General features: G+C 38.3%; 2 protein-coding genes across 2 annotated transcripts; both read right to left on the reverse strand.

Moving 5' to 3' along the window:
* Positions 1-304: 304 nt before the first annotated feature.
* On the reverse strand, positions 305-15,410 carry LOC150079997 (uncharacterized). Its single transcript, XM_090383325.1, has 5 exons — positions 15,136-15,410; positions 4,772-4,930; positions 1,633-1,695; positions 1,405-1,467; positions 305-427 (listed from the first exon to the last, which is right to left on the reverse strand). The coding sequence occupies exons 1-5, from the start codon at positions 15,262-15,264 to the stop codon at positions 305-307; spliced, it is 537 nt and encodes a 178-aa protein (XP_090239451.1). The 5' UTR covers positions 15,265-15,410.
* A 3,816-nt stretch (positions 15,411-19,226) lies between these two features.
* Positions 19,227-29,498, reverse strand: LOC150079998 (uncharacterized). The gene is made up of 8 exons (XM_090383326.1): positions 29,324-29,498; positions 28,959-29,117; positions 28,437-28,598; positions 28,068-28,256; positions 23,804-23,980; positions 22,542-22,604; positions 22,198-22,293; positions 19,227-19,661 (listed from the first exon to the last, which is right to left on the reverse strand). Exons 1-8 carry the CDS (start codon positions 29,453-29,455, stop codon positions 19,515-19,517), a joined length of 1,125 nt encoding a protein of 374 aa, XP_090239452.1. The 5' UTR covers positions 29,456-29,498; the 3' UTR covers positions 19,227-19,514.
* Between the last annotated feature and the right edge of the window lie 42,591 nt (positions 29,499-72,089).

The raw sequence follows: 72,089 nt of genomic DNA on the forward strand, positions 1-72,089 counted from the left end.
CCAAAGACAATTGCATCTTACGTTGCAATTATCTTTGATTTTGCGTTCTAAAAGTGCTGAAATGCTAAGAAAAAAGACAGTTTTGTTTTTTTGTTTGAATTTTTTTATTAGTTTTTTTTTTTTAATTAAAATTCCATTTCAAGATGAAGACCCCGTTTGCACCATAATTCTGCCGAACCTTTTAAAGGACGCGGCCATCTTGAAACATGCTCAAAAATTTCATGCACGTATATGGAACTTTTGAAAATATGCACACATATTTTCAAAACAACAGTTTTGAATTAAGAAAGTGTTACGAGGAATGTTACAGACGATTCACGCATTCACTCAACACAAGACAATTGGAGATGGTGGACAACAGATAACTAAGTTTACCATCAGTTTCTTCAATCTCCCTCTTTAAATTTTCGTTTTCCTTTCGCAGTTGCTAACAAGAAAGAGAAAAATCAAAAATGAAATAATCGTAATCACCGAAATACATTTACTTAAAAAGAATTCACATTATTAACGACACTGCAAAATCTGAGAAGCGTATCTTTAGTCACATTGAGTGTACTATGTATGGCCTTCGTGGGTAGGATGTTGGAATTATCACCGTCCCCCCCACACGGGTTGGGAAAAACCTGATTTCCAATCCCTTCCTTCGATGACTTGAAGAATTTTTATGGCTCTTTTTCACAACTTGGCCGAGTTAGTGGGTTTCGGGAGGGGTATGGCATTTTCTCCCGGAAACGCGGGTTTTTCATCCAGCACACAGCAAATCGTCCACAGAACACAAGCAAATTGTAGATATATTATACATGGCACAATACGGGCGAAGTTTCTGATCGCCAAACGCTATATACTGGTTTATATATAACAAATATATAAATCAGTATATTAAGAAATTGTGCTAAAATGCTTACAGTGAATAAGAAAACCCAAGGTAGATGAGGATCTGCTACAATCTATTTACGATACATATACTCGTAAACTACTTCAATATCGTCCACAATTCATTTGAATAAATACGTGTTCTTTTTGTATTTGCATGACCCAGATCCTCTGGTAAGATAGCATTTCTTGGCTACAGAGGCTTGCCCACATTAGCTGATATTTTGGGAAGACTACCACATGGAAGAAATTTTCTTTTTTTCGTGACAAAAGTCGTTCACCAGCAGCAAAAAACTGAGCTGCGTTACGTGGAACGAGATGAGGTATTGGAATACCCCAATCACAGATCGGACTTCGCCAGCGATTTGTATATTTTCCGGTGTCTAAATATCCAATCGACATGGGACTGCTGCCTGCTGTATGCAAGTGGATTCAACCAAAGCGACTCCATTGAACTTATATACACCGTATATTCTTTCTTTTCATAAAATCAATTATAGTTTGCGAACTAGCGATTTCATGAAAAAGTACCTCATTGATGTGCACAGCTGTCTTCAGTCTATTCTCCAGTTCTTCCTTTTTGGCGTTTTCTTCCTGAAATCAAAATTTATGAAAATATTAAGTAAAAGAAAGCAAACATTTGGAGCATATATCTCAAGCCAAAAGAACCGTGTTAAACGAATTTTATTTCTTTTTATAAAATTAAATTTTCGAATGCATATTCTATGAAATTGAAATAATGATTTTGTGAAGGAGTACCTCGTTGATGAGCACAGCTGTCTTCAGTCCATGTTCCAATTCTTCCTTTTTGGTGTTTTTTTCCTGAAATCAAAATTATTTAAAAAAAATGAAGTAAAAGAAAGTAAAATTTGGAGCATATATCTCAAGTTTTTCGTTGTCACTTTGTTTTTGGTGTAGACCTTCCCCACATGTTATCAAGACCAGTAACTTAGTCAACCGTGGTCTAGCCCGAAAAGTTCAGAATAAAATCATCTCGGGATCACAGACATTTCGAAATAGGTTGCAGCTATTGAAGAATTTGCAATTGTGGTTTTTTTGTCTTTAATCTTGCAGTGGCATCGCTAGGCTTGTGAGATTAAATTTTTATATTTTTTTTTCTTAGTGTGGTCTTTGATTTTTTTAATCTTTTTTTTTTTAATCGTTATACCGTGAAGAAAACCTGTCTTGTCGCATGCTACCCCAGTTGTTCTATTTTTCAATTTAAAAGTGTTTAATGTCTGCAGTTAATTACTAAATTGGATATTAATCTTTTAGCGAGACCATTCATTTGATAGTAATGCAACACTACGGCAACTGGTTGTGAAAGTAGTTTCTTCTGCTGTGCGCATAAAGAAAAGTAGAACAGGCAGTCTGTTAATTAAAAAATCTGTGTCAGGTATTCTGTAGATATGCAAAAAAACATGCCATGTAATATCAGTGATGTTACATGGCGCGCTTTCACGGTGCCAGATTTGAAATAAGTTTTAAAAAAATTAAAATAGAAGTAGAAAATGGTATCTAATACATTATATACACTGAGTGATCACTGAATTATGACCACTCCTGTGAAAACTGAATGCGATCCGTTGACCACGTGAAACGAGAGTGCGCAGTTAGTCGACCTACGTAGCATAGATAAGGTGTCAATGGTTTAGTAGGTAGTAAAATTCCGAGCGTGATGGGTAGAAGGAAGGATTTATGGGACTTTGATAAAGGACAGATTGCGGGTGCTCGACGAGCTGGTGCCTCGATTTCCCAAACGGCTGAACTGGTGGAGTGTTCGACAGCCGCTGTGGTTAACATGTACCAGGACTGGCTTCAAAATGGTCAAATAACGACCTGAAGGCAAAATTGCAAAAATCAGCGAAAGGTAGATGTTAGAAGTGAGTGCCGGGTCCGACGGGTCCGACGACTCGTACAGGCGAACAGGCGCAGCCAGGGACTCACATCTGGTGAGTATGGGCTTGGCACACCCAAGGACCTGAGCTTGATATCATCATCATTCTTCTTTTTCTTGGCGATTCCTCTCTCTCTCTCTCTCTCTCTCAGGGTAACTCGGGAATTTTTGTTTGACTGGTGCAGCATAAGCCCCAGGCTTCCTTGCACTATATGGTTAATAAAAAAAATATATATAACAATAATAATATTAATAATAGTAATAATAATAAAAGAGTTGACTACCCAATACAACATGGGCCAACCCGGAACAATATCTGACATGACCATGCGTCACACGCTCGCACGTATGAGCCATACCAGCAAGACGACCCCTACAACATCCTCTCCTAACCAAGGTTCATCGGCTTAAAAGACTCGCCTGGTCCAAAGAGCATGCAAGTTGGACGTTAGAAGAATGGAAGAAGGTGTGCTGGTGGGATGAGTCATGTTATTTACTACACACCGTGGATGGTCGTGTACGGATTTGGCGTCAACAGAATGAGGCTCTTGATCCATCATTCATGGTATCAAAAGTGCAGGCCGGTGGAGACGGTTGTATGGTGCGGGGAACGTTTCACTGGCAGGAACTTGTACCCCTGGTGCATGTGAAACAACGTATCAGTGGTCTCCGCTATCGTCAACTGCTTGCTGACTGTGTACACCCCGCTATGTTACACTTTTTCCCGAATGGCGGTGGTGTCTTCCAAGATGACTATGCACTGAGCCATCGGGCACTTGCTGTGTAGGAATGGTTTCAGGAACACAGTTCTGATTTCCAGCATATCGATTGGCCTCCGAACTCTTCCAATATCAATCCCACTTGTGGGACACTATGGAAAGGCATATCAGGCTTCTGGATACACCAATCACCTCCATACTTGCATTTCTGGCCGCATTACACACAGCTTGGTTGGCCATACCTCCCGAACGCTTCCAACATCTTGTTGAATCTATGCCACGTCGGATAGATGCTGTACTGAGAGCAAAAGGGGGGACCTGAGAAGTATTAGGTAGGTGGTCATAGTGATCACTCAGTGTATATATATAACCACAAAGGGGTATTTGTACATTCCGATATGAACTTCTCTGAGCAGTGCGTACGGGCTGGATAGCTCATGGGATTTTGCCAATAATATAGAAGAATTTTGCCAACAGGGGTAAGGAGTTAATTAATCCGTGTACAAGTTAGTTAATATAAAACGGATTAATCACCTCCTTGTATATACTATATGTATGAAAAAATATATATACTATACAGTATGTGTGTATGAAAAAAAAAACCAACTAATAATTGCCTGGTTCCTTTGGTTCCATTTTTAATGAAGTTTGGGAAGCCTCGATAAATCGTTTCAACAGAACGAAATATAAAATTTCGCTCTGTTTTTAATGAAATTTGGGAGGACTCGACACATTTGTCTATTTAGTCCCATACTAAGAGTCAAGATATTACATAAGAACAGAAAAAACGAAATAATAATTGCCGGATTTCTATTGTTCCTATTCAATGAAACTTGGGAGGGTTCGATAAATATTTATAAAAGTCTTTCTAAAACTGAATATAAAATTACACGAAAATCTGTCAATGGGGAGCGAAGTTGTTACACATACCCTTATAAATTGATATTTCATTCACCATTTTTCACAAACGCAGCACATCGATTAAACTCGTATTTAAAAATTGTGAAATATATAGTAATTTTTACGCAGTTTAAAATTAATTCATATATTTCTAAGTTTTCTGGACACCAAATAAACAACAAACAATTCAAATGAATTATTCTCTCTTAAACCATGCGAAATTAATAATGCTGAAACTCAGCATACCACCTAAGTTCCCGTTTATTTTTTTCTATTTGAAGGCATTTTTTGAATACAGAGCTCTTTGGACTATTATTAATCCTCTAGAAAAATTTGTATAAATAAGAAATGTCTTTGTTTTCTTGAAATTTGCAGCACTTACCTGTAAAGATTCATCTTGAACTATATTTGAAGTGTGCTGTAATGGCTTCCACAATTTAGTGCATCTTTTTCTTAGATGTCTTTGAAGATTTTTCCTTCTTAAACCAATATTACAATTGGGACATCTTACCTTGGACAATTGACAAACCTTTCGGTGATCCTAATGGGCAAAAAAAAGGTAAAATTTTATTTGTCATACATTAATGTTTTGTAGTTTTGAGTCTATATTGTAAAAAAAAAATAACCCATTGTGGTCGAGATCTGTTTCTCGTATAAGATTGAAAAATGGTAAGGAAAACTTAGCATTAGCATTAGCATTAGCATTAGTAGAGGCATATGATGCAAGAAAGCAAGCTTATTCAGCATCAGCCAAAAAAAAAAAAAAAAAACCCTCTCCCATTTCACCCCTCCGTTCGTTCGAAATACCTGTCCAGTTGAGCTTTAAATTTGTTTAGGCTATCAACTTCAACAACAAGTGATGGAAGTCGGTTCCACCAACCAACCACCCGCTGGCCAAAGGCAAATTTCCGCACATCTATCCGACATCCGTCCTTCCTCAATTTGAATTTATGCCCTCTGAGGTGATTATTCTGAGAAAGATGAAGAATCCCATTGGCATTGAGCATGCTCAAACCATTCAAAGCCTTATACACCTCTATCAGATCACCTCGCCGGTGCCTAGTCTCCAAACTCTGTAATTTGCAAAACTTAAGCCTTTCTTCGTAAGAGCAACCCTTTGTTCCATTTACTAATCTTGTTGCCCTTCTCTGTACCCGTTCCAGCAGCTCTACATCCTTCTTGAAATGAGGCCTCCAGACCTGTATACAGTACTCAAGATGTGGCCTAACCATTGCCTTATACAAGGGAATAATCACCTCCTTATCCCTGCTAGAAAAATTCCTGTATATCATTGACAAGACACCATGAGCTACTCTTGCAGCTCGTCTGCACTGCTCAGAGAACTTCATATCTGCCTGCACAATTACCCCCAGGTCCTTTTCATTCTCCACCACTGTCAGTGTAGTACCGCAGAGTTGATACATTGCTCTGGGGTTACTGTTACCCATATGTAGTACTTTACATTTGTCAATGTTAAACTTCATTTGCCACCTCTCAGCCCATCTGTTCAACCTTTCCAGATCCTGTTGCAGCAGCATAGCGTCAGTAGTGTCCTTAACGACCCTGCCAACCTTTGTATCATCTGCAAACTTAGACATTAAACTTGATATCCCATCATCAATATCATTCATAAACACCGAAAACAACAATGGACCCAACACTGAACCTTGAGGAACTCCACTAATAACATTAGTCCACGTTGAGCAGTGTCCATTGATTACCACTCTCTGTCTTCTGCCACTCAACCATCCCCTTTTCCATAGCAGCAATTTGCCTCCAATGCCACACTGCTCCAATTTGTGCAGCAGTCTTCCATGTGCAACAGTATCAAAAGCCTTTCTGAGATCCAAATATATAATATCAAAGTTATTCCCTGCATCCAGTTCTTTTGTGACTGCATCATAGTATCCAATCAAATTGGTCAGGCAAGACTTCCCCTTAACAAAACCATGCTGCGTCTGAGCTATAACTGAATTCTTGTCTAGATGATCCTGCAGTGCTTCTTTAACCAGTGCCTGCATTAATTTTCCTGGAACAGAAGTTAAGCTCACAGGTCTATAATTACTTGTGTCAGCCTTTGATCCTCCTTTGTGAATTGGGGTTACATTTGCACATCTCCAGTCTATGGGTACCTCCCCTGAGTCCAAAGAAGTTCTCATAATTATGGCTAGGGGTTTGCATACTTCCTTTGCTGCCTCCTTTAATATAACTGGATAGATCCCATCCACCCCAGGTGCCTTTTTTATGTTTATCCTCAACAATCTCTCCTCCACTTTCCTCTCGGTTATTACAAAATCATCCAGCTCACTGCCAATGTTTACTTTACCTACATCATTCTCCTTCTTGAATAACTCCTCATGCGTGAATGTAGATGCAAAATACTCGTTTAGATTGTTAGCCACCTGAGCAGGATCCTCAACTGTTGAACCATCAATATCCAGTGGACCAATCTGATTCATCCCTTTCCTTCTCGAGTTCAAGTATGTAAAGAACTCCTTTCTGTTTTTCTTTGCATCCTTTGCCAAGGATTTTTCGTAGTCTGCCTTTGCCTGCCTAATCTCCTTTGCGACTTGGTTACAGACCAACTTATATCTATCATAGGCTTCCATGTCACCCATTAATTTGTATGTATCCCATGCATTTTTCTTCTCTGCCACATGTCTCATTAGTCCATCTGACAACCATTTAGGCCTAAACCTTGAACAATATTTCTTAGTTGGTATGTAAAGCCTGGTAGCCACCAAGATTAGTTCCTTGAATGCTTCCCATTTTGAGTTTGTTGTTGGTAACATCATCAGTTGGTCCCACTGTATAGAATTTAAATACTGTCTCAGACCATCATAGTCGCCTTTACGAAAACAAAAGCCCTTCCCTTTACCTCTGATGGTAGTTACCTCCTTGAGTAAATCCCACTTCAACACACTGTGATCACTGCCACCTAGTGGTTCATTTATCTGCAGGTTCTTAATGCATGAAGAATCACTACTGATAATCAGATCAAGAGTATTGCTCCCTCTTGTTGCCTCACGAACATGCTGATGTAGAAAACAATCATCCAATAAATCCACAAAAGCCTTGCTAGTGTGCGAGTGACCAACCCACAAATTCCAGTCAATATCTGGGAAATTAAAATCCCCCATTATAAGACTCTCTGATTTACTGGCCCATTCTATTTCCCTGTACAGTGTCTTATTATACTCATCAGAGTCATTAGGCCTATAGCACACTCCTACTCTCAATTTTGATTTCCCTATGCTTATGTCACACCAAACTGACTCGACACTGCCCTGTCCATCGATGTCAACTGGCTTCACTTCCTTTGACTTTATGTGTTTCTTAATTAATATCATAACCCCTCCTCCCCTCCTGTCCTGTCTATCCTTTCTATATACATTGTATTCCCCAAATTCCAGTTCCGCATTACTTATATCTGTGTGACACCACGTCTCTGATATCCCAACAATATCTGCCTTTGATGTTTTGAGCAATACCTCAAATTCATCAAATTTATTTACCAAACTCCTAGCATTGGTGTACACGCAGGTATACATGCACCTGTTTCTATTCTTAGCTACCCTAACACAACCCATGTGTTTACTTGTAACGCAATGACTACCAGCAGTCTCTGAAATATCCTGCATCTTGTTTTTCAGACTTCTGCTCATTTGAATAGAAGCAGTGCAAGAATCACTTCCACCTCTGCCAGTGGCTACTGTTAATCTATTAGTCCTTGTATCCCCCCCAACTAGCAGTTTTCCGACCCACCTAACACTGCCTCGACAGCATCAGCAAAAATTCTTGCACCCTTTCTATTTAAGTGTATCCCATCCCTGTAGAAGCAATCTCTCCTGTTAACAAGTACAGTCCAGGCTGAAAAAAATTCTACCCCGTGAGCCTTGCACAATCCCTCCAGGGCCGAATTGATCGACAAGGCTGTCATCATATACTCCCTCCTATCGTGTCTGGGCAGAATTGCAGACACTTTCAAGTTCAACCCTAATTCACGGCTTTTTTTCAACAGTGACCTGTACTTGCTAAGTAATTCCGCCGGTCTCCTACTCTTAATATCATTAGTGCCAACGTGTACAACTATATCACCCTTTGTGCCCTTAAAAGATGATATCCGCTCTACAACGTCATCAACCTTTGCCCCTGGCAGACATACCCTGGTCCTATTCCACCTATCCTTTTTACAAAGTATGTTCCCCGTTTCCCTGACAATAGAGTCACCAATAACTACTAGTTCCTGTGGGACCAGCGCATTCTGCCTAGGGGGCTGCCCCTGTTTTGCCTGATGACCAAGTGCAAGCTCTGGCGTTGATGTGGGCAGCTGAGAGCTTGATGGGCCCCTCAATTTATTTCCTTCGAGGGCATCCACCCTGTCCTTCAAGGTCTCATAAAGGCCCATAACAACGCTGAGTTGTCGCCTGATTTCCTTGCACTCCTTACATCGTGCACACACAAAGACATCCCCCTTGGCAGTATCATGTCCCGTACCCGACTGCTCCGCAAACATCAAGCAAACAGTGCATTTTAATAGACTGTGATTCAGAGGGCAACTGCCCCCCTCAGTTCTCCCCTGAACCACAGCACTCCCATTAGCTTGAGCCTTTTGCTTTGCTGCTCTGGTCAGAGTCATGATTCCGATTTAATTTTATAAAATTCAAAACAAAAATTAAATCCTTAAGTTATATCCCAAAACAGTTATGTTATATATATATTTTTTTCGGTATCTAGTGTTTTCTACGAGTTCCCTTTATACAACTTCCGTATCACGTGAAACACTATAGTTATGTATTAATTATTTGTTAGGATTAAGTCGTTATATATATATATATATATATAGAGTTAAAAATACAATTTAATTGACAATAAAGTTTATCAAGATTATTTACTGATTAATTGACAATATTATATTATGCACTATACGACACTAAGCTTATGCTATCGTGTAAAAATGGCGGGAATTCACGAACGGTATTTCTACGGACTCGTAAGTATTGATTAGCTTCGAAATCTCGCTATCTCAATTTAGAATAAACTAAGGATCCTGACTAGGTCTATAATCTACTTATAGAAGATAATTTGATATAACAATTGGTTAATAAATCGACTAAATTTGGTTAAAAGACCTCTCGTTCAATTTGTGACACGTGGATTTGATACCGTTACCGATACTAAGTAATATCTACGAAATCTCTGTCTAAGTTAAACTTTAAACTAAGTATCGTAACTAGGAATATAAAACTACTCTAGAAATAAGTTAATATGACAATTTAAACTAATAAAGCAGAAAATAAATCAGGAAAAACTTCTCTGTTTGAAGAGCTTTAAGGAGCAATGTCTGCACAGGCTAACCTCGCACTCAGACTTTAATGGACTTTATCATTCTGTGTCCCAGGTAGCCAGTCTCAGGCTTGTGTAGCAGTTGTTTAATTAGTAAAGGTTATTTTATTCTCTTAGAAACACAGGTTTTTAATCAAGCAAACATACCAACCGACCAGAAAATATGCAAAATTTCAGATAAAATATACTTGAGTGCATGAGCCTCTGTTCGGGAGGCTCATGCAACCCATAACCTAAAACTTATTTTCATGATAAACTGAACATTTAAATAAATGGAATATTCAAGTAAAAGAAACACCAGGTGGCAGTAACAGAGTGTAATCTTGGTTGGAGTTCCGCAAGGGGCAGTACTACCTAGCCCTTCACCGCCCTTATTGTTCCACTGGTAATCCAAAATCTGAATATTCTGGTATATGTTGACGATCTAAACGTACTCTCGCCAATTAAGGCAAACCAAGACTGTCACCAAATCTCAGAAGAGATAACCCTCATTCTCTCCTCTATATGTGCCTACCTCAAAGAATTTGGTCTGCGTATCAATCCTGAGAAGACAGAAACCATGGTCTTCTCGTTAAAGCAACAGCCAACAAAAATCTATGGAGTCTCCATCCTGCTTAAACCAAAATCACATTGACCTAGAGATCAGATTTGACTCACTTTTTCTTTTCGGCCAGACATACTCCTCACAAAAGCAGCCGGACTGAGATGGATATGCAAGCAACATTTGCAACATGTAACAGACAAATCCACCCTGGTCAGATACATTTCAACAATAGTGTATCCGCCACTTCTCTATGCTGCAGAGATTTGGGCGTCTGCATCTCCCTCTACCACCAAATCAGTTTTCTAATCCGCGTATTGGCTTCTCAAGTGGGCTTGCCACAAAGTTAGCCTGCCTCTCCAGCTCCGAACCACCGCTATGGCCAATGCACTTAACATCCCAAGACTCATGCCGCTCATTAATGAAAGAAAGCTCGTCACAACAGTCAAACTCATGACCGGTCTCATCTCCTCCCCCTCCTTCTGGGACAACTGTGCATGGAGGATCCCAGGGGCACGTCTACGAGAAACTCCCCAGCTATGTCCTCTGCAAAGACGCTTTCACCTGCCGGACCGGTTTCTTCCTCAGCAGTTGCTATCTCGAGTCCATGACTTAGATATTGACTTCAACGAGTTCTGCCAAGATCGCCAATATAGGAAAGGAATACTCACTGGGGTGGCTAAGGCTACTACCATTATAGTATGAATCTTGAGCAATGTGTATTCTTAATACAACCAACTATGCATAGTTGGTTGGATTAAAAAAACTTGTTTGCAAATATACGTTGATCTGAACAAAGTTGCCATTTTCATGGCATTTTCTCTTATTAGCGGAAATCTTCATATGAGAGATCCTTGTAGAATTCAAGTAGTTTAATTTCGTTGTCCATATATAATTTTGAACCATGTTTTGGATTGAAGAGCAATAATTTCAAGTTGCAAGCTGGGATTCGTAGTTTGCAGCCATAGAAGTAAATGAATTCTCAAACAAGCTGTTGTCTTTTTCATGGATCTTATAACAAATCGACTTTCAAACTCGTCAAAAAGTAATTGAATAACGAGAGGCAACGATTCTTTGGAAATATGTGTTTCTCTTTTAGCTCGAAACAACATTCAAAGTGAACTAAATTGCCTCACTCAATTTGGTATTGAAATAACAACGATTTGATGCCATGCAAATCAGAGAAAAATTTTCTTCTCCGTTGTCGTTTTAAATTAAGAGCATTTAAATGACTAAAAATGTCTCTAAGAATTGCAAAATCAACTGGCCACTCCACATTTGATAGCTGTTTCATTGGTTTCCCTTTTTCTGTCATAAAAATATCAATTTCTTCACACAGTTTAACGAAACGATAGAACACTTTGCATCACAAACATTTAAATTCCAACTCTCAATTTGGGTTTAAAAAAGGCAGGTCGACGGAGGACGCTGCTTCTTCCCTGACAAATTACATTCAGAACACACCTGCAAAATACGTTCTAGCAGTGTTCATTGACTTTGAGGGCGCTTTCGACTCACTTTGGTGGGAGACCGTCTTCCGGTCATTAAGGTCTGCTAACTGTGATCAATACATATACACGTCGTTCTTAGATCCTACTTTGATGAAAGGTTTGTAAATGTTTGCGCCAAACCTCTTACTTACATGGCCCAGATCTCCAGAGGATGTCCCCAGGGGTCGGTTTTGAGACTGCTCCTCTGGAATGTTGTGTTGGACCAGTGGCTAATACGACAACATCCAGAGGTATTAAAGATTGCCTGCGTAGCTGATCTTGTGATTGCTATTGAAGGCCGTTCTCCAAAAAATACTAGAAGAGAAACTGCAGTCATTATTTGACGATCTTGAAGCATGGGCGAGTATGAACAAGCTCCAAATCTCTACGAGTAAATCCAACTTCATGACTTTTGAAAATCACTTCAATTATGCGAGACCCCCTAAGATTCATCTGAACCATTCACAACTAATGTACATCTCACAAACCAAATATCTTGGCTTATTATTGGATGACAAACTGACCTTTTTGCCACATGCAACTAATTTGGTACATAAAATCCGAAATTTTACAGCTGCTGTAACAAGAATTTCTAAGAAAAAATCGGGTCTGAATAAGAAAACATTGAGACTGCATTACAAGACGATATTCTTATCTATTATCTCTTACGCTGCAAGCGTTTGGCATCAGAATGTTATTAGGGTTGCTGTGAAGAGGAAGTTAACATCAATTCAAAGATCTGTTCTCACTGTTCACTGCGTCCCTCACATGGTTTCAAATAATGCACTCCAAATTCTTGGTGGTGAAATGCCCACAGATTTATATATTTTATTCAGAGACACAATCTACAAGTTAAAAAAGAAAGGGAGATCTACAACGTTTTTGGGCATAACATCAGGCCCAGCAAATGACATTAAAGCAGAAAAGAAAAGAATCTGGACTGAGATAACAGCTACTGGCAGTCCAGATGGGACGAATCTGTTTCTGGACTGGCAACAAAAAAAGTCCATTCAACAAGTGACTTTTGTGACTTCTCCGGGTATCTGTTCATTGTTCGCACCATCTATGACTACAGCATATTTACTAACAGGTCACGGTTCTCTCAGGGCTAAATTCCATGAGATGGGACTTGAGCCAGATCTGATCTGCACTTGTGGTCAGAACGAGGATTGGGAACATGTCCTGTTAATGTGTCCACTGTATTCGGAACAGAGACAACGTCTTCTAAGTAGGGTCCCTAACCTATCGGTGGATAATGTATATATCCTTCTAGAAAATTAACAAAATTTTACCGCCCTGCTGATCTTCTCAGTGTCAGTTTTTCAGAAGATAACTGAACTTAGGAATCAGCTTGTTTAATTAAATTGAAATCAAATTGGTGTACAAATTGCATGAGCTGCATTTTAATGAACAAAATAGCCTACTGTGTTTCGTTGGAATACCACTTGTTGTAAATAAGGCAGATATCAAGTAAAAAATGTAAATAATAAAAATATCAACGCTAGGAGGGAAGGCCTTCTTGGAATACTTGGGGGGAAAAACTCTTAGGTTCATTATTTGAATCTTGTAACCCCTGCTTGCTGGACTCTGGAAATAGATATCATACGATTCCAACACTACATAGCTCAATATAAAATTCAAAATACTCAAAAACGCCACTTTTGGATTAGATAATATAAATCGTGCAGTGACAGTCTCATTACGACTGTTCACAGCAACTTTCATCTAATTTTCTGAACAAAAGATTTCCTAGACTGCGTGAGAAGTGATGAATTGTAAAACTGTGTATTGTAGAGGCACAGTCTCATTGTGGTTGTTGACCTCATTCCTAACGCTTGAGGTTTTTGTCATCTTTATCCAGTACATATCTACTGTGGAAGATTGAAAAGCAAGATTTATAATTGTTGAGTACCTTTGACTGGGAGGATGACAAGGTCTTCCGTAGCAGTGGTTTCTTGTAAGGTTGATATTTCAATTTGAGCAACGTCCCTTTGGACCAGCTAATATTAATGGACTTTGACAGTCTCATTATGGCTGTTCATAAAAAAAAAACATCATTCCCATTAAATTCTGATCAAAATTTCCTGAATTTGACTGCTTGGCAATCAGCTCTTTATAGAGAAACGGTCTCATTGCGGCTGTTGTTTCCCTGTTGATGCTACTGGCTTTATCATCTACTTCTAGTACGCCTCTTCTCCTGGAAGACTGTAAAGATGTATTTCAGTGCTTTGTATCTTGGAGAGGAAGAGAGGAATATCAACGTACTTCCTGTGGCAGGTTACATTATGACTACTTTCCACCGGCTGTCCTTTTAAATGTTTTTGTATATAGTTAAAGTTTTAGCATTTAAATTTCCTTGCAATATCTTAAAGTTAAATTTAAGTAAAGTAAAGATCAGAATTTCTGAGTAAAATAATTAATAGGTTAATTTACACAGAGCTTTTTTTTTTTTTTCTTGGCTGGCTACCTGGTTTGGGCAACCTGGGAGCCGGATTGCTGGTGCCCACCGGTATTGCACTGTCTCCGGTGGGTGCGGGATTTTGTGCTTTTCAGCACTACAAGTGATAGTGGACCCAAACCAGCACATTGGGCTGACACACGAGCGCCAACACTTTTTCGGGCCCGCTCTGCAGAGGTTTCTGCCCCAACACAAATGAACAAGGTGGAGATGGGCCTTGGAAGAGCCACCAGCGATACCACACATACACACAACACTTTGCACGACTAAGCCATCTCACTGCACTAAGTGGAATTACATTGTCATTCAGCTTCAATTTTATTTTAATATACAGTTTATACAGTCAGTTTGTGTATTTTAATTTTTTGTTTAATAAAGGCATTTTATTGATTTGAGTCAGTGTTTTAATAGCATCATAGATGAACGAAGATAAGTTGCCATCCTCAGTAGTTATTCCTCTGAGCAAGCTAAAAAAGGGAAATGTCCTGAGGTTTCTATTGGATACTCGGAATTTGCAAGCCCCGATGGCTATAATATCCAATATTCGTCTTTGGCAACACTATTCACAATAAAATATTCAACAAAACATTTTGTTCTGTTAATTTTGTCGAGTAGTATATATATATATATATATATATATATATATAGATAGATATACATTATATGCGTTGGACAATTAATTTAATATATAGTCAAGAAAACACACACACTTATTACATGCACGAAATATGTTGTCCTTCAGTGGTACATATAAATAATTGAAACTTATCCTCCATCTGAATTGGCATCAAAAATATAAGACCTTATGAGTTTATTACACCCGGCACTATTGAAATACAAAATTTCAAAGCATCACTAATTGCAGCTTGAATAAACCAAATGAAAGTTATACCAGATTTACTTAAACATACCTGAAGATGGCACTCTTGGAATTCTTTATCACAGCTAGGACATTTCACAACGCCCTTTGGTCTATAATCATTGCAGTGTTTGTCATAATTTTCTGCAACGAGTTCCACACCACCCTTCTCGCAGTTCATGGTGATAGATTTTCCTGACACAAATCCGGTCTGTAAATAAAACTGAAAGAAACTTTAAAGATAATGGATGAAAAGCAGTACCGGACTAGTACAAATTCTATTACCGACTTTAGTTGACAATCTGAAAATCACTAAAGTCATTACCATTAACGGGTGCATAAAAATTCAAATGCAAAATCGAAAGTACACCGTTTACTAAGCCACACAGAGTTGTGGCCGATCTCTATCAAGTTACAGCTTGCTAAATATCATATTCGTGAAAATAAAAGCAATTCTACAGCAGTGATTAAGAGGGTAGAGTCTGCTGATTACTTATCACAAAGTAGCGTTGTATACACACACACACACACAATAAAAAAGTTCCCCATAACTTTGCACAATAAGTTTTGATACGTTTTTGAAATTCGAGATTTAAATCACTCGGCTAAATGAGCAAACGCCGTTAACGTTTTAAGAGATTATTGACCATCGTCCACCAATTAGTTTAATCAGAAACTTTCTTAAAAATTTCAAGTTTAATTTGCATTAATGTGATTTACATAATTATTTCGATTAATAGCCAGTGTCATAGTACGCATTTTTATTTAGATTTCATCTTTTGAAATCCATTGCTAATTATTTCTCAAAAATTACAATGAACGTGGAACATCAACTTGATGGAAAATGTTTACTTTGCATCGATGCATTACGTAGTTTTTCTCTTTATCTCTGATCAATTGTCGCCTCATCTTCAATCTGTAGCAAGTTCTAATGGGCCTCATGTCTCTACAATCTCATCTGTTCCACCTCAGCTTAACAGAATTCAGTATCTCTGCAAAATTCTTCTTTCCAGGGCTCCCAGTAATGAACCAGCAACCAATCCTGAAATTATGCAAGCTTCGGTCTCATCCTCTTCCTGCACAAACTGTCATCCTTCAGATTTTTATATGTTACAGTCTAACACTGTGCCCACTGGGAAATCCCAAGGCCTTTCTCCACTTCATGATGTACAATTTAGTGTTCCAAGCTTGTTCTTCACATTCTTCAACTGTGGGACTACTTAAGTTCCTAAGCCTCACCTAACAAATACTATCAAGCAAGCTTCCATTGCTGATGCTTCTGATTGTGAAACAGTTCATCCAGAATGATCGCATAGAACCTATTCCAGTTCCTCCTGTCTTACATCCTATGCAGGTTTCCTTCAGTGATTCTCATCAATAAGCTGAATCTGTAAGTTCTGCACGTCATTATCGTTGCATTTGCATGGTAAAACTACTTCCAATCAAGTTGCTCACCTGTCTTTGGATGCTACCCAGTTACCTAGTCCTCCGTCTGACAATATCAAGTTCTCCACTACGTGTTCAAATATATTTTTCGATTCTACTTGCTCTTTTGGAGTACTCATGCCGAATAATGTGAATGATCCTACAAAAGCACTTCAGCCCTTCGCTTTGACAGGTCAGTTCTTATTCTCAGCGCCTGCGAATAGCCTTTGTCTAACCAATTAGAATCAGCGTCTATCTAATAAATAGTCCACAACATCATCTGACGTATCTCGTTCTTCAGCTAACGGAAGTAGAGCGCCCCTATTTGCCTTCGGAACTAATAAGAGCTCAAGATTTCAAGCTGTTCCTCGCCAGGCTCGGTCTTTCGTCGGTCGGCTTGCTTCTTCCACAGATCCTTCAGATATTAATGATTTTCTCAACATTGAGTTAGGTCTTCACACCTCTGTGAAGAAGTTATCCACCCGTTATCCAGACTATGCGTCGTTCCTAATCTTAAGTAATTCATCTGAGCAAGCATGCACTGTTTATTAGATACTGATATTTGGCCAGTCGATGCTATTATTAAGCCGTACAGGTCGTGTTCTGGCAATGCTGCCCATCTTGTCAAACCTACTCGTACTAGCTAGCAGTCATCTTCCCGGTGTTCATTAAGGTCGTCATCATTATCGTTACTATTTTATGTAAATTGTAGAAGTGTTGTAAAAAATATGACTGCTTTTCGTCTCTTCCTTCTGCAATAAACTTTTTCCATAGTCGCCCTTACTGAAACCTGGTTACATCCACACATACTTGATAGTGAAATTTCACCTCTCTCCTGTTCTGTCTCTCGTTTGGATCGAGATTCGAAGGGTGGTGGTGGTGTTGCAATCTTTACCCATCACTTGGTCAAAGCGCTTCAGTTCGCTAAACATTCTTCCATTGAAGGTATCTCTTTATTAGTTAACCATTTAGGAAAGCTTCTCCTGCTGATGCTTTTTTACCTTGCTCCTCCAGTTTATTTAGCCACCATTCAACAATTAGAGGATATTATAGATGCCCCAATCTTTTTGAAACATCCGAAAGCAATACCACTTTTTCTAGGTGATTTTAATGTCCTATCTGCTTTTGACCCCAATCGTTCACCAAATTCACTGACTAAGGAATTTTGCAGCATTTGGCTTAGTAATGCCCTAACACCAATCTGTAAATTTCCCACCCGGAACTCCTCTTACCTTGATTTAGTTTTTACCCATTAATCAATCCTCTTCTCAATTTCTAAGGATGATAATTTCATCCGATCAGATCACTTCCCTATTGTCGTAGATTTCCTTTCTTTTATTTCCGAACCTTCCTTTGACAGATACTTTTTTAGCTTTAGGCACACAGACTGGACTTCGTTAAATCAATTTCTGGGAAACCTTGACTGGATTCCAATCCATAATTTTGAATCGATTGATCATAACGTTGAGTATCTGTACTTAATCTTCCATTCTGCAATTTCTCAGTTCGTTCCTATCAAATTCTCTTCCGCTAATCGTAGTAACTTCCCTCACTGGATGTCGAACAACCTTCTGTATTTAATTCGTCGCAAAAATTATCTCCATAAAAGGTATTTAAAACTCAAGTTAGAGTGTTTTCAGGTATTTTCCAGCCAGTGTGAGGAGGACGGCGATTCTACAAACTGTGCTACCCACGAGGGCTATGCATAATTATGATGGTCGATTGACAGTCAGATGACAAGCCTCAACCTTGAGTATAGAACATCTAATTACATTGATGAATGAATATGGAAAGTTGCTGATGCCTAGTTGGTCTGGGAGGGATGGACATGAAATTTCACCAGTTACAGTAGTTCTGGAGAATTATACTTCCCAGAGAGAATTTCGTAAACAAACTTGAAATTAGCTGGGGTTTTTCTGATATCAAGCATTTCGAGACCAGGTTGAACATGAAGTGTCCGAGATTAATATTAGTGTAGAACAGAGGATTCCTGGAGGAGAGATACCTTATGATATTACGTTGGACGGCTTCACGTTTTTCAAGTGAATCTTCCTATAGGGACTGCAGACAACGGAGACATTTTCATTGATTAGTAGAACGGTTGCTTTGTGAAGGACAGTAGATCTATAGTCCTTAAAGCGGAAAGTATCTTCTTGATGAATCCAGTTATTTTCAAAGATTTTGTAGTAATGATTATGAAACCGGATTGTGAAAGCAGTTGCTTTCTTCCAAAATTGACTCTTACATTGATCATTTCATTACTGCTTTGAATACAAACTGAACTGATATTGTGGAAGTAGTCGAGAATATGAGATGATCTGAAATTGCAAAAGAGATAGATTGGCACTTAAGTAGATTTATAGAGACCCCGTTGTCTGAGGCCCACTGCATGAGTTGCTTAGAGCTGGCCGGAGTTCAATTTAATCCGATGGAATTGAAATGAATGATTAGAGTTTGATGTCATCAGCAAGGTTGCAATTTGAATTGAGTATCCTGATGCTATTCGAGGAAGGTCATTGATGAAGAAGGTCATTAAATAGAAGATCACCTAGGAAAGAACTGGGAATTTCCACTAGACAAGGATAAAGAGTTTGAATGAGCACTGTTGACCAGAACAGTATATCATCTCTGAAATAAAGGGTAGCTTTGAAATCATCAAACAAGAGGGTCCTGAATTCTACAATCCTTCAATTTGATAATAAGAATGTATGAGACTTTATGAAATGCACTGGTTATATCTGTAAAAACAATCCACTAGTTGATCTTTGTGAGCACAGCCAGAAACAAAGTGCGAAAATAGAGTCAATAAACTGAATCAAAAATTTGTGAGCTAGTGCTTGGAGAGAGAGCCTAGAGATAAAGAGGTTTTTCTTTTCCTTATGAGGCTCCTAATGAATTGTCAATAAAGAATTGTTCACTCAATTTTTGATGTTTACATTTGAACAATTCTGTGATACATATTATGGGTGTCAAGTAACAAACGGAATTGAAACGTGTGTCTTTTGACTATTCATCTCTCTTCCGGTATTCGTTTTGTCGTTCTGAGACAAATAGTGATGTATAGATTGCAGCTGAATGAAGAGATTTATTCGATTGTTTGATGGCATCTTCGAATCGGGTGCAGTTGGTTTCCCAAAGGAATGCGTCTTGTTCCTGGAAATAAATGAAAAAATAAAGCTATCATCCCAAACGTTTTCATCTTAATTATAATACGCTGAGTGGCCAATTTTTTAGGTACACCTATCTCTTTCATGAAGAGCATCACTTGTTCGTTATCATATAAATCACAGGAAAAATATGTAGGGATACTATGCATATGGCTGTCAGTGGGCACCGATATGAGTATCGTAAAAACGACAAACCTGTTGGGATTTTTGTTTTCTTTCGCCTTGTATATTGGACTCCTTGGTATCAATGGAGCAACATTTGTGTGCCATAAGTTATTTAGAAATCGTTTCCGACCAAGCATCTCTTCATGGCTGCAGTATATTCATCTGTACATGGATTCTTCAAACACGAAAATGCGCCATAATGTACAAAAATAATTCTAGGAACGTGATTGTGAATTCAGCTTACTTGGCCTCTCCGGTCACCAGTCAGTGCAATATTAAACCCTTGTGGGATGAGATGAAACGAACTGTTCGGAGTAGAGGTCTGCAACCGATCCTATTCTCAACAACTGTGTGGAAGAAATTGGGTCAAATGGACTAGATCCCTGTGGCACACTTTTGATGTCTCGCTGATTTCATTCGACGACGAATCTAGACTAAAGGGCGAAACTATTCGCTGTTTGATAATGTATCTAATAAAGTGGCCACTAAGTGTAAAGGATAATTTATTTAATTCTAAAACACAGCATCTTAAATTAACAATAAAACATATCCACTTCTAATATTATATTTGTGTAATATTAAGTTTTCAGTGTATGTGTCAGCCCGTTGGGAATGTTAATGAGATCCCATTAGAAAGCAGATGCGAAAAAGGTGATGGGCAACTATCGATGAATGAATTTCATTTCAGTGGTGGGTAAAATCATGACATTTGTGATTAAGAATACTGAAGCAAAAGGCCTTTTCCTAAGAAATCAAACATGTATAATATATGGAAGCAAGACAACTTTCGAAATTATTAACCTTGGCATCAGTTAGCTTTTGATGCAGTATACCGATGAAAGACTATTATACAAACTAGAACAAATTGGGTTACTGGTGAGAGCCTTTGTTGGATTAAGAGTTGTTTGAAATGTCCATAAATGGAGATGCCTCACAAGTGTACCAGTGTAGCAAGTGGAGTCACTCTGAGATTACTGCTGGATCCCTAGGGTTTCTACTCTGCCTAAATGACATTGACGATGAAGTACAGAGGAAATTGTTCAGTTAACGTATAAAATTCTATAGTAGAATTATTATTATTTTTTTTATTCAAAAATAAATAATAGAATACAAAAAGACGTTCATGTTGGTCACACTGTAAATACTTATAGAACCGGCATATTCCTTGATTGAGACTTGCAATGCTTGAGGATAATGATTTATACTTCTTGATTTGATGGCATAAAGAGGGTTGTTTCAATTGCAGATATTGTCTGACAATTGAAACTGAAGTTCAATGCTTTCATACCATAAAGTTTTGCATGTGGGGAGCAGAAATCGAGGAATTACTTATACACTGTGAGGGATAGTTAAAAGTGGTTCAGGACGAAGAAGACCTAGCGGTACGAGAAAATCTAATGTGATAAAGATGCATATAGAAGAGCACAAGGTGTCCCCCGTCTATGATTTACAGGACCTATGCACGATGTCTGTGACCCTTGTTTAAGATGATGGTGAGACCTCATTGGCATATTCCATGTAGTGATGAGTACAAAGAAGAGCTTAGTAGCTGTAGACTTGTAAAATAGATATCTTTGGGGGGGGGGTGGATCTAACTAAGGTGTGCAATGCTCTAGTGGGGATCAGCATAACGAACAAGGATGGTTGGAGAGACCAAATCCTCCCATATGCTGATAAGTAAATATGCACTGAGAGCAACAATGAAATGGCATGATGAAAAGTTTCTCATTTACATGTCTGAATTTTAAAATTCAAATTCAGATACGTACGGATATCCGTCACTGACGAATATTTCATATGAAAAGTTCTAATATAGAAATTCAGCTCCATCACTTTAAATTTTTTTCCAAATTTAGGCCGGTACGAAGACAAAAAAGACCTTTAGGTGACACAGAGAATATATGGGAACTGTTTACAATGGAAAACTACACTTGGGGACAAAAAGTTATTCCTTGGAAACTGGTTAATTCTTAAATCATTGTCTTTTGGACAGTAATAATCTGTCAGGTTAAAAAAAAATTCCTTATCTTGGGCAATCCTGAAAGTCGTTTGTGTCAGTGGAGAAATAACGAAAGGCATTCCCGAAGGAAAAGACTTCATCAAAGCAACAGCCATGAATGTTTCAATGTCCTTTGTTATTTGCATACCAAAAGTATTGGTTAATATTTCGCCATGGAAAGTCTACTTTGTACCGTAATTCTGCCGAACCTTTGGACGAACAGGCAGGCATCTTGAAATATCCTCCACAATTTCATGAGAGGCATCCATGGAAATACTTGCACTTTTCGTCATAAGAACAGTTTTGACTTAAGAAAGAATTACAAGAAATGTTAAAGATGATTCAAGTATTCACTCACCAGAAGACAACTGGAGATGTCGAACAACAGATAATTCAGTTTGCGATAAGTTTCTTCAATCTCTCTCTTCAAATGTTCATTTTCTTTTTTTAGATGCTAACAAGAAAGCGAAAATCAAAAATTAAGTAATCATAAGCATTGAATGAATTTTTTAAAAAAAGATAAATGAGCTCACATTGTTAACGACATGCAGAATGTCTGAAGTGCATCTTTATTCTCATTCCGTCTATTAAAAATCAGGCTAGAATGCGTACAGTGAATAAGAAATCCCGAGAGAGAAAGAGAGATCAGGTTCTACAATAATGTCCTTACACACTTATACTAGTAATTTCATAAAAGAGTACCTGATTGGTGAGTTCGGAAGCCACCAGTTTATTCTCTAGTTCTTTCTTTTCAGTATTTTCTTCCTGAAATAAAAACAAAATAAATTAAATGAAATGAAGTCAAAGAAACTTAAACATTTGAAGATATACCGCAAGTTTCTCATGGCCACATTATTGATCAGATAGATCCCTCCCATCTGATCTGCAGTCCGCCCATGACTTCCCTCCCATCTGATCTGCAGTCCGCCCATGACTTCCCCCCACCTGATCTGAGTCCTCCCCGCTGGAGTGCTTGCCCTGAAACAGATTTTCGGAGTAAGAAATTTTGACATTAGTTTTGGGCACTCATCTGGAAATATGAGTGCTCAAAACTGATTTCAAATTTCTCGGTCGGTTTGCTAGACGAAAAAGCTGAATTTCCGGAAAAAAAACATGTAGCCCTCGTCAGACTGAGACCAACTAACTCAGCCACGTTGTGAAAATAGCCATAAAAATGCGTCGCATCTTTGATAAAGATTCGAACTGCGACCTTTTTCAGTTGGTGTTGTTTGGAGCATTAGCAACTAAGGCCATATTGCTCCGGCAATATGCGGTGGTCATTCCCTGACCTTTCCGCATCCTCCGTATTTGATGGTCACGGGCTCGAATCCCGGTCTAATCAAGAAGCGTGTGCTACGCACTGCTGCTCCTTCCCACCTTGCTACGGAGGCGCCATCAATTGGTGTAGGGAAGACGGTGATTATATTAACCATACTACCTGCGAGGGCCTGTTCCAGTAACTAAGGTATTCAATAAATTGTGAGTAGATCAACATACAAGGAGAATTAAAATTTTTTTTATCGACAATAAGAGCAAGGTCCTTATGCCCGTCAGTTTTCAAAATGACGGATTATCGAAAAGAAACAGTGGTTTCAAAAGGGACAGGTAGGTTTCCATTCTGCAGAATGTTATCTGACCCTACTTTTTTCATCATAAAGAAACGAATTTGACTAGCTTATTGGAATTAGATGTTTTTATAGAAGGATGCCATCTTGAGAAGATTGCTGGTGAATGTAGCGATGCGCACTAACAATAATTTAGACATCCAAATTAATATTGAGTGGAAGCGAAATCTATCCGATAATATATTTACTTTATTTTCAATTAGAAGATATGGACCATGGATAGAGTTAATAAATCAGGACAATACTGTTTATTAAGATAATTATTGTTTTATCAAGATATTTACTAGTACTAGATATGAAAATTTCACAACGTTCAAGTTTGGAGACAAAAATACTTACTTCTTTCTGTTGTTGTTGTTGTTGTTGTTGTTGTACGAGTGCTATTTCAGAGTTAGAACCCTCTACCTGAGCTTCTGGACACTCATCACTTACGTGTTCTTGCAGATCCTTTCTACATAATTCGACTTTGCAGAATTTACATTGGACTAAACCAAACTCACAGGATCTTTCATGGCTCTGAAAGAAAGAAAACACCCAATACAAGTAGGGAGCAGTAGTGAATCATAACTAAACACTTAAGAAGAGGAACTTACCCAAACAGACGAAATGTCGATCTGAAGTCGTTATACTCTCTTCTGGTGTTCAAGGTTCTGTGATAACTTAGAAAACTTTAAATGCTAGCTAACGCATATTTAAAGATTCGCTTTTTACCATGTGAACGTTATCAAACACTCTTTCGCGATAGCATACCGTACTTTATAGAAAGGGGGGGATTCGGCGTGAGGCTAATTACGTGCGCTGCGACTTCTTCTGCTTCTCCTCTTCAAGAAAAACTCTTAAAAGATTCCCAAAAACTAACACACAAAGGGAGGCGCTCAAACATTTATGCTTTTTCTTGTGGCAATCAAAATAAAATCGGAATTTTCCTATTCGTTAGAAAAGCTGTTGACCATCCTCTCTAAACAGCATGATATCTATCCAGCGGTGACTCGCCCGCTTCTCCAAGTTCTCAAAGACAGTTACCACCTACGCTCTTCTAGTATCAACGTATGTAAAAGAACTATTTCTCTCTCCACTCCTTGATCTGCTCCAAACAGTCAACGGTAGGTGGGGCTGTCTCTAGTCTGTAGAAACTGCTTTGCTTCCAACGCTCTTATGACTCTCCCACATCGTCCTACGCATTTCTAGAATAAGTGTGTATAGAAAAAACTATTTCTCTCTCTATCTTTCCACTCCTTACTGAACGCCTGCACAACAACGGCTAGAGGTAGGTGGAGCTATTTCTTGTCTATAGCAACTGCTCTGCTCCTCATGTTCTTGTGTGTTTTTATGTTAATTCAGCATCCGGTTCACTTCGAAGACGAATAATTCTTAAAGAAGAATAATAATTACTTGGGTAACTTTGCATTTTTTAAAGAGTCTTCGAAATAGTATAATGCAATACTATAATTGCTAATGTGATCATAATTACAGATAATTACTGAATCGTTACAACATAGGTTTGTTTGTGAGTCTTGAAGTCGCTTAATGATTCTTTCAATGACAGTTGTCCACACGAAAATACTGCGCAAAAACAAAAGACATAATGTAATTTCTCTTATGTAACTTTCCTTATATTCCAAAGTGTACATGAAGTATTTGTTGTTGTTGTAGGGTTTTATGGCCATCAGCGACTAAGCCATATTGCTCCGTGTATATTGTCTTTAGATTGCGTGTGTTCTGAGATGGATTCTCTGTTTGCTGGACGAAAAACCCGAGTTTCCGGGAGAAAAAAACCATGCTGCATTCGCCTGAGATCGATTAATTTATGCCCATTGTGAAAAGGGTTCATAAAGATTCCTCCCATCATCGACAAGGCTTGAACTCAAGTCCACCAGGTGTGAAAAGGACGGCGATTCTACCAACTGTGCTACCCACCACAACTGTAGCATTTGTCTTCTCAATCTTCGGTGCATACATGATATTAACTCTATAAGGGCAAATGACCATTAGTGATTTTAAGATTATTATAAAAAGTGAGTACTTCATCAAGAACAAGTAAAAAAGAGATTTATGAACATGTACACAGATGATAGAAAACAGCAGGAGAACACCATAAATACGAATTTGGCAGTAAATCACTTCAGTTTGCTTAAAGGAGAGAAGGATAGAGTTCGACAGAAATCAAGATAGCCACTACACTTCCTCATTTTTACTTCTGAAGACGGAAGCGTGTGGATGGTACTTTCTGTTTCTGATTCCTGCTTGAAGCCAAGTTTCTGTAGGAAGCAGAATATCGAAGAAAGTTACACATTCATGCTGTTATTTTCCCAGTGCTGAGATAATTTTGCTAAACAGCAGCGATCGTTGTAACAGAATTTGTATTCTCAAGTCATTTTGAATGAACGTGAAATTGAGAAGAAGAGAACTTCTGTAAATTGTACTTGTACACTAATAGTCTGTTATAGAAGCTTTAAAACGAGGTTGGTTAGGGCGACTTCTTCATCCGAAGAGTCGGAAGTGATAACAAACGAGGTGTAGGTACTAGGTAGGAAAGCTTGTTTTAGGGTTCAGGCTCTCACTTAGCAATAGCAATAGTGATAACTCCCTACGTAACCTGAGGCTTTAGCCCTAAACTATTCTGTAACCTTTGAAATATTCAAACTGTCAGCCTCTACCCGTGAAAGCAATCTATTCCAGAGATCAACTGATTAAAAGCTGATTAAAAGAAAACGTCATACAATCTAGTCTAGACCTCTTCCCCTGAAATTTGAATACGATTTCTGGAGTTCTCTGTGATAGTGAAAATTTCGTCTTCATTCATTTTACTAACCCCTCTCAGAGCCTTATAAACCTCAATCAGGTCATCACTTCTGAGGTGACTGATTTCCAAGCTCTGTAGCTAACATATTCGGAGTCTTTCCTCATATGGTTGCCCATTTGCCGATCTCACTATGTGAGTTGCCCGTCTTTGGTCCATTTCAAGAAGTTCAATGCCATTTTTTACACGATGTCTCCATACTTGAACTCAGGATTCCAAATTTCTTGTTAATTGCCTTATACAGCGGGACTATGACCTCCATATCGCTACAGGATTATGTTGTTTAAATCACCGATAGGACACCATGGGCTTTCCTGGCTGCCTGTTTACACCGCTCAAAAAACTTCATGTCTGCCCATGTTATAACTCCCAAATCCAGATCCCTTTCTTCCTATACTGTTTTTAATTCAACCCCATCAAATGTATAATTTATTTTGGGGCTGCTGTTCTCCAAGTGTAAGACCTTGCATTTTGCTGCATTAAAAAACGTAGCTGCCACTTTTTTTACCACTCTTGCAGCCTGTTCAAGTGATACTGAAGAAGCGCTGCTTGGTATTGATCATTAACTACTCTACCTGTCTTTATGTCATCTGCAAAGTTTGACATCGAGACCTCTATCCCACCATCGATGTTATTTATGAAAATCAGAAACAACAGTGGTCCAAGAACCGATCCCTGAGTGGGATCCCACTTCTGACTTTACACCAATCTGAAGAATATCCATTAATTAAAAGCCTCTGCCTTCTGCCCTACAAACCATCCAGCAATCCATCTTAGAAATTTTCGAACATGTTCCAGCTTATACAACAATTTCTCATGAGGGACTGAGTCAAATGCCTTTCTAAAATCCAAATAAATTAACTATATTGAAATTGTTTCCTACATCCATCTCACGAGTCAAAAAGGTTACTAAATTAGTTAAACATGATTTTCCCTTAACAACACCATGATGTGTATTATTCAGAATGCCTTACCTATCTAAATATCCCTGGATTACACTCTTAATCATTGTGTCTAAGATTTCCTCTGCCAGTGAAATCAGACTAACTGGTCTGTAGTTACCAACTTCGCTCTTAGAACCGCCTTTAGGTATTGGTGATATGTTGACACTTCTCCAATGCAACGGAATCTCTTCCGAGTTCAGAGATACTCAGAGAAGAGATTACTTTGCATTGGAGAAGACACCCATAATTAACCTGAATGGTCCAATACACTCCCTGGCGGCCTCCCTCAAAATTACTGGGTACGTGCTATCAACACCAGGATATACAATCAACTTCTGAAGTGATTCCAAGTTCATTGTTAACGTTTTTAATTTTTATGAGAAGACCAAGTCTAGAAACTAAAAACCTTGATTTCTTCAGGAATCAAAATATGATACCTTCGCAATTATTTGAGAAAGTGTTGCTTGTAGAAAGTGAAGATCCAATGCCATCAAAAGATATGGATGGAATATTATGATGGGTTGATGAGACTTGATCTCCGTGTACAGATCTAAAAAAAATGTAGAATATAATTCGATTTGTCTCATAACTAATTGTTAATAAGTAATAACCTACTTCAGTTAGAAATATTGCTTATTAGTGGTGCATCTCCCAGGCAACTCAAAATGACAGCTGTACATTGTAAAGATTAGTGGTATTGTAATAAGACTCAAATTATTCAGTCACTTCGACGCAGTCAAGTATAATCATTGAGATACGCAGAGCATTTCGGACCTTCCAAATGCCAGAAATCTATCTAACATTGGAAGGAGGAGGATAGTACAGCGTCAATATGGTCGAACATGACAAAAATACTCACGGTCAGGTATTGGTGATCTGTTGATAGGACAGATTCGTCGGTATGAAAGGGATCTTCACTAACGGCGAAATCAGAGCTCGTTTTTTGATAACATCCGGATAGCCAATGTGTGGCCAAATTCATCTGTGTCAGTAGAGAGTGGCAACCTGGACATCTGACATTTGCATAATAGTACAATCGCTCTTGAATCTATTGGAAATTCATAAGAATGAAGTTTTGAATTCCTAAAATAGAAATGAAATTTCTTCTATTGGGAAAGAGAAATTGAAAGAGCACTTAAGGAATTCTAACTCAAGAGGAAGTTAATAAAATAAGCACTTCTATTTCGAGCGATAAGTGAAAGTACAGAACAAAGGCGTTTCCACTTACATGAAAATATTCACTGTTAAATTTCTGCAACCAGTATGGGCATATTTCCACAAAGAACACGGCGCATTTATTCTTTAAATGAGATGAAAGCGATTTCCCTTTCATTCCAGCTCTAAACTGAGGCCAACTTAACTTTCCTTCACCGCATCGAGCTCGGTGTTCCTGAAAAAAGGATTCGAAAAATGTAAATTTTCGTTAATGAAGGACCCTCATTTCATTGTTTCTTGAATTAAAAAAAATACGTTGTGCTGAGAAAGCGCAACAGGCACAGCTGACATATCTACAAGGGGGATTTTGAAATCATCGATCGAATAATCCAGCGTCATAGAACTAGTATGTATTGTTCAGTATTTCAAAATGAAATTTTAACTTTAATCTTCTCTCCAATTCTAGAATTTAAGCTTATGGGGCTTAAGGTCTAGAATTGATCTACTATATATATTGGCCTACTATATATAAGGCCTACTATGCATTTCACTTCGAGTAATGTACTTATAATCACTCATTTAATTTTAAACTTACTCCTAAATGTTCTTTTCTAAACTTCTTTGAGCAATACGGACATGTCAGGCAAACCACAGGGCATCTCTTCTTCAAGTGTTCACCCAACGTTTTACGATTCATCGTAACATCGCAATGAGGACACGTTACCTGGGCAAGGTCACACTTCTTTTCATGATCCTATGGAATATACAAAACAATTCATATACACCATATTTGTTTATTTTCTCTGGATAATAGAAACAAACATCTCAAAGGTAAAATTTCCAATGAAATGCTGATCATTTCCCATGAAGAGACTAATCAAAATATCTATAAAACATATCTAGTCAAAGACTGGATATGTTTTATAAATTTATGACAATCCGACAGTTGTCAACGCTTACCTTTATGCTAAAGTATTCGAATGCTTTCTTACAGCTCTTACAAAGAGCAACACCTTTTGTGAACTCGGATTGGAACCTTTCTCGTTGTGAATTCGCACAAAGGTCTTCAGAAATTTTTTCAACGTCGACCATTATGAGATCATAACGAAAGTCCGTGTACCTGAATTAAATATAAATAGTTGAGGAACGTCTGGACTGTCTTTGAGGTAAACTAATAGCAAGCTGTGGGGGGCGGGGTAACGTTTATTACTTATGGGGTTTTTTTTTTTGTATCTTTTCCTTTTGTATTAATGTATATCCCCGTAGTCCAATCCTCCCACTTTAGCATCTGACTTGTTTGTTCTCAGAAGATTACCTGACTCGAAGGGGACCTTAATTATTTTAAGTATTTCTCCACAGGATTGGCTGAGTTTCGGAATGACAGACTCCAACACATGAATGTAAAATAAAACAATGTTTATTAACATATCATACAGAAACTAATAATAGTGACTTGTTATTTCATTAACCTTTATATGTGTAAATATCTTGTTCAAACTCCAATGTTTTATCATCAGATATCCTATTCTAATACACATTATTATTCATTATGCAATGGTGTCTCTTCGTGTTCTTTACAGGGACTTGGATAGGTCGTGGTATTCACTTCACATAGATTCTTCCAACTCTTCTTCTGAACAGTCTATATAATACACCAACAACTACCAGCCAATGAACTGGCTCACAAAAACCTTCAGAGTTCGTGTCTCAATTTGTAAGAAAATTTCATTTATTCAATTAGACACCTTTACTGCAATCAGGTTAACAGGAAATATTAATCAATTCAATTTAACATTACCCTTCAGGACCGTTAATCCCCTATACCTTTATATATATCACTTTTAATTAGCCCCTACTCAAATCAGAAATACTCTCCACAAATCAACTCATTATAAATCAAAATTCCAACCTTTAACTTCATATATAATATAAAAACCTTTCCCAACTTTAAACAATTCTCAGTTATCTATTAAACCCTCTCCTTCCATCAAGCATTATTATGAGGAGCTTCACTTCAAATTATAGGCTACGTCCGTCTTAAATACATTACACTTTTATACATATATTCATTGCTTAAATCTCCCTCCTTAACTATATATATTTATTTCTCCTAAAGTCCTCTCCTTAATAAATTAGGTACACCTATTTCGGTAAACTCTATAGCACTTACATGTTTGGCCTGGAACTTTCCTCTCTGCTCGGCTTCCTTTCATATCGGTCATTCAGGTACTGGAATGCGGGGGCGCTCATTTGGGGATCTCGGTGATTTATGGTGTCTCCCTACCGGATACTGCACGGCTGGAATCAATCAGGGTCGTATATTCTTTACCGGTCAGCATTTCTTCTTCCGTGGATAGAGGAGTTGTCTAGTAGGTCAATGGTTCGACCACTCATTCGACTGGCTTTGCCTACATAATTTTCAGGATGTGATTCTTCCTTGCTACGGCTTCCATGCTTACAGGTGAACATTCCTACGGGCTGTCGGGATACGCAGAATTTCTATCATTGCTTCCATCTACCTCAGGGCTGCAGCTATCACCCAAATTAGACTACTGCTCTGCTTTGTATCGTTCTCCAACTCATTCAAATCATTCTCCAGACCGCTTCGAGAACTTCTTCCGACTCCTCCGAAAACTTCTTCCGAATCCCACGAAACTTCTTCCGAATGCCACGAAAGCTTCTCCCTGAATGCCACGAAAACTTCTTCCTAATCTCCCTCTCAAAATTCCCTCCACTTTCTTCCTGGCCAATAGGAGATCTGCGCATCCCTTTTCCTGTGCTCTCATTTGTCTTCTCTCATCTTCCGTGGGCGGGTCTTCTTCCCAACTTCCGTGGCCTAGAATATACGAGAACCATCTAGAACGAGAGGCGGAAGTTCAGGTTAACTGAGAAACGTCACAGCTCTTCCCGTGACCTCACGCACGCACACCTGGTGACGTCGCCTACCTCTAATAGCGTTTCACCGTGAAATCTTTAACAGGGCCAGCTTAAGCACTCTTGGCCCTTTCTATGGTGCATCTGCCTCTGTCTTAATGGGGGATTTGTCATGGTATATTACTTTCACTCACTCGTCAAAGAACTTCCATACAAATAAGCTACAACTACACAAGGAGTGACTGGAAGGTATTTTTGAATTCCAGTGCTACTTAACTTATGTTGTTTTTACCAGAAAACCACTATTCGTATTACAGTTAAATTCTCATAATATTTAACCATTTTTATTAATTAATGTAAGGACGGGTCCTTACATAGCATTCCTCTTCCCCTAAAAAAATTTATATTCAATATGTAAATTTTTTTCTTTCTTTCTTTCCTCAGACGGATATGCCTTTATCCCAGATCCACTTAATTGACAGCCAATCTCCTCTAATTGCCTTTCTATACTTTCTAATTACACTCATATACCAGACATTACTTAAACTTATATTAAGCTTCATTACTTACTCCCATCCCATATTTTCGTCGAATACTGCTCCTAGATACATTTGCTGCATCCTGTTTATTTCCTTCAGTTTGTATGCCTTCTCCTCACTGGAAGCTTCAGCTCTGTAACTTCCCAATCCTTCGATTCCTTTAATTTCTGTTGCTCCATTTGATTTGCGATCCTTCTCATCACAGCCATTCTCTCCCCCTTCATGTGTTTTCTCTCCTGAATGTAAACCGACCCTTTCTCTCGTTTCCAAAATTCCTACGTGTAACACCCTCCCCTTCTCTTGGCACTTTCCCTCATTATTCCTATTTGTTTTGGTGTTCTTATTTAATTTCCATTTGTTTTGTGTAACCAGAACTTTATTATCTGTGCTTGCCTTACACCCTTCTAATTCTTCCCCACTAGCTTCCTTTGGAGTTTCCCCTTTCTCTGGCTCATACTGGGCTCCGACGCCTGCCTTTCGCCTCCTGTCTACCTTTGGACTCGCCTGGGTATTACTGCCGAAGGTAATGCGGCCATTTCTCACATCTATCTTGGCTCTTAACTTCCTTAGGAGGTCCGTGCCTAGTATTGCGTCGTGTCGACGACTGTTTATTCTGTTTGCCACAAAATATGAATGGGCCACCAAGTTATCACACCCCTGTATTCTTACCTTGTCTCTGACAATGTAATCGGTGTGAATTTCTCCAGCACCTACCCCCTCCACAAGAAAATCGCGGCAACATCTTATATCTCCCTTACTCGGCCTTTTGCAGTATTTAATGAGGTAGTCCCACATTAAAATAGACCTCGAGGCTCCTGTGTCCACCAGAAACTTACCTGGTACCCCTCCTAAGCTGCCTCTCACATATAATAGGTCGTTTCTACTGCCATTAGCACTTACCGCACCTAAAGATATGGCCTTTCCTTTGGCGGTGTTTAAGTGTAATGATGGCCTCCCGCAGCGGGCATGTCTAAAAGATCCATGTCTCTTGACTACGGCATTGTTAATGCGCTCTTGTTCATTCCGATACCCCCCTTGTTTTGCGCAATGCCTTTCCTCCCTGCGCTTGTCCATGTTTCTGGGGTTTTTTACGTGTGGGTACCTGTCTCGTTCCCAATACTCTTCCCTTTCCCAGTTTTCTTTAGCACCCTGTTTCACTTTGCAGTTGCGGGTCCAATGGTCTGAGTTCTGGCACTTATAACACCATTTACGACCGCCGTCCTTGTCTCCTCCCTCGTTTGTTCGTGAAACTATGCCCAATCTTTGTTTCACTTCCGTTTGTTGCTGATTTTCTCTAGCATCATTGCTTAAAGAGAGCCTTTCCATCATCCACTCCATCTTTCTTTCGATGCTATTTAAATGTTTAGCTAACCCTTCGATTTCGCTTCTCCCAAAATTTTCGCAGTCCTCGCCGCGTTTCCTACCCTTTCTTGGCATTTTTTATTTTATATCTATTAATCTCTAGCTATCAACTTTAACTAATCAATATGTCTGCCGATTAATCTTTCTACAATTCTTTAACTATATTAGATAATCCAATTCAATCTATCATTAACATTTACCTGATTGGTCAATAATCAATTAGTAAAAGTTCAACACCCAATAATTATAAAACTCCTTAAGTTTTACCTATCTATCCTTGAAGTTTCCCTGTTCGGTCTCACTAATTAATTCAATTGTACATAAATAATAATTTCCAGTTCAACGCTAAATCAATACTTGTCTCTAAAATCCACCGTTATTTACCTGTTCCATCTAAATTTCATTCAACAATAATCAACTCAGTAATACATATATAATTCTAACTTACGCTTTCTGGCTCGCCAGCTGAATTTTTTTCTATCAGTTTCAGCAACTGGATTGCATGTATATATACATGTATATATATTTTCCTGTCGTTCTGAACTCAGCCTTCCGTTGTGCAGAATTATCCTGGCTTTCGCTCGCCAATTGTGGGGGGCGGGGTAACGTTTATTACTTATGGGGTTTTTTTTTTTGTATCTTTTCCTTTTGTATTAATGTATATCCCCGTAGTCCAATCCTCCCACTTTAGCATCTGACTTGTTTGTTCTCAGAAGATTACCTGACTCGAAGGGGACCTTAATTATTTTAAGTATTTCTCCACAGGATTGGCTGAGTTTCGGAATGACAGACTCCAACACATGAATGTAAAATAAAACAATGTTTATTAACATATCATACAGAAACTAATAATAGTGACTTGTTATTTCATTAACCTTTATATGTGTAAATATCTTGTTCAAACTCCAATGTTTTATCATCAGATATCCTATTCTAATACACATTATTATTCATTATGCAATGGTGTCTCTTCGTGTTCTTTACAGGGACTTGGATAGGTCGTGGTATTCACTTCACATAGATTCTTCCAACTCTTCTTCTGAACAGTCTATATAATACACCAACAACTACCAGCCAATGAACTGGCTCACAAAAACCTTCAGAGTTCGTGTCTCAATTTGTAAGAAAATTTCATTTATTCAATTAGACACCTTTACTGCAATCAGGTTAACAGGAAATATTAATCAATTCAATTTAACATTACCCTTCAGGACCGTTAATCCCCTATACCTTTATATATATCACTTTTAATTAGCCCCTACTCAAATCAGAAATACTCTCCACAAATCAACTCATTATAAATCAAAATTCCAACCTTTAACTTCATATATAATATAAAAACCTTTCCCAACTTTAAACAATTCTCAGTTATCTATTAAACCCTCTCCTTCCATCAAGCATTATTATGAGGAGCTTCACTTCAAATTATAGGCTACGTCCGTCTTAAATACATTACACTTTTATACATATATTCATTGCTTAAATCTCCCTCCTTAACTATATATATTTATTTCTCCTAAAGTCCTCTCCTTAATAAATTAGGTACACCTATTTCGGTAAACTCTATAGCACTTACATGTTTGGCCTGGAACTTTCCTCTCTGCTCGGCTTCCTTTCATATCGGTCATTCAGGTACTGGAATGCGGGGGCGCTCATTTGGGGATCTCGGTGATTTATGGTGTCTCCCTACCGGATACTGCACGGCTGGAATCAATCAGGGTCGTATATTCTTTACCGGTCAGCATTTCTTCTTCCGTGGATAGAGGAGTTGTCTAGTAGGTCAATGGTTCGACCACTCATTCGACTGGCTTTGCCTACATAATTTTCAGGATGTGATTCTTCCTTGCTACGGCTTCCATGCTTACAGGTGAACATTCCTACGGGCTGTCGGGATACGCAGAATTTCTATCATTGCTTCCATCTACCTCAGGGCTGCAGCTATCACCCAAATTAGACTACTGCTCTGCTTTGTATCGTTCTCCAACTCATTCAAATCATTCTCCAGACCGCTTCGAGAACTTCTTCCGACTCCTCCGAAAACTTCTTCCGAATCCCACGAAACTTCTTCCGAATGCCACGAAAGCTTCTCCCTGAATGCCACGAAAACTTCTTCCTAATCTCCCTCTCAAAATTCCCTCCACTTTCTTCCTGGCCAATAGGAGATCTGCGCATCCCTTTTCCTGTGCTCTCATTTGTCTTCTCTCATCTTCCGTGGGCGGGTCTTCTTCCCAACTTCCGTGGCCTAGAATATACGAGAACCATCTAGAACGAGAGGCGGAAGTTCAGGTTAACTGAGAAACGTCACAGCTCTTCCCGTGACCTCACGCACGCACACCTGGTGACGTCGCCTACCTCTAATAGCGTTTCACCGTGAAATCTTTAACAGGGCCAGCTTAAGCACTCTTGGCCCTTTCTATGGTGCATCTGCCTCTGTCTTAATGGGGGATTTGTCATGGTATATTACTTTCACTCACTCGTCAAAGAACTTCCATACAAATAAGCTACAACTACACAAGGAGTGACTGGAAGGTATTTTTGAATTCCAGTGCTACTTAACTTATGTTGTTTTTACCAGAAAACCACTATTCGTATTACAGTTAAATTCTCATAATATTTAACCATTTTTATTAATTAATGTAAGGACGGGTCCTTACAAAGCAATTTCTTCCACTAACGAAAATCTCTGCTGAATGTTTCTAATTAGAAATAATGCTTTTCGTCTCAATTTATATGACTGCTATCACACGAAATACAAACTAAAACTGTTTACTAATCACGGAGAAAATTCTCTCTGCGCAGTCAGCTTTTCTACGTGTTCACGCATCCAATTCTCTTATCGATAATCTTAGCAAGCATACCTACTACCTACCTGTCTGTTAACAGAATTTGTTGTTAGAAACGGCTTCGTGTCCTGCGTTGCTAGATTGAGCAGCAATAGTAGTAGTAGTAGTGTGGTTTTAGGAGCATCAACGACTAAGGCCATATTGCTCTGTGTATATTTTCTGAAAATTGCTTGTGTTCTGTGGTCGATTTTCTGTTTGCTGGACGAAAAACCGAGTTTCCGGGAGAAAAAACCATGCTACTCTCTCTTGAGATGGCGTGGCGTGCATCTGCTGAACTAAACAGTCCGCAAAATTCTAAGAGTTAAACTGTATGAACATGCTTACAAAATTCAGGTCGTTCAAATGTTACAGAAACAAGATTACCGAGTGATACTGGATTTCAAAAATGGACAATTCCCATGACTTTCTTGAAGAGTTGACGTTTTCTGATGAGGCTACTTTCCAACTTATTGGCAAAGTCAACCTCTGATGGCGATGTTAGATTATCTGGAGAATTCCTGTCTATTTTCTTATTTATTATTTGATTATGTAATTTTTATTTATTCTTTTTATAAGGACTGTTATTATTATTATTATAGTCTTTTTTTTTAATTATTCCAGTCATTTTACTATTTTACCGAACGAAAATCTCGAATTACCTTCGAACTACTTATGAGATTCGTACCCAGGAACTTTCGTTAGCTTTTTTACCCCTAGTGACAGAGGTAGTTGAGGATCTCGAGCGAGAGTAGTATGGTTTTCTCCACCAGGAACCTCGAGGTTTCGTCCATAAAACAGCCAAATAACCACAAAAGAAAATTTACAGACAGTGAGTATATGAACTTCAGGCAACACTAATTCACCTCCCCCCACCTTGTTAAAGTTAACGATTTTCTCTCTTGGATACCATTGAAGAAACTATTTCATTTTTTTTTTCATTTATTCTAATTTTTGCTTACATTACAGCGCACACATTTAAAAAGGAAGTAAATTCAGCTTAAAATATCCCAAATTCAACTCCATAATTCTCATGTTCCTAATTTATTCATGCAACGTGATACTGTTGCAGTTCTCTCTGCAGATGTCTGCATCTCCTCATCTCGTAACCATCTAAAACTTCTAAGGAGACGTAATGGACCGTCCTTCCTACATGGCGAAATAATGGCAGCCTATTATTCATTTCAAGAACATATAAGCATTTCCTTTGAAACAGACTAAGATCCACCACAAATGATCGGCAAATTTTGTTTCGATTGGCGTAAAAGCATAGCAGTTCCAGAAACTGCTTATAATTCCGGTGGCAGCCATCTTGTTTCACATTGTCCAATCGAAAAATATCGTTTTCAGTATACTCTAAAACTGCTTCACCCCAAAATGTATTTAATGATGAGTGCGAACCCTAGTGGGTTGCACAATTGTTATAATCACTACCTTCCCTACAACAGCTGAAAAGGCTTGAGTTCGAATCTCGTCAATAACGCTAGAAACTTTTTTGATTTTTTTTCCCTCTCTGTGGCTGAGCTAGTCGGTCTCAGGAGTTGACAGGGAGCCGCCCCCCCCCCCCCCAGAAGCTCAGCTCTTATTTCAGAAAAACAGACAAATCGATCAGAAAACACGCAATTTTTGGACATATTAGATGTGGGTTGATGAATTAGTTTTTGGGTTGCCCTAATGTGACACTTTAACCATCAATCCTTACATTCTGTTACAAAACAGTCGACGAAGACAAGGCTGAACTGCAGGTTGTCAGGATTTTGGATTTAGGTTTACCTTTCGACGCGCATTTCTAATAATTGTACTTTGTGTTTTATTTTGCTTCATGGCTGTTTCTGGCCCTATGTTTCTTTGGGATCCTAACTTAGCCCGAGTTTTGTATTATCTAATAAATGTAATAAGCCAAAAATATTTTTCATCATAACGAGAGAGAAGGCATAAATTTCGACTAAAGTTCGTGAACTGAATTTTAACTTTTATTATAGATTAACACGCCTAAAAATGGTACCTGTGTTTAATATGGACAAGTAATCCACACTTCCAAATTCAAACTAAAACAATTACTTTATTTTTATTTTCAATTTCGCTATTTCTATTATGCTTTCCTTCTATTTTTTTTACAATTCTTATTGCGTACTATATCTTTTTGCTTTTTATCTCTATTTTGTTAGAAAATTACTCTTCGTTTTTGGAATCTCCTGATTTAGGTCATATTTTTGTCACCTCGTCAGTCCAGTGCTGTACCTCATATATATTTCAGTCTGTACTTGCACTACCATCCTTTCTTTCAAAGTTATCAGATTCTTTAAATTTCTTCTAATTCATTAATGTAAATCAGTCTTTTCACAGATATCATGGTAAGTTACAAAATTTGTTATTTTAAGCTGTAAAGAAAGCTTTGTAATCTGCTATCCATCCACAATTTATCTTTGCAGCAAACATGATCGACCTTGATGACACGTAGATCGCAAATTTGAAAGGTTCTGTGCAGGTAAAAGGCAGAAGAACACCGTATTGGTCATTTGTTCAAACAGCTTTCCTTCTTTCGAAACAAGTTTGTAAAACTTTGTAAATGTTTGCGAGTTTTCTTTTCTGAATTCCAAAATAATGCGGGACATTTGCCCTTAGGATAAGCTTCCTTAATGAGATTAAATTTCTTAGTAATAGAATTGAATGAGTCTCATTCATCATTGGATGAGTCTCATTCAAAGAGCTAAACATCATGGAAACTATGACCTTGCTTTAAAAGTTCAACGTAAGCAATTAAAATTAATTGACAGTGAACTGTTTAAACTCGAGTAGTCAAGGAGATTTCGCTTGATGGATTTTAGAGGGTAAGTCTGCCTGTTTTGGTATACACTCTAGACCGAAATGTTTGCGTTTTATCTTTTAACTGCAGCAACTTAGGAAAGGTTTCTGAAGTATAAGTAAGTTATGTTTTATCAGGGTTTACGAATTAATTCTAGACAGCATTTCTGTTTTATCTTTTAAGATACACCTACGTAGCTGTAATCTGATTTTGGTTAAGTGCGACCAATGCAAAGAGGAAATTCTTAGGAAACATTCGGAAACACACGAAACTGACGTGTGTCCGGGGGCAGTCGCATAATACCCTGACTGGAGCAAGTCTTTTAAGAGGAAAGATATAACAGTAAGTATGCAAGTAATATTTTCAATCTCATTTTGTTTTCTTTTTTCGTATTCTTTTATTAAAAACAAGAATGCGGTGTTGAGATGCATCGTGTGGATTTGGAACGTCAAGTGAATAACGAATGTCCAAGTACAGAAATCAAGTGTTCTGGCTGTGGAGAGCGATATCAGAGAAAACTGAATGAAGTAAGTATGGAATCAAATACAGTGTACGGTTTAATTTATCCAAACACAAATAACCAAACTTTTTTTTTATTATTCTGTGAAGATTTTACAGCTTTGCCAATCCTTTGATCACACATGACTGGCACTTGGTGTAACAGTTAAAGGAAACGATACCGTTGATTAACATAACCCTGAAGATTGCAACTGTAAAATATGGCAACCCATCGAATTTCCCGATAGATAATGCAGATCACAGAATACTCTGACTACCTTCTCCTAATTTAAGAGATCCGCTAAATTACAACCCTTCAAATTAAAGTTAATGATTTTTGACGTAGTAAATTACCTTCTTTACACAGAATATAATCGAATTATATTTCGAAGTATAGTACTGTACTTAAATATTTATTATATTAATCTACACTAAACAATAATAATATCGTATAAGTTATTGCACTGTTGATCATATAAGTACTGTGATTATATTTTTGCAGATCCACAAAAAACAGTGTCCCCACAGAAAGGTTATTTGTGAACACTGCAAGAACATGGATATCCTGGAACGAGAGGTAAGTCCTTCTTAACTGACAGCAAACCCCCCCCCCTCCAATTATGCTCAAACATTTTCCTAAAATGAAGGTATGTGAATTTTATTTCTAACTAAATTGAACTTGATATTTCATATTAGCATTCCAATGAAAATTAATTTTTTAGGGCACGCTGAAACAGATGGAAGTCCATGAAAAATCTTTAGATCAACACGTGTATATTTTCCAAAACAAGATGGCCGATCACTTGGAGGTAAGCGTTTAAAGAAAGACAGTATTTATATAACATTTTCGTGGGATACAAGGAATTATCGAAAAAAGAATGCTAGAACTGCTTTTAAACTTTACAATACATTAAATAAAATGTATATGTTGTGAATAGTAATTCGTATTTGTTTTAAAATACCATAACTGATGACTTGGTTATTATTATTTAGGAGCATTAGCCACTAATGCCATATTGCTCCGTATATACTGTCAGTAAACTGAGGATTCTGTGGTCGATTTTCTGTTTGCTGGATGAAAACCTGGGTTTCCGGGAGGGAAACCATGGTACCCTCACATGACATCGACTAACTCAGTCACGTTGTGAAAAAGGCCACAAAAATCCCATTCCATTCCTGTGTGATTAAGGAGGACGGCTATTCTACCAACTCTGCTACCCACGAAGGCTGATGACTTGAATCGTCAAATTATGAAAGTTAATTTTGTGCTCGGATTAGAACAAAACCCCGAATATTATTAATAAAAAAAAATTAAAAGTGTTTGAATTTAAAGGGTGTAGACTTCCTTAAGAAGAATGTACGTATTTTCTCCGGTTTCCCGAATTCCTTGAAATTTCTAGGGCGGATGTCACGTGGACAATTGTAATAAAGCCAATCCACACAACTTGTATTATTGCTGGGAGAAACGCGTTGTTAAAACTTTTTAAACCACACATTATACATATTTTGAAAAATTCTGTAAAATAACCTCTCAGAAACATAAGGTATTTTGATTCTTTTATTTGAAAATGCTATCTACTGTGTCATTTTGATTTTTATATTTTTCTATTTAAAACAACTTCCAGTTGCTCAAGACCAAGATGGAGTCAAACAACAACAGAAAGTAAGCGAATTCTTTCATTCACAGAAATCAATTTATTTTTCTGTATAAAATAATTGTTTTATGCTATATTTTTGTTATAAAAGATCTAAAATTTCTCTAAAAAGCGTACCTGTTTGACAACATGGAAAAAACCCAGAAATTCGTATTCCTGATAGTCGATGAATGACATCAACCTAAATAATAAATATTTTAGAATTATATTTAGCAATTACCTCGATCGTTATTAGTTTTCCTGAATTGCGAGTTAGTGAAATTATTCCATAATTTCATTCACTTGGCTGCATGTGGCCAGATCAGTATTACTGAGAAAATTTTGCAGTTTACGAGTATTAGGGTATTCATTACATTCAAGTCTGATAAGCGAGATAATATCAACAGACCATAACCTTATTTTCCTATTGTAAATCTTTCGCTGTTATTTCTGGAGACTAAATAATATTTGAAGAGAAAAATCAAAATTGAAATCTGTTCATTTTCAGTATCTTAATGAAGAAATCAGATCACTGAGGGAACCATTACAAGTGAGTTAGTCATTCATTACTTTTTCTCCTATACTTTGCAATTACCTTATTCTGTCAGTTTTATCGAATTTCAGCTAATTTCGTACAGTTGAATGAATATAGGAATAGCCTAGTATTATGGGGGTCAGTCTTGGAGTCAATCGCAAGTCGAAGTCGGCCATCCGGACGACCAAAAACCCTTTAATGTCATCATCTGACCAAGCGTGATGATGCATTTTTTTACTGATTCCAGAATTCATACGGTTAGTGGTCACGGTTAACTTGGGACTTGGCCGAATTGGGATAAAAATTTTAAGGTCAACGGCGTAGAAGATGATTTGTTGGTTATACCGCAAAACTGGGGCTATAATCGCCGTGAACAGCAGTCCTGATCCTCCTATAACATCTTCCTCCTGCAACAATCTCTTACTAAGGAAAGCAGAGAGAAAGCACAGTGTCTCCCTTAATATGATAGATTCTAATAGCCATAATGGAGAATGGACAGTCACAGAATCAAATGCGGCCTCTATATCCAGGTAAGTTATGGCTAGTTCTTGATTGCACTCAAACTGATAAGATGACATTTGTTGTTGCGAGAACGTTTGTAGACGTAGATCGGTGTGAGAGAGCGTGCTGAATCTGGGTGGGCTTATCTACAAGAAGTTGTTCGGTGAGGACTGGAAAGAACTTTTTTTCCAATAATGCTTTAGAGTTTAAGTATTGAGGCTTTAGAGATTAGACAGTAATATTTAATTAGTGATGAACTACGGATCTTGAGGATAGGCTGAACGCTATAGGCGTTCCACTCAATTGGGAACGAACGAGTAGTCAATGTCATTGTGTATAGACAAAAGTAGTTCAATAATAATAAAAGTAATTAAGGGCTCGGCCACTTAATCACGAACTTGAGAACATTATCAACGCCTACAACAGCAGGGGCAGCTAATGAATTGATAGCTTTTATAAGATGAGACGTAGTGAAGTTATAATTGTGAAGGGTATCCAGACAGGACATGTCTGGCACATCCAGGTGCATGGACAGTATACTTGACGCCTGAAATTTCGTGTTACGGTCCGTCTACTGGTCAGGATCAACAAGGATTAGATCTGTGAGGCATTTATGACTGTAATGAAATTTTCCCTTATGTAGCTGACCGTTGAAGAATTTAGAGATTGCTGATGATTTTTGTCTGTTCAAATGGACCGTGCTTTTGAGCATAATACTCTACCACAAACAATTTTTCTCCTATATTTTATTAAGCTGTTGTTTCAATTGAAAGGTTGCATTGAGGTCTGTTCCACAAGGCCTTCGAGGAAGTGATTTTAAGTTTTGGAGGCGGATACTTTGCAATTGTATTAATTCAGTTTGTTAGAATAGGTGCTGGAAGCCTAGCTTCACACTCTCTATGGATGTGCCAAGGAATGAGAAACATAATGAAGCTATACAACGCAGATAAAATTAGGTACGCACTATAAATCTACAGATAATTTTAACCATTTCCAATTGTGAAAAGCTGGTACGTAAGCTAGTAATAAAATAAAGTAAAAATTTCTAGCATTCACTCACTTGTTCAATTTTTCACTTAAAAGTTGTCTCGCTTTGCTGTTCCAGGCCATGGGAATCATTTTCAACCAACCTGAATCCGGCCAGAAATAGACAGAGAAATCTGATGGCAGTACGGTAAGTGTATTTGAAGGTTACTTCTTTAGCGCTAAACGAAAAATCCACCTGTAAGAATCAGAAATCTCAAATATCAACTGCTTTGCCTAATGGAGTCACTCAAACGCTCAACCAAGAAACTATCGTGCTGACTGCATTAAATCTGTTTTCAATTCTGTCATTTTCTAGTTTCAAACCAAGGCTAAACATGAGCCTCCTTTAAGGTGAAAAACCTACCGATGTTCAACATTTTCTAAATGAAAAAATACTACAACAAAGATAAAATCATTTAATTGAAAAAAAAAGTTAAAATCCTTTAACTCTAATTCAGAAGTCTTTTTCTTGGCTTTTTTGAGTCCTCATAACTTTAATTATAGAGTCATGTACCTTATGATTTTCTGTAACCTCTGAGCACTAGTGCTATAGAACGTAATGTCTAATGTTTGTGAATTATGTCACAAAATGTGTTATTGCTTAATGGTAGCTCTTATTAATCATCCCATCATTACAGCGCGTCAGGTTTTGAATGCATGTGCTTGTAGTGATACCTGAATTTGAATTGCGCGTAATTTTGTTATAGACTAATATACAGTATATCGTGCTGATATTTTGGTAATAAAGGACATTTTTTATTAATTTCCTAAATACTATCTAACTTGATTTTATTAAGTAAAATTTAATTCATTTATAATTTATGTGATTACGTATGAATTATTAAATTAATCTTATGAAGTTAAAATCCACTACAAACACCAAATTGCACTGTCACATCATTTCAAGTTACATCATACTTTATAGTTCTTTACAGCCAATATTTAAATACTATTTATTGAATTCTGACAATAAGAACTTTTGTAAGAAATAATTTATTCAGGTGCTAATTTGCAGCGTAATAAGGAGCAGAATCAATTGCTTCAGAGAAAACTACAGGTAAGTTTTCTCCCACTTTCCAAATTAAATTCATTAATATGAAATTCGTTATAATCGTATTTATGATTAACAGTAGCTTACCCTGAAAGATATTTCGCATTTATAACCTGTAATATTGCAGCCTGTATGTCAGACAAAACATTTATGAAAGGGAAGCGGCCATCTTGAAAAATATAGTACACACGCAGTAAGAAAATGGATCACGTACTGTGAACACGAAATCTCTCATTCTAAACAATTCCGTTTCAAAATCCTTAAAGCATTCATTCAATTTTTAATTGGCCAACATCGGTTAAGAATATTGTTCAAGTATTATCAATTGTTTTTAATACATTATACATTTAATTATCATATTGAATGTGCACCCTGTTATACAGTAGTCACGTGAATCTGCTATTTTCTTCTGGAGGCAATGTTTTTCATGATTCTGTCTACCAAACATATTACTGTAATATTACTGCGATTAACCTTCAAACTGTTTTATTTTTCTTACAGAAAATCCAAGAAAAGTACGAACAGAAGCACAACAGAAACGAAAGAGAAGCAAGTATTCCCTAGCATATAGAAACTTTCGCATATTTAAAATTCTCATTAAAATAAAAGATGTTCAAAATATTTGAACTTAATTAAATATTATTAAAATTATATTAAAGAGTGATGGTTAGAATTCAAAAGCAAATTTGAATTCTAATAATGAATACCGACCACTGCATGCAGCCAACTGACTTTAAAAAAAAGCTTCCTGAAAAATTCCACCATTAGACAACATGAATATTAGACCTAAACTGTATATTTATTATTAATATTTATGATTATCATCTTTCTTCAAAGTATTTTGTTTTTGTGCGTGCATATGAATATTTCTACGTAAAATTATTAAAAATCATAATTTTATCACCTAGGAGTTTAAGATCAAGTGGGTGAACACCTGTTCGAAGATGTTCGCTTGGAAAATAGCCAACTACTGGAATAGGAAACAAAGGGAGAAAGACAGCGATATCCATCCAAAATCCTCACCACACCTACGCATTCGAATATGGTCTTTGGAGTTATACTATTGGTCTGCAGATCTGTGCTGATAACCTTGATACCCACCTAGAGGTGTTCTTTACTATCAGGAGAGGGGACAGCGACGATTTCTTAGAATGGCCATTCAAACATCTTGTAACAGAGATGCGTTCATAACTTAACTTGAAGTCCTTTGAAATTAAGAAATGGGAAATTAAGGAAAATGGGAAAAACTGCAGAACCAATCTTCCTCCATTTGTAACCTACGGGTTTCATCCTGTTGGATAATAAAACGCAGTATAACTTCCAGGCCTTCCTGTAAACAAGTTTGTAGAAGTAGAAGACTCTGTACATTAAAGCCAACTTCAAACCTTAGAACACAGAGGTACCCAACACACTGGCATTGAGGCATTTGACTAGGTTCGCTTTAAACTAAACATGCGAACTCGCATTGCGAGAAATCTGCAGGATATTAAAACCCTTTCCTTTTAAACAGGACAGGTTGAGTGGTTCCTGTTTGAGGGGTTTCTCGAATACCGAGTGGGCGATTAATGTTCTCTTATTTTGAAGATTCCTCAAAGTGTGCCCACGAGTAGTACAGCAGTTATAATCACCGTCCTCCCCATAGTGGGTGGAAAAGGCTCTGGTTCATATCCCTTCAATGACTCGAGGAACCTTTATGGGCTTTTTTTGTCTCCTTAGCTCCATTAGATCGGTCTCAGGGGAGGATAGCAAGACTTTTCCTCGGACACTAAGGTTTTTCATCCGGAAAAAAAGGCAAACCGACCAGAATTTGCAAATTATGGATATATTACGCACGGGCAGATTCGTTAGTTCTCTGATTGCCCTAATATGAACCCTTTGACGTTTTCCTTTTTTTCTGATAGCAGATTGACGTAAAGAATTTCTAGATACTCTTGGGGACATTCTAAGAATATATCAGCACGCGCTCCGATATTAATCATTGTTCGTCATTCTGTTCTGGCTCGCTTATCTCGAAGCTGATTGCGAAGTGTGTACTTCATAAATTTCTCCGCTTACATTACTGGTGTGCTGTCGGCAGTTTTTACAGTGCTGGAAAGGTTACCGTCGGGGATCAACAGTATTTTTGGTAAGTAGAAATTTGGAGTAGAAACTTTTCTACCTCCTATTAGGCGCACTCTTTCTGTTCAAAGTGTTTACATTCTCACATTTACCTCATAAGCTGCTCGTTGCGTATTGACACTCGATCAATTCGTATAGGTTGTGCTATTAGTGGCACTCAGAACACACGTTAACCAGCCAGCAGCCATTTTCTATTCAATTTAAACTCGACAGATTAACTGTTCTGCAGAGCTTTAAATTATGCAATTTCATATTTGATCGTGTTGTGAGGAAAAACCGATGTTATTAATAAATATGTGACCCACATTAATAGTTTAATAATGTTTTAATGAATGTTTCATTAATAGTTTAATAATTTAAATAAGTTTTAAAGTTAAACTAATATTACATATTAATTTAACTAATTGTTTTATTAGATGGATGCAGAGGTAGAGAATATAATTCTCTCTCTACTGATTAATGTCATCCAATAAACAAAATGTTACATCAGACTGCGTGATGTTAGAGAATAAGATAGTTTAGATAATTATATATAAGAAAGGGGAGTAAAGCCATCCACATTAGAAATAAAAGTGGAAAACAGGCTAGTTAATATTGAATGAAAAGATATGAGTCCCCTGAGCTATAATCAAAAGAGAAACTCGTAAAAAACTAATTAATAAAATAAGCAAAACATTATTACTAAAATCATTGCTGATTATTAAAAGAGATACTTGGAATGGTTCGTTATCGATACATCAAGTAATAATCAGCAAAAGCTATCTCTTCCTGATGTTACTTTGCAAGTAACAGCAGCACGTATTGATACAGTGATGGTCATCTGTAAGAAAAATATAATAAAAAGTAATGGTGTATTAAAATTTAGCAAGTTGCTGGCAGAACTTTGTTCAACAGAATGAACAAATATATACACAATTCACGTGCATAATGACAGGGGTGGATGTGTTAATAGAGGGTGAAATATGAAAAGTGAGGGAGGAAATAGGACAGCAATAGTATCCGAATCAATAATTGATGGAGTATAAATATTATAATATGAAAGCATCCAGACAGACAGAGAGAGAGAGAAGAGCAAAGCATATTCATTCATTTTTCATTATTGAGTAAAGCGACCCCGAGCCAAAGAATCTGGTAAATCCGACATGCATATGTAAATGGCACACTTTACAATTATTAACAATATTCTTAAATACATGAGACATTGTACATCATAAATTAATTCAATTATCATATGACAAATCAACTATACTGTGCAATGGTAATCCCCTAAGCTGCAGCAAAACAACCTGCACAAGTAGGCTCAACAGAAACCGATGAAGAGACACTGTCCGCAAAGCATATTATTATTATTTTAGGGTTTTTCGTAATTGAATACATTAAATTCAATGTATTCAAGACCCGTATTTGTGTCTGTAAATTGCGTGTGTTCTCTGGCCGATTTGCTTGTTTTGCTGGACGAAAAACCCCAGATCCTGGGTAGGAAAACCTTGCTACCTACGCCTGAGACTGACTAACTCAGCCACGAAGTGAAAAAAGCCCATAAAAGTTGCTCGCATCATCGACGGGATTCGAACCCGGGCCTTTTCAACCCGATGTGGAGAGGACGGTGATGATACCACTTTGCTACCCACGCAGACCCGCAAAGCATATGTCAATGATACTCGTATTATAAGGTTGTATAATTCTTATACAATCCCCTATAAATGTCCCTTGTACCTGTCCGAAAAAGCTCGCTGTCTCCTTATTCCATCGTTATTCTATGGTATACCAGCACATGCCAAATTTTGTCCCGCTTCATTGCAAGCTTCAGAAGTTACACCCCATTTTCTAGGTGTTCGCTAATTTTGTCAAGTAGTGTACTAATACATACATTCTAACAAATAATACTTAATATTACATTATGGTTGAAGTGTATATATTGCCACGGCACTGACAGTGGCAATATATACATATATTAGTAGTATATGATATTTATAGCCCATAAATATCATATACTACTAATAATAACAACACCATACAATGTATCTCATAAATATATACATATATGACACCATCCTTATATAATTATGAGCATCTTTGGATTCAGCGGAGATCTCCACAGACTGCAGAAGTGCGAATATTTCCCAATTCACAAGGGGGGGGGGGAAATCAAAGGGTAACACCAGTAATTACAGGCCTGTTAGTTTAATTTCTGTTTTGAAAAATAATAGAGTCACTGGTTAAAGAAGTACTGCAGTATCATCTAAGCAATACTGCAGTACTAATTCAGATAATTCAGACACAGCATCGTTTGTCAAGTCTTGTCTGACCAATCTGATTGGATACTACGATGTGGTCACAAAGGAACTGGATGCAAAAAATAATTTTGATATCATATATTTGGATTTCTGGAAAGCTTTTGATAATGTTGCACAATGAAGACTGCTGTACAAATTGTACAGTGTGGCATTAAGGGCAAGTTGCTAGAATGGATAAAGAGATGGTTGAGTGGGAGATAGCAGAGAGTGGTAACAAATGGACACTGCTCTACGTGGACTATTGTTATTAGTGGAGTCCCCCAAGGTTCTGCTTTGGGCCCATTGTTGTTTAGTATATTTATCAATGTTATTTATGAAGGCATATCAGGCTTAATATCAAAGTTTAAAGATTATACAAAGGTTGGCAGGGTTGTTAATGACAGCAACGACGGTACGCTGCTGCAACAGGATCTAGAAAAGTTGGGCCGGGAAGTGGAAGCTGAAGTTTAACATTGAGAAATGCAAAGTAGCGCATATAGGTAGCAGTAACCATAGAGTTATGTACCAACTGTGTGGCACACTCAGGGTAGTGGAGAATTAAATATGACCGCGGGGTAATTATGAAGTTCTCTGAGCAATGCAGACAGGCTGCCAGGACAGCTCATGGGGTCTTGTGAATGATATACAGGAATTTTGCTAAGGAGATGATTATCCCCTTGTATAAGGCAATGGTCAAACCACACCTTCAGTACTGTACACAGGTCTGGAGGCCTCGTTTTAGGAAGGTTGTAGAGCTGCTGGGACGAATACAGAGAAAGGCAACGAGATTGGTGAGTGAAACAAAGGGTTTCCTCTTACGAAGAAAGACTCAAGTTCTGCAAATTGCAGTGTCTGAGAGTAGACACCTGCGAGGTGATCTGACTGAGGTGTATAAAGCCTTGAATGGGTTGATCAAGCCGAATGCCGACGGGATTCTTCCTCTTGCTCAGATTACGAACCTTAGGGGGTGTATGTTTAAATTTAGGAAATACAGTTGCAGAATAGATGTGAGAAAAGTTTCCTTTAGCCAGCGGTTGGTTGATAGTTAGAACAAATTTCCATCTGTCGTTGTGGATGTTGATAGCTGAAATAGATTCAGTTAAGAACTGAACAAGCGTTTGGAATGAAAGGATAGGTGAAATGGGAAGTTGTGTTTTTTTTTTAAGCTGGTTCCGTGTAAGCTTGCTCTCAGTGCTTCCACTAATGCTAATGCTAATACATATATACACACGATAATGAAGCTTAAAGACTTTTTTATTACAATAAAAAGTTGTCTGCATAGATAGAACAAATAAAATATCTAAACCGAAAGGAAAACCCAAGTTAACAATTGAATACCAAACTATGCAAAGAATAATATTATTACTTAAAGAAAGGAGAAAAATTAAACATGATAAGAATAAACTGAACAAGAAATATAGAAAATAATGATAAATTTTGAAAAGGAAACAAAAGCAGCATGGAAAAATCTAAACAACGGCGTGACGCGATTTCCATCTTAAAGAATAAAATAAAATAGAAAAAAAAACACGCTTATACCACATGAAAACAGATTTAAATATCTGTTTAAGTATCAGTATTAAGTATCAGTATTTCCTTGCGAACAATTATATCAGTATTAATTGCAATCTTGAATGGGAGGGAATTGCATGCATCTTAATTGAGATATGCGTAGTCTTCAGAGTTCATCGAATTAAAATATGAAACTCTGTACCCAGGAGTAAATAAATTGAGAATTGAACAGAACTGAACTTTCATTTCTTAGATCACACAGTGACTACAATTCAACCATGCAGAAGTGTCCGAGATGTCTACTCAAATTTTCTAATGAGGACTTGTATCAGCCCTCGCTTCTTCACTGCTCCAAGACAACTGGAGACACTTGCGAACAGCAAAAAACAGTTTCAAGAAATAGGTCCGGCTTGGTTTTTTGTAGGTGTTTGAAACTCTTGCTGATCATTTACTGAGATTAAAGGGAAGACCAACACAGTGGCCTTCGGACCTTTATCTGGCCGCCTATGTTTCGAATAACAGCTGCGAAACCACATGGATTCTATGAGGTGTTTTAGTACGTTTTGATCTCATTGTAACCATTCTTCCAGCAGAATATCGCTTGGGTGAGACAAAATTGAAGGAAGAGGACTTCGTAGCTCTCTCCTGCATGTCCCACACGTTATCAAGAGGACTGAGATCAGGTGAATATGTAGGCTAAGGCCTTGTTCTCCGAACTATCCTTGCATGATTATAGCAAGATGCACTGTTGCATTGTTATCCATAAAGTGACCATCACCTTCAGGATAACCGAATTGAACTGTTATTTGCTGCACACTAGATGTCCCATTTTCAGTACAGTCCACCCTTAGAGTACGACAACTTTCGCCCATAAAATATCGTTTTTCCGCCACATTTACCCCTTTGAGAGGTGGAAGAACCACTTGCTTTCCAGCCGTTACTAACATTTGAGATGTGTGCTTTTAAGAAACTAGTTATGCCTTTCGTTTCTTGAATAGTGGCTTCTGCTAAACGTGCACCCACGATAAGCATTTTTTCGAAATCTGATAGATCAGGCGTTTTCTCCATTCTAGCTTCGAATTACGACAGTCCAAAGGCCTGTGTACCTTTATACCCAAAGGTACACAGGTTATAGCAACCTGTCTTTATAGCAACACGTCATCATCTCACGTCAGTTTTCTTTCCATCTATTTCCATTTTATTTGCATTTCCTTCTGTCTGTAACTGTCTTAATACAAAGCTTCGTATTTTTTTGGCCAATGTGTGTAATTTCTCTTGCGACAAAGAACAGTAATCTTTCTTGCAGGTTCAATATCCATTTAAATGGGTTATTTTTCTGATAATGATATCTTAACGATACGAATGACGGAAAAGCTCCAATAGTTATGTGATAAAGGAAATAATTTCTGAAATTTGATATGATAGACGATTAGTTGATAAGTTTCTAGAATAATTTGAGCAGCTATTTCATGTTGACTTTACGATTTTTTGATGTATTCTCTTTGTAAATCAACGCACTGCAGCGGATTAATTTTTTTCAGATTCATGGTCGGCTATGATCAGGATTCATGATCTGTTTTGTAGTGGCGTTCTTAAAGGTCATTTAAAAAGGAGTGCAAGGCAGATATCACCTCATCATATGACCCCGAATTTCCCTTCCAGATAATTTGTTTTAGTTTCAAAAATATGTGGAAATCAGATAGTCAACAGCGAGTGGGTGAGTTGGTGAGTGGCGCAATGATTCATAGCCAGTCTGTTGATTTGCAGCCTTGGCAACAGCTGATGTGTGAATAGATGCATTGTCCTGGTGACACAAAACACGTTTAGTCAGCTTTCGTGGCCTCTTTAACTTGATAGCGTAATTTAGTTACTAACTTATTGTCTGCCATTACTGTCCCTTTTGAATCCCTGAAGACAGGTGCCCTGTCCTTGCCTATCGATGGGACTGTCTTTGCCTTCTTTGGAGATAAATCAGCATGTTTCGATTGTTTTGAATATACTTTTTGAATGTAGTTGGTAGCGATGAGGGCATATTCATTCATGCCAGAAAGTGGTTAGAACCTGCTTCATAAGAAGCAAAAAAAAAGTTGCTTTGAAGTTTTGAATCCGAAACGTTTCTGATTTGGAGTCAAAAGGGATGGGCTCCATGGTGCAAAAACTTTTGTCATACATAGTTAATTTAGTAGAATGTTTTGCACCCATTCGTTTGAGATCCCCTACTGTTTCTCTGCCAGTTGCTCGCTTATAATCCATCGCCATGTTATGAACATTATTAAACTTTTCTGGAGTGGATTCTATTAATGGACGTCCACTGCGCTGTTCATCTTCGATGCTAGATCCGCCACTTTCAAATACGAACGCCCAATTTTGTATAGTTGCATATTGCGAGGCAAAGTTTTTAAATGCATTTACCATGAGCAAAACTTTAGTGAGCAAAAAAAGGAGTATTTATTATAAATTTGCATGTTAATAGAAAGGTTCAAATCGTTAAAAAAAAATACACTGTTCAGACCACAGAGTAGTAAGACACTGTAACGATTTTATTAGCATTGGGTAAGCGCGTTAGTACTCATTTGGTTTTGATGCCCGCATTAGTTCCATGTTCATACGACGATGGAGCTGGGAGTAATTGAGCAAGTGACCACTCTGTGGTTCGGACTGTGCAGTCGTAAACATTTCGTTGCTCATGCGCAGAATGAGTCCTGAAACAAAACAGGGATGTCCTCGGAATGTTCAGGAATGTTCAGGAATGAACGGAATGTTCACAAAGAGCTTCACAAAAGGCAATGCTGTAAGTGCTTGGTAGATATTTATTAACTGGAAGTCAGTCACATTATCTTTATATCAATGGTTGGTGTCTCTCCATCCTGTAAAGAATGTCATGCAATCCTTATTTTTTCATTTAAATCAAAAAAAGGGTTATTGAAATCGAAACACTATAGTAAAATGCAGAGACTGAAAGGACAGAGGCCGTTGGATTTCTTTTCTCTTTTGAATAGAATCTCAACAGATGTAACAAAAATATTCCATGATAAGACAAGACATTTTTGATTTGGACGACTCAATAGCTGTTTTAGAAATGTAAGGTCAACAGCGAAACTAGATTTTTTTGGTTGCAGAGGAAACAATCTTTATGATATTTGTGATATACTGAGAACGGTTAGAAATCACGGTTAATCTCAATATAAAAAGATCTCTTCTTACCTATAAATTTATGTGTTCGTTGAATATAAGAACAAGAAGAGCAGAGTTTTCTTGCAAGAAACAAGACCTGATTTCCTTTGATAGGACTGAAATTAAATTCTGCTTAAGGAGAATTACCTGGAAGTTGGATAAAAAAAACTGATGGTGGATATTCGAGAAGTTGTGGGTGCAGAACAAGGTTTGAAAAAATAGAGTGTGGTGTATAACCATCAGCAGAATTAGGCAGAACGTCTCTGCTGTTCCAAGGCAGCTAAGGTGATGAGGTGTTAGCATATTGTGTCTGTATTCATTCTTTCTTTCTACATTCATTCTTTGGTTTGTTTGCTTGGTAAGAAAGACCTGCTTCGCGCTAATGAAACTCGCTCGAAACCAGTTAACACGGCTACAGTATGAAAATTCCTTGCGATAGAGCACTTACTTCCGAACCTCCTGCCCTTTTCAGATCTCGGCTCGTGTCTACTTTAAGTTTTACTTTTTAAGTGCAAAACAAATCCTGTTTATTCATAAGTGTAGGAAGTAAAGTGTCTATTTTTTTTCTTTTCTGCGCAGGATCATAAAGAGGAATGCAATCCAACTGTAATTTAGCTAGTCAATATGGTCACGTGCAGGATGAGTGTCCTGAAACAGAACACGAGTGTCCTTGCTGCTGGCAACGAATTCCACGGAAAGACATTGATGTAAGTGTCTGAATCTTATTTATTGGAAGTTGCATACGTTATTATCAGAGAAATGGCTTGAGATTTTGTAACCATTACATAATAGACCATCCAATAATACACCATCCTCCTCTACCACTACTCTCATTAAAAAGTACTGCTCCAATGGAGAAGTAACCTGAGTGGACACTTTATTACGTACACTTACCTAATAGTGAGTGGGTCCACTCTATCCCTCAGCCTGGATTCACTGTGACATGTCCTCAGCAAGGGGATCCACTTCAATCCGTTACAAGACAATTCGTTGTATGACAGTTCAGTGTAAGAGACAATTTGGTAAAAGGCAGTTGGTAGCTACGATAGTGGCGCATGTCTTTTGTGTTGCCCATTCTCGCACTGGATTTCATGCATACAACATCTGTTCATACCTATCTGTGTGCTTTATATTGCACAGTACGGACACATAAGGCTATAACTAAAGCAGGGCTCCATTTCATGAAAGACTACGTTTGCTTAATTAAGTGGCCACTCAGTGCGTATTGCCGATACCGCGGTTTTGATTTGGGAATAAAAAGAACAAAAAGTCTCATCCAAAAGTGGGAAATTGTATGTGTACCCGGTCTATGGTGGCTTTCAGAAATAATCCATCTCCACCTTGTTTAACTGTGCAGGTACACAGAACTCCGTAAACTGGGCTTGTCATGTGGGTTAAAGTGTGTCTGTGAAGTGTTCTCTAGTGTGCGTGTTGTATGTGACAGGCCTCTTTGCCATCAGGGAGCAGCCATCACCTGGATAACTGCTACCCAATGCCCGTCCACCGGCACGAGTAGCCAAGCCTATATCGCATATCTTAGTAACACCCACAGGGGTAATACTAAACCAGTGGATGCTAATACCCTTTTATACTATAAAATATATTATATTCACAAAACCGTTTTCAAGGAAACACTACATACAAAGTTTTTCAATGCATTGTAATTGTCTTGCGAGCTCGGGAGAACAAGCACATTATCTTGACATAAATCAGGTACAGCAGTAAACAACAAAGATCTATCCACCTCATATAAAGAAGAATATGCAACCAACTTTCCACTTCACCACAAGCACAGAAAGATCTGATTCTAAATTAAATTGACACAGTTTTTCTTTAAAAGATCCATGTCCTGTGAGTAAAAAAGATGTAAACATTTTAGAGAAAAACCAGGTTTACTTCTTTTGTGCATTGAAATTTATATTACCGCACTAGAATCACTTGAATTCCACCTGCTTTGATATGCAGCAATAAATTGTTCCAAATAATCACTTTACCAGTTTTAAATAGGACTAGGGGGGATCTTCAGAGATACCTATAATCGATGAAGACAAAAAAAATGAGATAGAATGATGATTTGGTGCTTAACGGTGCACTGGAAACACAGGCCATGATATGCCAAATCCAAAATTAATGAAATAAAATGTCATAAATGGCCTACAAAGAGGCCACCACGTCAAAAGGGGGAATATAAGACGTAAATATCAAAAACAGAGTTATACGTAAAGACTCGCGCGCAGAAGGATTATCGACGTCCCCAGCAAAACGTATGCCAGATGATTGTGTCCCTATGTGGAGGCCATCTTAGGTAGCATCGTCATCCTCCCCATACCGGGTGAAAAAGACTTGGGTTCGAATCCCGTCGACGACGAGAGGATTTTCACGGGCCTTTTTCACAACGTGGTTGAGTTAGTCGGTCTCAGGCGAGGTTATCATGGTTTTTCGTCCAGCAAACAGAAAATCTACTTCAGAACCTATGCATTTTACAGAGAGTATACACGGAACAATACGGCCTTATTCGCTGATGCTCTTAAAACCCCACTACAGCAACAACAACCTATTGAAGTACATTGTTTCTTGACAAATGCGTATATCTGTGAACCTTAATCTAAGTTAGATCGCACAAGCATAGTACAGCCATAATAAGATTAATTGATCGGCATCCCAGGAAGCAGAAGACAGGGCACGAAGGGTATTCAAACCTCTTGTGCGCTTTGGACGAAGTTGACGGATGCGTTCAAGGAAAATGAACTTTTTATCGAACGAAAGTGCCAAGAATTTTGTGTCTGGTACTACTGGAATAAAGTGTCTGGTACTACTGGAATAATGTTTTGTTCGAGCCTCCACAATGAGAATTGCCCTTAAGAAAGTGCAAACTTGCAGCAAACGGTCTTTTGATGCGAGTGAATGAATCCATTGGCGTAAAGGTGATCAGTGGTTTGCTGTTTCTTTCTATAACCCTGATGTTACGGGACTGAGAGGATATGCTCTCAAAATCCCAGCAAAGGAACAGATTCGAATTATGCTAGCCAAGAATGAACAGTTTCATTTAAATACCTGACCAGTAATTAAAAACGAAGTTTCCAGATTGAAGGGGAACCAAGTTCTATTTAATCTTTATTGAACGTAAAGGCTGGATACAATGTACCAATCACGGCATGCTGCCCCGGGTGTAGTAGTTTAAAAGGACTCATCAAGACGAAACTTGAGTGTTACAGCTCCCACGGGAGAAGCGTCCCATCTGGTTTGCCCTAAGTTGATAATTTCATTGTAATGTTTTTTTTCAATTTGGGGATGCAAATTTAGTTGCAGTTTGGTTGGGGTATTTTTTTAATACGAAAGCAAAGGCCACAGAAAATGAGAATTAAGTCAAGTAGAATCGCACCAGCAGGGACTTAAAGAGCTGCGGTCCTGCTTCATATCATAAAGAATGGTTCTCCGGATGGAAATTAGTTTTATCTTGAATTTGAATTCGCTGCCAAGTGAAACTGTAAGGACCCGTCCTTACAACTGTTATTAATAAATGGGGGTCATTGATATTGGAAAATTATTAGTGAATATTAATACGGGCAACCTTCAGAAATATATATCAGGTTAAAACTAAATAACAGAATTTGAATAGGATAATTCAGATAAGTCCCAGGCTTAATTGTGCTCGTTTCGCCTATTACTTTAAGCGAGAGGAAGATTAACGTAGCAACGGGGGGAAGCGTTTCGAACACGCGATACAATAGAAACATCGATGGAGCAGTCCGTAGTTAATGAGCACAGAGTCAACATTTCGCCCCTAAAGAACAATGGGCCGAAACAAAAACACAATTAAGATAGAGATGGAGCTCAGTAATTGAGGTACCCAAGAAATTGAGTGCGCACTTTAAAAATTTCATGGGAGCAATTAACGACAGGTGTAGCAAGACAAATACAGGGCGTAGATGGGCAAACACAAAGTAGATCGAGAAACTTCCGGAACTTTCGGTCACCTTTCTAGAAAGTTCCAGAAATTGCTGGAAACCGGAAGCCATCTCTAAAAAGGATGGAAGACACGCCCACGGAAGAGTAAAAGAGACGAATGGGAATTACAGGGGAAGAGATGTACAGGTCAGCGATTGGTCAGAGAGAAAAGCGTAGGAAATTTTGAAATTCAGAGTAGTAAAGAGAAATAAAGTTTTTTTTTGGGACTCTTTTGGAGTGCGTGTAGGAAGACAGTTGTGTGGCAGGGTCGTTGTTGAGTTTTGGGTGGTGGTTAAAGGTTTTGGAGAGGCGGCCGGAGGAATGGGAAGGAAACTTTTCTTGTGAGTAATTTATGTAAGTCTAAAGTTGGAGAAAGAATGTGTCCACGTAGAAGAATGAAGATACAGCAGTAGCCAATGAATACAGCACAGTGAGAGAAGCTGATGCAATTCATAGAGAAGGAAAGAGAAGAACGCCCAAGGAGAATTCTAGAGGCCGGATACTCAACTGAGCAGTGATGAGCGAGAGGCCGACCCTAAAATTTTTGCAGTGCCAGAGCGGTATACGGATGCAGCGCTGACCGATGACGTAAGAAAGGATCCTTATTGAACTCGGCAGAGCAGTGCCTACAGGAGAGCGAACCTCAGATAGATTGATATTTCCAAGGATGAACAACCGCCCGCCTTCTAGTCTACGCCGTTATGCTGATGGTTGTGGCTGCCCAGAATAGAGAGAAAACTCGGAAAACTGAGTAAGTGATAGTTAAGTACGAAAATAAGTTAGTGAAGGAAGGACTCTAGGGGAAATACTTAATCTATGGGAGGAAACTAAACGTAATTGCACCCATGTACACAGAGTGGTAGAGAAATTAATGAGTAGGACCTTATGGTAAAGGTTAATTAGTGGGTAGAAGGGATACCTTGATATAATAGTTAATTTTGGGGGAATGACTAATTAGATAACAAAGGATTGTAGTTGAAAGTTAATATAATAGTGAATTTGGATTTAGTAAGAGTAAGAGTAAGTTTAGTGTGATAGTAATTGTTTAATAACGGATAAAACACTGATTGAGTGGCTAGCTAATTAAAGAATTATTAGATTAGATATACGGGAAGATGGTTAATTACATTTGTTGATTATGAATGATGAACAGATCTGTAGTTGTGGAAAGGATTTTCTAACTGTGATATGTATGTGTACGTAATAATTTTCGAAAGGGATATAAATATACATAGCTACTTGTAATTGTTTATTCTCATACTGAAAGCTACCTGTAGACCTACTAGGACAGTTGATTGGTAGGCAAGCTGATGTAAGGATTATGAAATGTAATGAACTCCTGGACCTGTTAGAACCCAAGGATGAGGCACACTAAGAACATGATGATGATATATATATATGTATAAAGTTTTGTAGCTTGAATTACAAGGATATTTACACAGATAAGGCCTAGCAATCTGACAAAGCTACACATAATAAAGTTCACAGTTAATCGTAGCTAATTAATTGGAAATGTATATAATGGCAATAAATATTATTATGTTTTGTACACATGTGTCTGTCAGTCATTTTGAACTTCAGCCAGTCCAGAGGAGGAATACCTAAAATATTGAGACCCCCACCTTAGAGTCTAGAATCTTCTGGTAGACAAGCAAGTCAGGTGTATAGTGGGAGGGGACAAAACGGGGGGCATAGTACAGTACGGGGAATAATTAAATAAGTCATATAGCATAATTAAATAAAAATTTTAAAAAAAATATATATATAAATAAATTTAAGAATAATAAAGTCACATAACACCCCCCCCCCCCACAAAACCAAGCACCAGCAACATACACTACCATTGGAATAAAAACAGCTTGATAATAAATACAAGTATAAAGTTTTGCAGAAAAGGCCCTACTCTGACTTCGAAATACGAGTTATGGATCCGGAGAAATTTTTAACTTTAAAGCTAAGATGAAGGGGGTACGGAAGAACACTTAATTTGTGATGGATTATAACACCAAGACTTTTTTTTCTCTTTAACTCCAAAGATCCAAATTAGTTTTGAAAATCATTATTTTTGTTTTAGCTTTCTCATGATTGGCTTTCTCTTCATTGATGGCACGAGATCTTCCAGCCTCAATGATTTTGTGTTTAATATTTTCATAAACAGTGAAAGCGATAAATCGATAATTGGTGAGAATTTTCAAGAAATTCTGTATTTGAATTCAGTTGAAAAAGAGACTCGTTCGTCTTGAAAGCTACTGCCTGTTACTTATTATTATATATTTTATTATTACATTAAACTGGGTTATCATTATACGTATCTATTTTTTCTCTCATAAAAAACAAGCTTCACTCCCTCCAGACCTTCATTTTTTTGACGAGTTTAATATCATTTGTCTTACTGAAACAAGGCTATCGGCGGATAAGCAGCTTGATCTTGTGCCTCTTAACACTCCCTACAAGCACATTGGGAATTCAAGAAACACCAGACGGGGTGGTGGTGTAGAAATCATTTTAACGGTCGTTTTCAACCAATAAGGACAAGAGTAAGCCAGTCGAACAACTTTGATGCAATCTGTACAGCTCTGAGGAGTCCTCTTATTCAAATTCAAATTCACTGCTGCTTGGTTTACGTCCCCCCAGATCACAATATTCCATAACCTACCAGACATCAAGCTCCTGCCCAGCAATTTCCAATTTCAATCGGATCACCTGCGAATTCCATGCCAGTTATCCATGTATGGCAATTCCCCTGAGTTATCTGATGAGTGTGATGCTGAACTGCCAGGGTTGCCTTCGCTACTAAAATCTCAAGCCGGGCATCATTTTACAGTGCTTGAGTGGATTTTACTGGGGATGCCTCTATTCTGAGTCAATAGAGGATGCCACTATGGCCTTGTCCAAACAACTGAAGTTAATTGCACTCCGTGGTGCAGCCAAGAAAGTTACGATTTGTAGCAAGTTGAATCGGTGTTTTAATAAGGAAACCAATTTGGCCTTCATCAGGAAGCAGAAGGCCTACTGAAGATGGCAGAAATCTCAGCTTTCCTCAGACTTCACTATATTTAAGAAAGAAAGAGCTTACTTCCTAAAAAAGAAAAGACAAGTCCTAAACCAAGCTGTTCTTGATAGGTTGAAGAGGGGTGAAGGATTCTATCCATCATATCATTGATCAAAAGCTTGTCCAGGAATGGGTACAGAGCAACCTCCATGCAGGCAGATTTTCCAGATCCAGATTCCTCTCCCTCACAGATGAACGACATAGAAATATCTAGAGAGACCCTGGTTGATGTCATCAACAAATTACTTAACAAAGCTATTGTAGGACCAGACGGTTTCCCATTATTCATAGTAAAAATATGCAGCACATACATTGTTGACCTTCTACTCCACATTTTCAGACGAAGCTTACAATCTAGAATCGTTCCATCAATTTGGAGATGCCTATTCCAAAGATTAAGAAACCTAAATCTCCGAAAGATCTGTGACCAATTTCCATCAGTTGCTCTTTGCTTAAAATCTTTGAAAAAGCAATTCAGCCAGCAATTTCATAGCACTGCTTTGGTTACAGGTTCGAGTACCTTCATACCGTTCTCTACAAGGGATCAACAACTACCAATCTTCTAGATATCCTCTTCAGAATACAACAGGCCCTCAACAGCAAATCCCAGAATGAAATAATCTTCCTGTACATTAAATCGGTATACGATAGAATATACCTTCCGGCTCTCTTTACTATTCTGAAGCACTACTTCGGTCTGCCAGATACCTTGCTACAAATCTTGAAGTCCATTCTACTTCTAAGACACCTGTCGCAGAAAATGAAACTGGAAAACTATCTAGCCATAATTGGATTGCATCTGAACCATTCCAGATCTGCTCAATTACCAACAACCAAAAAGAAGAGTTAAAAATTATTTTCAAATTTCGTTGGCGGAGAAAAGGGAGCAAAAGGTAACTTCCCACACAGACCTAGGCCTCACCTGGTATGTTGGACTCACCTTCCAGCCTCACTTTGTCAGGATGAGACAGAAGACGTACGCGGCACTTTGGGCAGTGCGTCAGGAGCTCGTTGGTGTGTATCAGCCAGCGCTGCTTTGTTCGTACATCCTGAGGTGCATTACCCCTGTCCCTCTCTACGCATCTGAAATTTGATCATCTGCTCCTGCCTCCCACCTGAAAAAGTACCTCAATCTGGAATATTGGTGGCTCAAATGGATGAACAGGGTTGTGGTGGGCCACCCTTATACTATCTCCAGATCCATCTTCCAAGCTAATCTAGGCACCACTCCCTGGAGGCTTCATCATGACAAGAAATGCACTCATGCTAGCTCGGCTTATCACAGATCGAATAGATGCTCCATCTGTATCCCCGTTAATCTCTTGCCCAAAGAACACAAGAGTTGAACACGGCGACTCCTACCACCCTCTGCGGTTTACACTCAAACATTGATTCCCTTAGGGGCATGTTTCTGGCCAACTGCCTCCAAATCTACAATAAACTGGGCATCAACCCTGATAAGTTCTGTGAAGACAAGCTCTACAGAAAGGAATGCCTCAAGAACTGGTACCAACAATTGAACCTGTGATAATCACCTACACTTGGATTTTTTGCCTGCTGCATTTCTTTTTTTTTTCTTTGTACTTCTGTTGTCTATTGCTATAAACTTTGTTTTTATTTCAAGCGTAGGTTCAATTCTGTAAATATCTCGGGTCGAGCACGCATGTAGTCTTGTACATTGCACATGTACATGTGGGGTTACCCACAGTTTCTTGTGGTTAATAAACGGATAATAATAATAATCTTCAAAAAAGATCCTGTTGTATAGGAAGAGTAGGTGGTGATGGTCCGTGGATTTTGGTGTGAGGTGTTTAATCATTTCATAATAGATATCATGTGATCCAACACCAGATGTTCGGGGCTATTTTCAGCAAGTGAATTAGATGGCTCATTCTATGGGTAAACCCTGTGGTGTAAAATTAAAGGCCTGATTTTTCAGTTTTGCGTTTAAGGACTAGAAACTCTGTAGAATGGTGATTTTGCTGAGATGTTAGAAAAAGTTTCCCCCAATGGCATTGGCCATTGCAGTTCTGTCTGCAATAGTCTATCTATTATATTACAGGACTAATGAGAAGTGTGCTGTGTATTTTCACTTAATTTTTTTCGGATTTTGTCCCAGACCGCCTTAGAGCAGGTCAGCTGGATAATAGTTGGGTAAAACTAAAGTACCAGAGTGTTGCACCAGCCAGAAAAAAAAAAAAAAAAAAACACCCGAAACCTGAATAAAACAATGATATATATAAAAAAATAATAATAATAATAATTAATAAAAGAAAAGGAAATTAAACCTATCATCCTATGCGCTTCCGTGACCCGAAGGTACTATCCAGATGACCTTTGAATTTCCCCAAACTGTCAGCCTCTACCACCCATGTAGGCAACATATTCCAGTAATTTATAACTCGCTGCCTAAAATAAAACTTCCTGCAGTCCAATCTAAACATTTACCCCCCGTAACTCGAATTTATGTCCCCTAGTTTTAGCATCATTTATAATCTTGAAAATTTTGTCCTCATTCATTTTACTGATGCCTCTCAGAGCCTTAAACACCTCAATCAAATCTCCTCTAAGGTGTCTAGTTTCCAAACTCTGCAACCCACATATTAGTATTAGTATTAGTATTAGTAACGGCCGTATGGTGCAAGAAAGCCTATGGCTTATGCTGCACCAGCCAAAAAAAAAAAAAAAAAAAAAAAAAATCCGAACAAAACAATGATAAAAACAAAAATTAAATAAATAAATAAATAATAATAATTGATAAATAAATAAAAATAATAAAATGAAATTAAAAATTAAATAAAAAGGAAATTAATCCTATCATCCTATGCGCTTCCCTTACCCGAAAGTACTATCCAGATGACCTTTGAATTTCCCCAAACTGTCGGCCTCTACCACCCATGAAGGCAACTTATTCCAGTAATTTATAACTCGCTGGCTAAAATAAAACTTCCTGCAGTCCAATCTAAACATTTCCCCGCGTAACTTGAATTTATGTCCCCTAGTTCTAGCATCATTTATAATCTTGAAAATTTTGTCCTCATTCATTTTACTGATGCCTCTCAGAGCCTTAAACACCTCAATCAAATCTCCTCTAAGGTGTCTAGTTTCCAAACTCTGCAACCCACATATTCGAAGTCTTTCTTCATACGGACGCCCTTTTGCCGATCTCACCAGGCGAGTTACCCTTCTTTGCACCCTTTCAAGAAGCTCGATGTCTTTCTTTAGGTGCGGTCTCCATACTTGAACACAGTATTCCAAGTGTGGTCTAACAAAAGCCTTATATAATGGGATTATCACGTCCCTATCTCTACTTGCAAAAGTTCGATAGATCATCGATAGGACACCATGGGTCTTCCTTGCAACCTGTTTACAATGCTCAGAGAATTTCATGTCTGACCTTATCGTAACACCCAAGTCCCTTTCCTCCAGTACTGGGTTTAGATGAACTCCACCAAGTGAAAAGTTATTTTGGGATTACTGTTTCCCAGGTGTAATACCTTACACTTTGTTGGATTAAAGCACAGCTGCTATTTTTCTGACCATTCTTGAAGTCTATCTAGATCTCTCTGAAGAAGCTCAGCTTGACAGTGATCATTAACTACTCTACCAATTTTAACATCATCTGCAAATTTAGACATCACGCCCTCTATCCCTTCATCAATGTCGTTTATGAAAATTAAAAACAACAGTGGTCCTAATACTGATCTTTGGGGAACCCCACTTCTTACATCAACCCAATCTGAGGAATAGCCATTTATCACAACCCTCTGCCTCCTGCCCTGAAGCCATCCTTCTATCCATCTAAGGATTTTTCCAGTGATTCCAACCTGTTCCAGCTTATAAAGCAACCGCTCATGTGGGACTGAGTCAAAAGCTTTGCTGAAATCTAAATAAACAATGTCGAAATTATTCCCTAAATCCAGCTCGTGAGTGACCCTTTCGAAATAGCGAACCAGATTTGTTAAACATGATTTTCCCTTTACGAAACCATGCCGAGTATCCTTGAGAATTTCAATTCGATCCAAATGATCCTGAATTCCACCCTTGATCAATGCCTCCATGATTTTCCCTACTACTGAAGTCAGACTGACAGGTCGATAATTTCCCACTTCACTTTTAGAGCCACCCTTATGTATGGGAGATACATTTGCACTTTTCCAATCCAAGGGAATCTCCCCAGAGTCTAGTGATGCTCGCATAACCAGCCTCAATGGTTCAATGCACTCGCTTGCCGCCTATCTCAAGATTATAGGGTATATTCCATCAACTCCAGGAGCCTTACTAGTCTGTAGGCTTGAAAGTTTTTTCATTAAATAATCTTGCGAAATTTCAATATCATTAATTACATATTTTTTAACTTCGCTCCCACAATTTCCCATTGCCACAAAAGGCTTTTCATTTGTAAATATCGATGCAAAATAACTGTTGAGTTCATCTGCAACGGCAGCTGGTGTATTTATTACTATCCCCTTTCCCTTACGTAAAGGTCCGATCTGGTTTGTCCTGCTCTTCTTGGCATTTATATATGTGAAGAATTCTTTATCCCCCCTCTTTGCTCTGTTTGCTAGTGATTTCTCATAAACTGCCTTTGCCTGTCGAACCTTTTCTGTGGCTCTATTACACATCACCTTGTAGCTGTTATAGGCTTCAGTACTTTTTATTGCTCTGTAACGTTTCCATGCCACCTTTTTCTGCTCAAGTAATGCGGCAACTTCAGTATTCATCCAACTTGGAACCCTTCTCGTGGAGTATTTTTTTAATGGTATATACGCATTCAAGGCATCGGTGATTAATGTTTTAAAAGCGTACCACAGTTCAAATGTATTCATTCTCTGCGCGATATCTACCCAGTTAATAGAGGCCATGTAGTACCTTAAGGCATCGTAATTTCCTTTTCTGAAATTAAAACCCATTCCTTTGCCTTTTACTTCTGCTACCTCTCTCGTCATCATCCACCGTAGAACTCCGTGATCACTTCCTGCTACTGGTTCCTCTACTGTCAGCCCTGTTATGTCATCTGATTCATGTGTGATGATGAGATCTAGGATATTCTTTTCTCTAGTACTTTCCCTGACATGTTGATACAAATAACAGTCATCTAGTTGATTTAAAAATTTTGTTTCCCATGTCGAGTTTCCTTCCCATTTACTCCAATCAATTAGAGGCAAATTGAAATCACCCATAATAAGGCATTGACGCTTACTTGCCCATTCCATTTGCATATTCGAAGTCTTTCTTCATAAGGAAGCCCTTTTGCCGATCTCACCAGGCGAGTTACCCGTCTTTGCACCCTTTCAAGAAGCTCGATGTCTTTCTTTAGGTACGGTCTCCATACTTGAACACAGTATTCCAAGTGCGGTCTAACATAAGCCTTATATAATGGGATTATCACGTCCCTATCTCTACTTGCAAATGTTCGATAGATCATCGATAGGACACCATGGGCCTTCCTTGCAACCTGTTTACAATGCTCAGAGAATTTCATGTCTGACCGTATCGTAACACCCAAGTTCCTTTCCTCCAGTACTGGGTTTAGTTGAACTCCACCAAGTGAATAAGTTATTTTGGGATTACTGTTTCCCAGGTGTAATACCTTACACTTTGTTGGATTAAAGCACAGCTGCCATTTTTCTGACCATTCCTGAAGTCTATCTAGGTCTCTCTGAAGAAGCTCAGCTTGAGAGTGATCATTAACTACTCTACCAATTTTAACATCATCTGCAAATTTAGACATCACGCCTTCTATCCTTTCATCGATGTCGTTTATGAAATTTAAAAACAACAGTGGTCCTAATACTGATCCTTGGGGAACCCCACTTTTTACATCAACCCAATCTGATTAATAGCCATTTATCACAACCCTCTGCCTACTGCCCTGAAGCCATCCTTCTATCCATCTAAGGATTTTCCCAGTGATTCTGACCTGTTCCAGTTTATAAAGCAACCGCTCATGTGGGACTGAGTCAAAGGCTTTGCTGAAATCTAAATAAATAATGTCGAAATTATTCCCTAAATCCAGCTCGTGAGTTGTTGTTGTTATTTGGTTTTTAGGAGCATTAGCAACTAAGGCCATATTGCTCCGTGAATATGCGGTGGTCATTCCTGACCTTTCTGCATCCTCCGTATTTGGTGGTGACGGGCTCGAACCCCGGTCTAATCAAGAGGCGTGTACTACGCACTGCTGCTCCTTCCCACCTGGCTACGGAGGCGCCCAGCTCGTGAGTGACCCTTTCGAAATAGCGAACCAGATTTGTTAAACATGATTTTCCCTTTACAAAACCTTGCTGAGTATCCTTGAGAATTTCAATTCTATCCAAATGATCTTGAATTCCACCCTTGATCATTGCCTCCATGATTTTCCCTACTACTGAAGTCAGACTGACAGGTCGATAATTTCCCACTTCACTCTTAGAGCCACCCTTATGTATGGGAAATACACTGGCACTTTTCCAATCCAAGGGAATCTCCCCAAAGTCTAGTGATGCTTGCATAATTAGCCTCAATGGTTCAATGCACTCACTTGCCGCCTCCCTTAAGATTATAGGATATATTCCATCAACTCCAGGAGCCATACTAGCCTGTAGGCTCGAAAGTTTTTTCATTAAATAATCTTGCGAAATTTCAATATCATTAATTACATATTTTTTAACTTCGCTCCCACAATTTCCCATTGCCACAAAAGGCTTTTCATTTGTAAATATCGATGCAAAATAACTGTTGAGTTCATCTGCAACGGCAGCTGCTGTATTTAATACTGTCCCCTTTCCCTTACGTAAAGGTCCGATCTGGTTTGTCCAGCTCTTCTTGGCATTTATATATGTGAAGAATTCCTTATCCCCCCCCCCCCTTTGCTCTGTTTGCTAGTGATTTCTCATAAACTGCTTTTGCCTGCCGAACCTTTTCTGTGGCTCTGTTACACATCACCTTGTAGCTGTTATAGGCTTCAGTACTTTTTATTGCTCTGTAACCTTTCCATGCCACCTTTTTCTGCTCAAGTAATGTGGCAACTTCACTGTTCATCCAACTTGGAACCCTCCTCGTGGAGTATTTTTTTAATGGTATATACGCATTCAAGGCATCTGTGATTAATGTTTTAAAAGCGTACCACAGTTCAATTGTATTCATTCTCTGGGCGATATCTACCCAGTTAATAGAGGCCATGTAGTACCTTAAGGCATCGTAATTTCCTTTTCTGAAATTAAAACCCATTTCTTTGCCTTTTACTTCTGCTACCTCTCTCGTCATCATCCACCGTAGAACTCCGTGATCACTTCCTGCTACTGGTTCCTCTACTTTCAGCCCTGTTATGTCATCTGATTCATGTGTGATGATGAGGTCTACGATCTTCTTTTCTCTAGTACTTTCCCTGACATGTTGATACAAATAACTGTCATCTAGTTTATTTAAAAATTTCGTTCCCCATGTCGAGTTTCCTTCCCATTTACTCCAATCAATTAGAGGCAAATTGAAATCACCCATAATAAGACATTGACGCTTACTTGCCCATTCCATTTGCATGTAGAGACTTTTGTCATAATCTTCACAATCACCTGGTCTGTAGATTACTCCTACTCGGATTATACCTTTGTTTCCAACCATCTCACACCATACAGACTCTATACTAGCATGTGAAATGTCCGAATCCGGGAAAGCTATCGTCGCACTCAGGCTGCTTCTGATAAGAAGCATTACCCCACCACCCCTTCTATCTACCCTATCCTTCCTAAATACATTATACAAGCCGTACTGAAGCTCATCATCCCCAATTTCCGGGTGGCACCACGTCTCTGTAAGCCCTATTATGTCCGCGCCAATAAAATGAGCGAATTCGAACTGCTTAACCAGCAGTTCGAATTCGCTCATTTTATTGACGACACTTCTAACATTACTATATAAACAATTAAGACTTGCTGTCCTTGTATATTTACCAACCCTAACACAACCCTTGAAGTTTTTTAGGCTCTCTCCCTGACATTAGCTACCCACTCACTTGAATCGTTTCTGCCCCCAGAACATCTAGATAATATGTCCAGTTGGGGTAACAGATAAGAACTCTTGAGGTATGTGCAAGAGTTACTTTGACCAATATTATCAGATAAACGCGTGTTAGTATTACCCACATCCCCCTAACTAGCAGATTCCCTGAACCTTTAAGGTATCCTCAATAATACTGGCAAAAACTTTTGCACCACCTTTGTTTAAGTGTATCCCGTCTCTACAAAACAAATTCCTTCTACCTACAAGTGTGGGCCATGTTGATAGAAAGTTCCCCCCCTAAATCCTTGCAGAGTCCTTCAAGTCTTGAGTTAATCCACAAGGCTTTGTTGGAACTGTTGAGTACTCTGGTTGTACCCAACAGTTCCAACGAGTTCCAAGGTTCTTTATCCAAACACTTGTGTTTGGATGAAGAACTTCGAGCTCGTTGGAGCGGATAAATATCTTGGAAATTTTACCCTCGTTTTGATGAATTACCGTATTAAATTGGATTTGACAAAAATTATTTTTAAAGACTTAGGCATTTAATGGTAGTTGGGTTTTAGGAACAACACCGACTAAAATCATATTGCTGCGTGTATATTATCTGTAAATTGCATGTGTTCTGCGGCCGCATTTCTGTTTTGTTGGACCAAAAACCCGTTTTTTTTTTTTTTTTTTACCCTCTGTAGTATATTATGTTCACTGTCGTTGATCTCTCACCTAAGTTAAGAAAGAAGTTCGTTGCCTTGAAAGCGTCATGTCGCGTAATTTACTGCATGTTGTTTTACTGTTAATTGCACATGTTTTCAGTTTTTAAGGTTTATTTTATTGCGCGTTTCAATTGAAGTCTACTATTTTAGCCATTAGTCAGAGAGTATCTGATTGAAGGCTAAAAGAGCTAAAAGATACACATCATTCATGTCTAAATTCGGTTAAAATATGTGTAATGGTTAGAATGATGGGGGTTATGTAGATTTCCCATCCTGGCTCGAAAGCGAATGTCCACTTATGGTTGTCTGACACAGATTTCAGTTTAGTTTAAAACTATATTTTCCTTAATTATTAAGTTTTAAGTAAATAAATGCAATTTTCCTTAATTATTAAATTCTAAGTAAATAACTACATCGGTTTTATATTTGCAAGATCTTTTTGATTCCTGAGTTAATTCAGACCATCAAAATATCTTATAATTGTTTATTGCGATCTGTCTTTGTACATATTGTGTTTGGGGGAAAGTGCTTATAAAATTACCGTCTTTGCCTTCCACAGAATCATCAAAATGTCTGCGAGTTAGCTCTAATCGGGTGTTGCAACTGTAATGCTAAAATATATCGCAAAGATCTGGTTGACCACATTCAAGATGAGTGTCCAGAGACAGAACAAGAATGTCCATGGTGCCTACAACCAATTCGGCGAAAAAATATGGAGGTAAGTTAAGACAATACAAACGAATTTTACCCTCACATTTTTATCAATTTTCGAGATTCTTAACTTAACCCGATGTATGTTTTACTTTTCCTTCAGAATCATTTTGACATTTTCTGTAATTTCATTGATATTGAATGCAAGAACTGTTCTACTAAAATGAGTCGCAGGAATTACCGGAAGCATGTGCTCAAAAAATGCCCCTCCCTGCCCGTCAACTGTTCTTTCTGCAATAAACAGTTCGAGAAAAAGAACATCTCGGTAAGTGAAAAAAAAAAAATTTATTTTGAAATTTTCATCGTCTCAGGTGCAGTCAATAAACTGCCGTATCGTATTTTCTCTGTATCAAGTTACCTTCCAGATCTTTTATGCCATCTTCGCTTTCACGCATCGGTGGCAACTACAGGAGAAAAGATTGTCTTCCGCACCGGTAAATCAAGATTACAGATTTTGAAGAACCCTTTCTTTAAAAGAACAATGAAACTTACAGTACGGTGCCATTGTAGCAGTCACCAGGATGACCAGAAGGGAAACCTTCTGTTCATCCAGAGACCAACATAACACAAAATGCAAACACAAGGACCCACCAGCCTGGGAAAGAAGGCTACAGCAAAAGATAAAAGAAATAAAAGTGAAAATAGCCCAATTGATCCAGTACCCACAGGGTAACAGAAGTAAGAAGCTGATCAGAAAAGTGAAGACCATCCTCAGGAAAGACAACGTCCATAGGAAACACGAGACTTATAACTAGAGGATCGATCAATATCTTGACGCTCTCAAGCAGAAATTCCTGGCACTCAGTAAGAGATTTTGGCATTACAGGGGAAGTGCCCAGAGGAAACAGATAAGAGGATGTTTCATGAAAGCCAGATAGCCTTCTACAGGAAAATCGGACAAGAGAAGAAGGAACGGAGAACATTCAACCTCAACAAGGAGACCACACTTACAGACAGAAGGATGGGCGAAGAAGGCACACCATGGCTGATATTACAATGACCTCCATACAAACTACATAGATATGATGGCTTCCAACGCTTACCTTACGAATGGAAGGCTCTTCCCCGAGACCAAAGGATTCATGCCCGCCATCCAAGGTCAGGTAATCAACACCGGGAACTACAGGAAATACATCGCCGAGGACTCCGGAGTAACAGATGACACATGTCGACGATGCCACCTGCCCCCAGAAACAATTCAGCACATCACCGCAGGGTGCAAGCTGATCACCCAGACGGAGTACACTCACAGACACGACCAGGTGGCCAGGATTACACACCATAAGCTACCGCAAAAATACTAGACACCTCTACTCACAGACTATACTGGGACCGTGCCATCATAACGACAAGACCATCCCACACAAAAAAAACGAAACAAAATCCTCATTGACAAAAAGGAAATGGCAACCTAGCTGAGCGACATAGCGATGCTGAATATCAGCAACCTCCAGAAAACATACAAGAAAAGATCCGGAAGTACTCAGACCGAAGACAGAAAGTGAAGGGAATGTGGCATATGTGACCATCCCGATGTCAACATCGGCATAATGCCAAAGAGCTCCTTAAGAACCTAGCAACAACATGCCTCTCAGAGAACACTTACATGGAACTCCTGAAAGCCGCTATTGTAAAAACCTGTAGGGCAGTAAGAGACCAACAGTAACAATAATAATAGTAATCGTACATTACTAACCACCCCATGCACTTGTCACCAATACTCATAATGGGGCAGAAAAAAATCCAATAAAAAGAGTAAACGTTTTATAATAATAATAATAATAAAACCACAACTACTGTTAAAGAAGTTCAGCTGCACACACGCAAACACTCAGCAGAGCAGTTCTGGCAATCCCAGGGTCTTTGATTCAAGAAATAACCTATCTGAAGGCTAAGAACAAAGATACCACAAACCTGGCAAAGTAGAGACCGATCACTAATCCCCAAAAATGTACAAGATCGTGACAGGCTGCATAATTAAGAAGATATCAGACCACTTAGAGAGACAAAACATCATGGCCCAGCAGTAGAAGGGATATAACTGACGCGGCGGTTATGGAGCAAGCCTACAAGAAGCACTGCAACCTGTATACAGCCTACAAGAAGCACTGAAACCTGTATACAGCCTACAAGAAGCACTGCAACCTGTATACGGCCTACCTCAACTACCGAAAGGTCTTCGACTCCTTTCACCATAGCTGGCTGATAGAAACACTGAAGATCTACAAAGTTAACCGGACACTCACACAGTTCCAAGAAGCAACCATGATTAAATGAAGGACCACAATCAAATTCGAGAACATCTCGACCAGACCGATCCCCCATTAGAAGTGAATCTTCCAGAGAGAGAGATTCCCTTAGCGTACTGTGGGCTGTCTAGCACTCATCCCACTGTCTCTCATGCTTACCAACAGCAGGTACAGCTATATGCTATAAGAAGGGAGAAAGAACCTGCACACTCTCTTCACCTGATGTACAAAGATGAATCAAACTTTATACCGCCACTGAAAATCAGCTCCAACAGCTGCTCCGGCAAATTTGGCTTGGACAAATGAAAACCCCATGAATTGTATCAAACACATCCAGTCGAACGAAACTACCAG

This window comes from Mastigoproctus giganteus, chromosome 10 (genome assembly GCF_048544385.1).
Source record: "Mastigoproctus giganteus isolate SK-2022 chromosome 10, ASM4854438v1, whole genome shotgun sequence".
Taxonomy (NCBI): Eukaryota; Metazoa; Arthropoda; class Arachnida; order Uropygi; family Thelyphonidae; genus Mastigoproctus; species Mastigoproctus giganteus.

Excerpts from the sequence above, each read along its gene's own strand:
- LOC150079997 (XM_090383325.1), bottom strand. The coding sequence starts at position 15,264 with ATGAACTGCGAGAAGGGTGGTGTGGAACTCGTTGCAGAAAATTATGAC. Across the intron at positions 1,468-1,632 it reads CAGCTGTGCTCATCAACGAG|GAAGAAAACGCCAAAAAGGA; the intron begins GTACTCCTTCAC and ends TTTTGATTTCAG. Across the intron at positions 428-1,404 it reads CAGCTGTGCACATCAATGAG|CAACTGCGAAAGGAAAACGA; the intron begins GTACTTTTTCAT and ends CTTTCTTGTTAG.
- LOC150079998 (XM_090383326.1), bottom strand. The coding sequence starts at position 29,455 with ATGGTCGACGTTGAAAAAATTTCTGAAGACCTTTGTGCGAATTCACAA. Across the intron at positions 28,599-28,958 it reads TTAGAAAAGAACATTTAGGA|GAACACCGAGCTCGATGCGG; the intron begins GTAAGTTTAAAA and ends TCCTTTTTTCAG. Across the intron at positions 22,605-23,803 it reads AACAACAACAACAGAAAGAA|GAAGAAAATACTGAAAAGAA; the intron begins GTAAGTATTTTT and ends TTTTTATTTCAG.